The sequence below is a fragment of the Molothrus aeneus genome, chromosome Z (assembly GCF_037042795.1).
Source record: "Molothrus aeneus isolate 106 chromosome Z, BPBGC_Maene_1.0, whole genome shotgun sequence".
NCBI classification, from domain to species: Eukaryota; Metazoa; Chordata; class Aves; order Passeriformes; family Icteridae; genus Molothrus; species Molothrus aeneus.
The window spans coordinates 73,330,418-73,393,775 of record NC_089680.1 but is presented as its reverse complement, the minus strand read 5'-3'; the positions used below and the strand labels follow the sequence as shown (position 1 = coordinate 73,393,775).

General features: G+C 41.8%; 1 protein-coding gene and 1 long non-coding RNA gene across 2 annotated transcripts; one reads left to right on the top strand and one right to left on the bottom strand.

Moving 5' to 3' along the window:
• Window positions 1–3,279: 3,279 nt before the first annotated feature.
• PCSK1 (proprotein convertase subtilisin/kexin type 1) lies at window positions 3,280–31,526 on the bottom strand. Its single transcript, XM_066569840.1, has 14 exons — window positions 31,222–31,526; window positions 29,624–29,728; window positions 26,152–26,262; window positions 23,764–23,910; window positions 23,230–23,306; window positions 21,526–21,614; window positions 17,279–17,451; window positions 14,919–15,131; window positions 13,677–13,777; window positions 12,469–12,702; window positions 11,171–11,328; window positions 9,571–9,704; window positions 7,762–7,923; window positions 3,280–6,259 (listed from the first exon to the last, which is right to left on the bottom strand). The coding sequence occupies exons 1-14, from the start codon at window positions 31,402–31,404 to the stop codon at window positions 5,903–5,905; spliced, it is 2,244 nt and encodes a 747-aa protein (XP_066425937.1). The 5' UTR covers window positions 31,405–31,526; the 3' UTR covers window positions 3,280–5,902.
• A 366-nt stretch (window positions 31,527–31,892) lies between these two features.
• LOC136569446 (uncharacterized) lies at window positions 31,893–36,988 on the top strand. Its single transcript, XR_010785348.1, has 3 exons — window positions 31,893–32,788; window positions 34,469–34,677; window positions 35,843–36,988. It is a non-coding gene; the product is annotated as an uncharacterized lncRNA (long non-coding RNA).
• Window positions 36,989–63,358: the final 26,370 nt, after the last annotated feature.

The following is a 63,358-nucleotide window of genomic DNA, read 5'->3' as shown; positions in this document are numbered from 1 at the left end:
CTGGAGTGCTCCATTTTCTGAACACACAGGGGGAGAACTTCAGCCCAGCTTTAGAAAAGGTGGACTCAGCATGGCTCAGCACCATCCTGGGAGCCAGGAGGGGGAAGAGATGAGGGCAATGTTAACACTGCCTAACTGTAGACACATAAATTCAGTGCCTGAATGAAGAGTGTGATTCGCAATTGCTGTATATATCTGGAGACAGGCAGTCTCCTCCATAGTGTGACTCAGAATGACCTCTGGAACCTATAGATGCTCTAGAGGAGGCTATGTCTATTAATTTTAAAGTAAATACAAATAAATATTCAAGGTATTATGAATACTTCTTCCTGAAAAGCTTCAAATTTGATGCTCAAAGTCTTGAAAGAATTTTGACTAGTTTTTGCTGGAGACTCAATATCCTGTGTTTGCAGTGCCCAATACACACTTGTTGGCTGTGTTACAAAGCCAGTTATGTTTAACTGTCTAAACTGTTCAAAGCCCCCCACAGACTTATGGCTATCTTATGCAATATGAGAGTAGAGTTATTTTTCTGTTAGATCAATTGCAAAGATCTGAATTCTTTGGGAAATTTTTCACCTCCAATTGCTAAAGGGACAACCAAACAAGTAAATCTCCCTTCCTCTTCTGTCCCACTGCAAAATTACCTTCACTATTAATACCACTATGATGGAAAGTCCAAGCTGAAATTTAGCTTTAAACTCTGTTTTACCAAATTAGTGCTGCAGCTTCTTCCTTCATGATAGGAGCTGCTACATTCTAGCACCAAGGAGACTTTACATGGAGTTGTACATGGATGGAGTTGCTACATATGCACGTGTGTATTTTTCTGTTTAAAAGTGTAAGCAATGACCTGCATTCAGACAGCTTGATTCCTGAAACTCATGGATGAAGTGGTGTTTTTAATAACTACTGGTATTTTCAAAAAAGTTTCATTGAAGGGTGGCTCACCTCTCTGAAGTGAGGTAAGAGAAATACAATGTAAAAGAGGAGAAGCTCATAGCTGAGAGTTCAGACTAAATCCTCAGTTTTTAATATGTCTCTCATTAACACTGAGTGAGGGTGGAAGTAGCTCAGCTCCGTGCTGAACTGTGGGGCTGAACTTTGTCCTGACATCATGGATGTTTGTGGTGCTCTGCACCCCACCAACGTTATTCTGAAGAGAGGAATTAATTCTGTGGGTCTAATGGGGCTGGCATTTGGCTCTCCTCTTTTGCCAGCCATTATGGATCTGTTTCACATGAGCCCTTTGTGCAGCAGCACAGGCAGAGAGAGCTGCACGCCCCTGGTCCTAAGTGCACTACCTTATCAGAATATATGGCACTGCATTATGCTGCATGTTTATGGTTTGAAACACTGGCTGATAATGTGGCCATAGTCAAACAAAATGCTGAATGCAACAGCAACCAATTCATTTGTTTTGGGGAAAGAATATGACATCAGAAAGAAAGAGATACATGCTTAGCTACATTTGATTGGAGGCTGTCAAATAGCTGAAAGAATATAAACATTAAAATATATTTTCCTCATAAACACCCACTTTCATATATTATCTATTTATTTTTCTCTGGTATCTTAGTGGGACTTGGAATATATTAGATGTATTTTTTTTTCCAGTAGGCATTTAGTGCATTGCTGGAAACAAAATTTCTCATTCTTTCTGATTACATTATTCTCACAAATAACAGTAGGAGAAGTGATATTTTTAATGGGCGCTTGTGTAATTAAATAGAATGTTCACAGAAATTAGATTTATTAGTGCCTAGAGTGGTTGGAGTTTGAACCTTTTCAGTCTGCAGTTAGAAATATTAGATAGCCAATTGATTCCGAGCAAAATACACATTTCTAGAGTTTTTCCTTTTCTAAAACGCTGCTGTGAATGGAATGGTCCCTCAGAGCTTTGAAAATGGACTTCCTGAAAGGAAATACTTGATCAAACAGAAAGAGTTTAGGCTGTGCAGGTACTCTGTGTTGTAAAATAACTCTTGATTTTTCTCCCTGTAATTTTTCTTCTATAATTATTTTCACAGCTGTACTAACTCAGATGCCAACTTTTGTTATGGAGAATTACAAATCCTCCAGATTTGTAATGTTTGGAAAACTGCAGTGGCAGAGGTTGGCTTAATGTTGTAGAAGGAGACTCTCAGGGACAGTGCAGTCTCTCCTGTTGCTCTCATGCACAAGGAGTTAATTGTAGCTGTCACCTCCATCGTGTGATCTATGCACAAAAAAAGCAACAATCAGGTGTTCACCCTTCCCGTGAATGTGCTCTTTTAACAAACAGACCACATCCTCATTTAATCTGTGACATTAAGTTAATTCAATAAGAAATGCTAGAGCTAGCATTTTTATTTTAAGGCCCCCCTTTTCTCTCTTAAATTAGCCTTCTATTTACTGAAAATGCTTATGTTTGTTTACAGAGTGAAGAGGAGAGGGAGAGGTAAGAAAGAGGACACTTCATTTGAAGACTAAATTAACAAGTTTGGAGTTACAAGATGTGACTTATCAGAAACTCTGATTAGAAAACTCAAAGCTGGTGAAGGTAGAAAGTTCAAATGCAGCATTTCAAAAGTCAGTCAACTTGTTTAGTGTGGAAGCTAGGTAGTTTGCTGTAATTTAGGCTTAGATTTCTCTCTTTTCTTAAAGCTACTTCAGAAATCAATTTTCTGTGTACATTTACTGTAAGTATTTCTCATAAGGGAATGTGTCCATTCAAATCACATTAAGAGTGTTTTAATTGTTTTTAGGGCATTTGACAAAGCAGATTTTGTAATTGAGAGGTTATTGGTTACACTATGTACAGTGTACAAGGGTTTAAGGGCTCTTTTCTCTGCTGGCTTGAAATGTGAGTAGTGGTGGAGGGAACAACAATTATTTCAACAGTTTTCATGCAAGGAAGTGAAGACCATGTGTTTACCTTGACCCCCTGACTCTTTTTGCTGCATTATTTCATTTTAGTGCTTCTGACATACACATCTGTGTATTAAACAGGCAGAATTCTTTTAACTGTCGGAATTACAGACAGTGCTGCTGTCAGTGATGTCCACAGCAAACCTTACTTGGCTGCTGTTGTGAGAAGGAAACAAGTGAGTGTTACTGCTGAAGAGATCCCTTGGAAGCCCTCATTCTCAGTACATTCCACATTTCTTTCCACCCAATCCTGGTTATTTCCCCAAACCATTATTTTTCATTCTAAACTCAATTTCCCATTCCTTTTAAGTCAATAGCTTGACTTTATCTTACTGTTTTCTTTACAAATGTTAAGACCACACACTGAGCTCTGCTAACACATTGTATTATGCTACTAGTAGACAAATTTTAACATCACATCACATACATGTTGCAGTTGCTGTTGTAACATGCCTTTTAAAAAATACGTTTATTGGATGAAATTGTCTCTTTCTCAAGAAAAAATCTGGTTCTTCAATATAATTTATTATGCCTTTTAAAATTCTGTCTGTTCAATAAAATCTTTGCTATATTATAAATACCTGTAACGAAAATATAATTTAAAATTCTGAGAGAAAACTTTTTTTTTTTTTACTTTTACATTTTTCACAAAATCCACACAGGCACCAAGGAAAGACTAACAATAAAAATAATTTACTCCTGTACAAGCTGATCTGGGTTGGAAACATTCAAAAGAGAGATTTTAAACTTGTCATCTGTTGAAACTTTGGCTACAGCATAGGAACTGATCTTAAAACAAAGGAAGGTCTTTTGCTTCCCACCCTTTTAACCTGAACATTTCTTTCAAGGCCTGGTGGAGTGTTGTTAGTACTTTCCTCACTGTAATGTACCTGAATGAGGACTGGCTAAATTTGTTGTTATCTGAGGGAAACAGCCTCTAAGCTTCATTGCACAGGACTAAAAGTGGCCCTTACCTTGCCATATGAGTCTATTCTGAAAATTAAACATTAGTGAAAATAAGTGCTCTCATTCTGTAATAGCAGCAATTAGAAATTTTCATGGTTTGCTTGTTCATTAGTTATGCATTGCCAGAAAGCTTTTATGTGGAAAGGACAGCAAAGGGAAAAGCTTTCTGATCTGGACCACTTGCAGGAATTTTTTTTTTTTAAATGACTTCTCTTCCTAACCAAATTTCTTAGTAGAGAGGGAGTGATTCAGTACAAGCAGCATTCAGTAGCAGAGATATTACCCTTCAACTGCTGACTAGAAGAATATTAAAGAATCCTTAAAACTGGCAGGCTAAGCCCAAGACAGGCATGAAGCCACCACAAAGAATGTTTTTTAAAATCTTACATATGGTAAGAAAATTTTCAAGGTTGTCTTTAGAGAAGTCCTTTTTTTCTACAGAATTCTTAATTAGTTACAGTAAATAGGTTTACCTTTAAATTACAGGATTTACTGTGAAGTTTGAAAAACTTTTATTTGAACTGAAGGATTATGAGCAAAATGTAAAATTCCTGTCTTAGAGACACTTGCATAATTTTAAGGAATGGACAGTGAGAAAGAATCTAATCAAATATTTCTAGAGAGTCTGCAAAACACATTTCAATAGTAGGCAAAAAGAAGAAAAGTAAAAAGCAGTCAGCACTTTTTTGGGTTTTCTTTAGTACTTCAATGAGATAACTATCCCCTAGGAATCTTCATTTCCTTGTTCTAGATCCCCTAGCTTTTCTGAGCATCCAACATGGCTTTTTTTTTTTTTTTCAGTTATTAGAAGCAAAATAATATATAATTTTGACTCTCATTAAAGAGGTATGTGTGGAAAACTGCTAATGTTAGGGGGTTGCTCACCCTAGCTGCTTTCTGACAGCCACCTCTGCCTCAACCTCTTCCTCCCACACCACATTCCAGGGCACTCCACCCTTCTCAGGGCACTATTCTTTCTTTTAAATCTCAGACAATTTTGCCTCATCTTCCTAGATATTTTGGGTATTTTAGAGTCTTTGGGTGGACTTTTCTGCAACAGCTAGCCTCTCTGTTCCACTTGGCCTGGCTGCTTGCAGATGTAGGCATCTCAGAAGGCAGCTTTGTACTGCTTTGGAGACCTGGCTGAGGCTCCACAGGTAGGAGGTTGGAGCCCAGAGCTCAAATAATTGACACAAACAGGTCAGTACTCCATCAGGTGATGCATAACTCATGAAAAGAAAGCCAAGTGCTCTGAAGTGAGACTCTGCCCTCATTAAACACATAGGGCCCAGAAAGACCAGGCTCATAATTCAGGCACTTCATTTGGGTAAGTTCCAAGTCTGCTGGAGAGGATGCCATCCCATGGTCTGGGATGCCTCAGCAGGGGCTCTTTTTTTATTTGTGTGTTTCTGTCTGTAGTCTAAATTGTGAATAACTTCATCAGTGATCACTGATGCCCCAGTCCAACCCCAGCCTCCCAAATGTTCCTCTACAGGAGAACAGAAGGGCAAGGGAGCATTGTTTGGAGGAGGAACAAAACACCTATGATGGAAGCAGTACTGGCTGCAAGTATTAAATCAGAATAAATGACAAATATAACAAAGACTGCAATATTCATGACAAATCCATGGATGAGAATATATCCCCATAGCTTTGGCAGTTTGGTTCAAAACTGCTTGGTAATTCAGGTTTTGAATCCTACTGCATGCTTAAGTGAAGAGGGTGGAAGAATAAGCAATGTGAAAATTGTTTAAAATAGAGTATTGGGGTTTTCAGGGGAGTACTATTGCATTTCATGCCTGAGGGGGCAAATCTACTCTGAAGAAAGGTTTTGAAAAAAGATAATACTAAAAAGTGTAATTTTCCTGTCTTATCCCCTCACACCCGTTTTTTCCCTTCCTTGATATTTGTATTAAATATGAAGCAATCAAAGCAGCAATCACACAACTAGAGCGTACACAGACTTTGGAAAAAAAACTACAGGTGGGGAGAATGAATATTTCCAACTCAGTGCCATACCCTACAGTTAATTTCCTTCATTTATGATATCAACCAAAGCTTGCAGCAGTCTATCATCTCTATGCTTGTAAGGTTTGGCATTGTAAAAAAGATCAACGTAGTCACTGTACAGACTTTCTTCTGAGCCTCTTAACTGGGAGGGCTTGTTCAATTTTCTGAGGGCTTGATAGAAGTGTTCGTATGGAATGTTTAACTTCTCACTTGCAGTCTTCTTTGGCAGCTGCTTCTGATCCATCTGTCTGCTAAAAGCACTTTGCAGTAAATGCAGCATGGCTTCTGATGGGGTTTTATCTTCTGCTTTGTCGCTGCTGGTGTCTTCTGTGGCCTTGGGTTTTTCACTCAGGCTCTCCAGTGTGGTATGGTCCTGGAATACAGATTAGCATGAAAAAAAGGTCAGGTGTCAATGAAAGACTGACTGGATTAAGTCTTACTCAGAATGGCAATCTCCACCTATGTGTGGGAAAACATAATTTTTTCATTCAGGAGCCACTTGGGCATCTAGAAAACAAGCAGACCATTATCAACCAAAACAAACTTTTGAAAGGACTACACTGTAAAAAAATATCAAATCCTCCTGCAATACAAGCACTTATAAATTCAGATTCCGCATTGGCAGGATACAACACATCATTGCATACCCGTATTTGTCCCAGTCTTAGGAGATAATTCTGGTTGTGTCATGAGACACAGCACTCTAAATGAAGGAAACATATATGCAGTGGTGATGGCAGTTCTGATTGTGCCTTGTACTCTTAGGAAAAGGATGGAACCAGTGTTTCCATGAAACGTTCTCTGTAGATGATCTCACCTGAGAAAAAGACAGTGAAGTATGGCTAATGGGTGATCATAACACATACCTAGGAGACCTTGGAAGACTAATCCCAAGTACAGGTTCACAGAGAAGCTGGTGAGAGGCATGAACTTATTTCAACACTAATATATGCCTTCAGAGCTCCCTCATTCAAACCAGAACTGCATTTCTAACTGAACACTCATTTTATCTTCATGTAATTTTTACCATGTCCACCCATTTTCTCCTACAGCACCTGCTGAATCCACTTTTACTTTCTTCCAATTTGTTTTTTTGCCCGTGACTGCCAGACCTGGGGACATTTATGTAATGGATTTAGAGACCATTATCGCACTCACCTTTCATAATCTGTCTGAGGAAGGTTAAACTATCTGTGCTTTATGGATGTCCTAATTACTTAATGGGGAGACAATTTGATGTGATGGGATTATTTTCTGATGCTGTTGATGTAATCAAGCACTATGAAAATGTGCATTACTACCATCCTGTGCTTCCTGCAACCCAAGGTCACCCTGCCTTGCTGTATTTTTAGAGCACTGTTATCTGTAGGGTAAACAGGGGGTGCTAAAGGATCTGGCAGCAACAGGTCCATGGGGCCAAACCTTTTGAATCAGTGAGTCCCTGATTTTTCTCAAGCTCTTTGTTTCTGAAATTCCTTGCAAACTCACTGGAAGCACTCCAGCAGGAAAAGTTCCTTTAGAATGTGACACTTGTTCTCATAGAATTACATAAATTTAGTGTGTCTGTCAGAGGTGTCTTCCTCCCTCCTTCCACCACCCAGCTGCATTAGCCACAGAGTTCCTTGCTTTGGGAGCAATTTCCTGTTATCATCCCAAATCCCTTATATTTTTGCAATTTGAAGGAGAGACTCATAAAAATATCAGTTGTTGACATGGGCAAAATTATGATATGCACTCAAAACCAATCAGGAGTTAGATGAAATGAATACAAAAAAATATGTGTCTTCTTTCTAGGCAAAAAAAAAAACCTCCAAAAAACCAACATTTTCTTTTAAACTGAAAAACTTGTAAGGAATAAATGCAATATAACTCTACCTCTACAAGATCAGTCATCTTCTCCACTCCTCTTCTGTCATTCTGCACAGCATTGTAGGACGTATACACACGTGGCTGCTTCATGTGTTCAGGCTGGGTAGCAGTGCCATGCAAAATCAATTTCCAGTTTACAATCCTCCCCTCATTTTGTATTCGTCTGGACTGAAAAGCAAGCGTGGCATCAGAATGGGCTCTCAGGACATAAAAGAGCAAAATAGACACTTCAATGCAAAGTACACAGAAGCAACCAAAGCAAATTATCAGGCTTTCAATACCTACCTATGGAGTATGATTCATAAGCACAAAAACCCCAGATGTAGTAGAGACAGAGTGTATTAGAATGTGGGATTTAATACAATAGCTTGTAAAAATTATTGTAAATTATTGTAAAAAAACAAACCACTCAAAATATTCACATTTTGATGTAACATTATTAATTCATCATGTAAGCATCAAAGGAATTTGGTCATAACACAGAATGCTAGAAGTTATTGAAGTAGTATTTTGCATGATTACAACTTGTTCACTAGGCCGTTCCTTGGTAATTTCCTTATTAGAGTTACCACTGGAAATGATAATGTGAAATACTATACTTTTTTATTACGTGGTGTATAACAGCAATCTGAAATATAATGTGTGGAAGCAAGCAGCAAATGTTTATTTATAAATTTTGGTGGCAGTAGAAATAGAAATGGAAGCAGAAATAGAAGTAGAAAGTGGAAGAGAAAACTAGAGAAAAAACTAGAGAAAAAACCTACAAGGTGAGGACAGAATGTATTATGCCTTGAGGACAAAAATTTTTATTGTAAGCTTCAGGAGGTTCTCACTTGAAGTGAGAGCTAATTTACAAACAAAATTCTCTTCTTAACTTTGTTCCACAGAAATGCATTCAAAGAGCAGGATATCTGTAACCATGGGACTATCTATAAGCCTGCAGCATTAACACTACACTGCTGATAGTAATATTTACTCCTGGTGCCTTGTCCATCTGCTCAGCTCTTGGCAACACCCTCCTGTTTACAATTTGAGGCCAATAGAAGCTAAAGGCTCGGTGTCTAACAGGAAGCTTTCAGTTTTTGGCAAGATCTGACCCCTAAGGACAAGCTTATTAACAGACAATTTCAACGAGATGAGTGAGTTTGATCACTCTCTCTTTGAAGGGAATTATTTTTCAGTTGCCTACCAAGCAGCTTAATTCTGGTGTTTTGCTGTTGTAATCCATATTCCCCAGGTAGCTTTGGTGAACTGATTTATTTCATATCTGTAGACTACTTAGCTTTAATCCTTACACATTGTTCAGCACTAGATACTCTCAGCAAGAAATTAGGGGAACGCATACATCAGAATAGATTGCTGAGATCCCCCCAAAAAACCATTAATTCGAAAGGTTCCCAGATGATGAAAGCTATGCACATGGACCAAGAGAAGTCTAGATCCATGCTGTGTTCTTCTCTGCAGAAAAGAATTTCCAGTTAACCATATGTTAATTTTACTTCATATTTCAATCCAAGAATCACAGAAAACTTTGTCAAGTGATTAATTTTGGTGACGTGTGTCTGAAAAAAACAGGCATGTCACGAAAAAAACAGGCAGTGAAATGAGAATGGGGTTTTGCATGTAGATAAAGAACAAGAAAATCTGACCCTATCTTTTTTCTTTAATCCTTAACCCAGCTGGATATCTTAAATAACCTCTCATTTAGCTTGCTTAATGAGCAGGCTCATTACTACACGTGCTTTGTAGTGATGAGTGATCATTTAATCTGTTTTAGCTCCCAAACACAGCTAGTTAGCATACAGGCATACTCACCATATCAGTAATTCTTAAAATCCAGGTGCCTGCTGGATTTTCCCCCCATGTGTGGACAGACATGAAGTCCCAGTTCTTGAAGCCATTGGGAGATTTGTCCCTCTCTCTCTCAGCCAGTAAGACAGTGCTGGTCCCTGTGTGGGTGCAAGATCAACACTCTAATTGTCCATGCGCTGCCTGCTCCTACTTTTCATATTTGTCAGCTTGCACACTGCCTAGAGCAGAGATGACCTGGAAAATACACTGTTCAGCATTGCCTCCTTTAGCAGTGGCTCCTGTAATTATTTTTACAGCAGTGCTTAGGAGTGCACAAGCTGTTAGGTCACACCAAGAAGGTACATCTTGTTCAGTGTTCTATCTCTGGCACGAAAAGGTAGTGAATGCACATCAAAGAAGCATAAAGAGAAGGTTTCAGGCACAACCAGCCTTTCCCACTGATGAGCTGTTCAAGAAACTTCTGAAATGGAAGTTTTGAAGGTAAAACTCATGCAGTACTATGAAACCACAGTCTTGTCATGATTTCTTCACTGGTTCAGGTGGTTTTTTTTTTCATGAGTGGATGTATATTTTTACAGCCTGGTCGTCCAACAGGGTGAAAAAATGCATTTGCATTATTATTACAAAAATGCTGCAGCTCATAAAGCATTTCTGCAGCAAAAGAGGTCCTACTGCACAGGAGAAAATTTGTTTGGCTTGTTTATGTATAAGAAATAAAGCAAGGGAACAATATTTACATAATAAGGAGCAGTGAAGCCCCAAGGAGCCTTGTCACAATTTATAAATATATTTAAAGGCAACACAATAAATATAGAAAAAGAATGACATACATTTGCTACTAATGCTTTGCAGGAAAGTAGAAAAGCAGCAAGAAACAAGGGAAAAACAATTTAACCATGAAAGCAAAATGATAGTGCAGTGGAGGCAGCAGTACCTGATGATTGCTACTTAGAAACAGAAAAATTAGATCAGCCTGATATTTAAATTCATACGTGAAAGCTTGTGTTTTTCTTTCCTTTTAATACCAGTTGATCTAACAGACTTTACTCTTAGTTGTTTATAACATCTTTTTTTCTTTTTTTTTTTTCTTTTATTTCGGTCTTATTATGTTGTTTCTGGACATTGTCAAGACAGCTTGCCATATTCTAGCTCATTTAGTACAGTTGTACTGAGGTACCTAACAGAAACACTTTTTTTTTTTAAATACACCAATGGGGAGATGCATGAAATAAAACCTAAGGAATCAGATATGCTCAGTTTTCCATTAGTCTGCTAAATCACAGGAAGTCTGATAAGAATTATTGATCTATAATCTGTTGTCTGCCAGAAGCCCTGAGGTTTCATAGGTCCAGTTGCCTCCGTGAAAATGTTCTGTGCCTCCATTTTATGAAGTATGATTTTCAAATCTCTTTCCACACAAAGAACGCACAACAGGTGAATGTTGAAGAGGGGTCTCTATCGCTCCCTGGATGCTTTATCCTCACTGGAGTTGTCCAATGATATATTTAGCTCTCTTTAACCACTGAAAACCACTTTTTTTTTTCATGAAGTAAACGGTACACACTACAGCAACACAAATGAAATGTGTCTTTTCCTCCCGTACCTGATGGAGAAACCAGAGTGACATGCAGATCACCTCTACGGGAATACTCAATTGTTGCCTCGAGCTGCACATGCTCCAGAGATGCAATGGAGTTCTCTTGACCCTCGCAGGCTTTTGTGGGAATTTCAATAATGACTTCTTCATTTGCTCTTAATAATCTGTCAAAATTAAAGTAGTTTTTTGATTACCCACAGGGGCTCTTCTTTCTGGGTCATGAATGGCACTTTTAACAGCCATTTCAGAATGATGAGGAAAGAAGAGTCAATGCCAGCTCAATTTAAAAAAGGGTAATGTCTGCTCTCAATAAAAAAAAGGTAATGTTCATGCTCTGCACAGAGAGAGAGTCTGCATAGCTTTCTCTGCACAGTTCCCATTACTTCCAAACAGAATGGGTATCTAAATCTCCACATAAATAATTCTAAGCTCAGGATCTTTGTTTTCGTAATATAACATACAGGACTGCAATAAAAATACATAAAGAGCAAGTGTGGCATACATCAGTAATGGGTCAACATTCTGTGAAACAGACAGAGTCCATAAAAACAATTTGATAGTGAAATAGCATAAATAATAAGATTACCAAGCAGTGACTCCCCAAAACACTGCAATATGTTTCTGCAGACAGACCTTTGTTGCAGTCACATGGTATAATTTCAGCCTTGAAATAGATAATTTTTTTCTGGATAAAAGTCCGTATGCCAGCGTGCAGAGACAAAAAGAGTCTAGATAGCCTTATTGATTAACCAGCTCAAGGACTAATGATAATTAATCTATCTGTTCAGGCTCGCTGTGCTGTTGGCATGTGGCTCATAAGACTTTTCAGTGAGCCTTTGACACATTTGTGTTTCATAAGAGAAACTAAAGTTAAATATATCACCTTGATTACAACATACACAAGCCTGTCACAGGAGAAGAATTGCTGAGACCCATTACAGACACTTTTATTTTTAAAAAATCTTTGTGTGACATCAGTATCTTTTTATCTCTCTTCTGATGGTTGTCTAAAAATTCACAGCCTTGCTGATTGGGCTCAGCCTCACAGTATCATTCTTTTATACACTGTCTGCACAAGCAGACATAATAATCTTAGTCTTTGTTAAGGCTTCATGCTAGTAATTTCCATCAGTCTTACACTAAAAAAACAAACCAAGAAGCCATGCTGCTTGCCTGCCTCTGGGGAATACAGTCTGGCAAAACTAAATGAATCAAAAGTCCCTTATTCCTGTTCAGATCAATCTGTGAAGAATATGATCCTTCAGGCTGTATTACAATAGATAACTGGCAATGCAAATCCTTACCTGGGTTCAAAGCTCTTGTCTTTGACAATGCACTCTCTCTTTTCTGGTACACTTTTCCATCTCTTGGGATCAGCTAAATCCACCAAAGCATTGGCATTGAGTAGCCCAAACCCGAATCGGCTGTTCACCATCAGTCCTGCTCCATTTTTTTTCCATCCTGGATTTCCAGCCAGTGGATCATATTCTGAGGTCCACACTACCAAGTGCTGCATATCCCTCCACGTTAGATCTGGGCTGTTTGGAAAATGCTCCTGGTTAGTTGTTTCGGGGCTATCTATCATTTCTCTATCAATTATTAGATTGAAACAGAACGTGCTTTGAATGCATATGGCATCCCACTGCTTTATAACACACAGCATTTTGCACTCATCCTCACAATACCTCCCTGGGAAAACAAGATTTCTGTGTCCTTGAAGAACAGGTATCTAGCAAGAGTAGAGTGAATCCTCCAAAACAATTCAGTCATTCAAAGTTAGCTAGCAACACTAGAATTTTCTACCCATCTTTTTGAACCTGGACTTTGAAAAGTGGGTACTTGATTCCATCTGTGACTCACTCTACCCTTTAAAATATCTAATTTTTAATATCTAATATTTAATATAGGCTCATGCCACCAAAGGGGTGTGCAGTAGAAAATGGAGCTGAATTTACATGATATAAGCATCAAACCTGTGCACTACTGCCTAAGTGTTTTCTGTGAAAAAAACTCATTGTCCTGTCCTTTCTTAGTTTCCCCAAGGCCTAAATTCTGACTACCTCCCTACAGCATCCAAACCTGGCTGCTCCCTTCCTGCTCTGACAGACAAGCTTGGGCACCTTCTCTTTTATACCTTATCACTGGCAGAAATTCTTCTGTAAATTGGCTGAGGCTTAGCTTAAACTCCTGCAGCATATTGTCTTCATATCACATTCTCCTGAATCCATGAGCACACTCACTTTTAGGTGCATCTGACCAGAAATCAGTAAACGCTGTTGCCAACACACAAAATATTCCTCAGTCATCATGATTTATTCACATTGGTTCTACTTTTCTAGGAAAAAGTGTTGGGGCAAGTAGCTGCTTATTTTTAGTCATCAGCCTGAGCAAGTCTGACTGACAAAAAGTGGGGCCTCAGTATGAGGTAGTGCCTCTTAAAACAGGCATTTTGGGGAAGGCAGTGGGGTGGTTGAGAGAAAGAAGTTTCAAAGGTCATGGTGTGACATCTTACTTTGCTTCCAGCGCCAGAGCAAAAATTCCTGCTGCCAGAGGTGCAGATGCAGAGGTCCCTGTGTGAGTTTCTGTACACTCATTGTGAAGATCAACACTTGTCTGACAGAAAATAATAAAAATTACAAAAAAAAAAAAAAAAAAAAAAAAGGAAAAAGAAAAAAGGAGCATAAATAAACAGTTGTAAATACTGTAGTACCCATACTCGCAGATGTAACCATGTGTCCCTTACTTGGTGCGTATTAATACACCCCTCACCAGCAGAAAAAGTGATGAGTGTTTAAATCTGTTCATATTTCAATCCACTCTTTTTACTTCAACTATAATTTTAGTATCAAAGCGTTTTTTGTTGGAACAAAATACTCCCACTCTGAATATCTTATTTTAGTCTAAAGGTTTCACAATAAGTGTTTCAGGCTTACTGGTGATTCATGAAAACAGATCATTGTGTTGGGTCTAGAACATTCAAAATTACTGCTTACTAGGAAATTACTCATAGGATTAGCATTGGTGTTCTGCTCCCTCTTCAGCAGAAGAACTATAATTTGTAATGAATAAACACCAAACTCATCAGCCCATTTATCTAAATCTCGACTATAAAGAGAAGCCACATAGTAAGGACTGATCTCCAGCTAACTTGGAATGACGCTGTTTTAATCCCCATCAGTGCAGTGCATTGTAAAATTAACATCTACCAGGGCTGGACAGAAATTACAGGTGTTTCAGCACTATTGTGCCACAGCAATTTTTTTCAGCACAATTAAGGAAGGCACACAGACTGGTATGCCTGCTTGCTGAGTTTGGAAGGTTTGGAGGCACTGTTGTTGCTGTCTCTTGCCTTAAAAAATGTAACGACAAGGTATAACAGCAGCCCTGACATCACAGGTTTTCTTTTTGCTCTGAATCTCTCTTCATTTGCCCTTTGTGAAGAATAGTGCCATATCAAACCATGCAGAGACCACATCCCTACACAAACAGTGCTCACAAACCGCAGACAAATTCAGCACGTTGATTTAACTGCATCGACACAATGATTTTGTTTAACCATAGCTTTAAGGTAAAAGAATAGAGGAATACAATCACCTTTTGGATTACAAATCCTTTAAATTTTCCAGACAAAAGCACTAAGCATATAACGCATAACATAAAGCAGGCACTGAAAGCCAAGCATTAAGAGGTTTCATTTATTATTTGCATATATTTTACCTTTCTATTTGTTCTGAAACTGGTAAAAGCAACTCACAATTCTTTGGTCAGTATAATCCCCGCTGCTGTATGCTGTGGCCAGAGTTGAAGAGCACTTCTCTGCATACCAGGGAGAAAGCCCTTGCTGAGAAGCACTGCTAATGGAGATGGTGTAGATGCTATCAGTGTAGCCATCACAGTCGCAGTTGTCACCCTGACGACCTCCGTTCCCTGAAGCCCACACGAAAATGGAGCCTTTCCCATTTCGACCCTAGGGGGAAAAAAAAAAAAAAAGGAAAAAAAAAAGGAAACGAACGGTTATCAAAGAGATTTCAGATCTCACAATGTATCCTTAAGAACTCCTTTCCCCAAAAAAGCCTAATATAGCAAACATAGAAGAGGAGCAATTCCCATAAGCACTGTAGAAGACAGAGACAGAATAAACCAGCTTGCAATATCCCACTGCTCGCCCTACAGCACAACTCTTAATCTCACTCGCCTAGGTTTAGTGCTCCTGAAACAGCAGCTTTCCTCAGGTTCTCAAGTTAAAAAGAGAGTTTGTGTTCAATGAGTAAATTTTCCCACATGTTTCTGTTTGATCCTCACCATTTCTAGAAAAAAATTCCTTTAAAAAAAATTGGCAAGTTTATCCGGGGTTATTTAATTTTCCTCTCCTGTACTCACAGAGGTATGGGTCAGGAGTGTGAGTGATGGACACACTGAAAACCCTCCCTGCTCTCACAGATCTGTGGGTCAGCATCACCAGCCTCCAGGCACAACCATGTAAAACATCACAGCTATCACATCACAGAGGAAACATGCATCACTCTACAGTCTTAAACTGTACTCGTTCTTCAGAGGAAAAAAATGTTTCATGTGACAAGCAAAATGTCATGTGTTGTTCATTATTAATATATGCACATTTAATATATGCACAGCAGTTGGAATACAATTTATTTTTTTTATCATTCCACTCAGGTGAGATTTGAAGTTATTTATGCAAATGATAAGATATTTGCATCACTTAAAACATTAAAAACAAAGACAAATAAGGTGCACTCTGTGATACAAGTTCTAAATTTGGAAAGATAAGCCACAGCAACTACAGAAAATCATATAGTATCTTTGAGAACAAAGGCTGCAGTCCAGAAAAGCACTGGTGTTTCCCAGCACCTGCTCTGATTCCACTTAGAGTGATGGCAACACTTCCTTGGCTCTTCAGGTTAAGGCTGTGCTCAGGTGCTTCACCAGAGCAGCAGTGAAGGATCCAGGGATTAGAGCTGTTGTCAATCCCAGCACTGGCTGACTTTAAGCAGAATGGAAACCGGACAGACCTTTGCAAAAGGAATCCTTGAATCCTGAGAGACAAATGGGTAAATTTGTTCCTCATTACAAATAAAATAAGCTGCAAAAAAAAAAAATATTCTCCACCAAAGACCCTGCCTTTTCAGAGTAAGACCAATTAATATTTGTTGCCTAATTTTCACCTTTAATTCTCCCTCTGATCTTGCTACCTTCCTATGTGCATCTAACCTGTTACAAACTCTCTCCTCTGTCTCCATTATTCCCTCATATTGTCTTTGTCAGCTGTCAGCATTTAAATTGTTCTCTCTTTTTCTTCTTCTGCCTACTGATGTTAATTGCCCTTTATACAAAATTTTCTGTTTGTTTTTCCTTCAAGCTATTTCTCCCTTCTTCCCTCTATGATTCAGTCTTCCTCTCTTTATTAGTACCTGTCCATCTTTAGATATCTTTTCACCTCACTGGCAAGAGCTAGAACAGTTTACTAATAAATTCATGGCAGCTCTCAGTTTGCACCCTATCTATCACCCAGCAGATCCAAAAAGTGTAACATGAAAAAAAGAAATCCATAAAAATATTGCTCCCAGTACTCCTCATCATGTATTTGTACTATTTTCATTTTAATTGGATCATGACATGCACCAATTTATAAATTAATGCAATTAGCACAATACAAGCTCATCCACAGGGTGCTAAAATGCATCACTATTTCACACAGCAAAATATTCATGAAGCAGGAATTTTGTATTAAATTTTATGGGCTTTCAGTGCAGAAATCCAATTACTGTTCAGTGTAAAACAAGCAGCAGAGAAGGGTGGGTGTAGGGTGAGACCAAGGCAGCAAAATTAAGGATGTAAAGAAAAAGCTTATCCATGGAGACTAGTAGATAAAAACCAGTTTAGAAAGCCCTAATGGTGTTTTCTCAAAAGTCCTTTCTGGCTGGAAATTTCTCTGGAAACTTCTCTCACCTGTACTATTAAAATACATTATGCCCATTCAAATATATTTGAGCAAGAACAGCACAAACCATTTTCATTTCTCCTCTGGTGTCAACCATTTTAAAACTCTCTTCCCTGCCAAATATTTTTGCTTTATTTTTCCCTGAAGTATCGTACCTGGTTTATCCCATACTCGAAAGCCTTCTGTGCCAATCTCCCAGGCCCCTCCACAGTTTTGCCATCATCATTAGGGCCCCAGCTTGCACTGTAAATATCCACATGTTCTGGGTTGAAACCGATTGAACTGGCCTCAATAGCGTCGGTGACTATTCCATCCAGCATCCGTATACCTTCACAGGGAAAAAAAAAAAAAGAACCAGACTGAATTTACTTTCTGTTCCCTCCTCCTTGTCTTAGTTAACTGGTTTTAATATTTCCAGTAAAATTAAGCCATAAGTAGCAACCACAGCCGAGTGCTGTTCACACAAAAAGTATTCAAGAAAGCTCCTGTCAGTGTAAAACAGTACAGTTAAATTTTATTTGCAAAGCTCAGTGTTTCTGTACAAAAATCCCACCACAAACCCCTTAAAATCTTCTTAGCTTCCTATTTATTTTTTCGTTCCTTCTGTAGAGACCAAAGAAGATGTCTTGCCTACTATTCCTGATTTTTTTCTTATTGCATTCTCTTTCTTCCTCCTTCTTCTCTCTTAGATCTGCAACAAAGACTTCTCAAACTGCTAAAATGACACTGAAATTAAACAGGTTTTATCAACATTACATTTATCTGGAAGAGTTCTAAGAGTTTTAGGACAAAGATGTAGTTCTGAACGTTCTGACCAAAGCACTTGTCCCTAGCAGTCATTAAAGGTTTTGCTGCCTCCGTGACACTGCAATTTCACCAGCTCTTCAATCTCCACCACAGGAAAAAAAAACCTCACTGTTTTTCTTCTGCCACGGTTTTTTTCTGCTGTGAGCAATCCAGAGATATCTAGTCATTAACAATTTATTAGGAGCTGCATGATCTAATCTCCTTCAGAGCAAGCCTGAAACTCAGTGGTACTTAAAATTCAGGTGCAGGCAGTTGTTCATCTGCACTGGATCCTTTGCTATGCAAAGCAACAGCTCTGCTGTCCAATGCTGGAAGACAGCAGAAAAAGCAGAAATCTGGCAAAATTCCCACTGTGGCATGGCTGTTACAGCAACAGCAGCAATGTAAGAGTCACCTCAGTCAGGATTCAGCCTGTGTTTACAAGCAATAAAAATGTCTGGGTTCCCTTGGATTTGGCAGGTTAGTACTACAGCAGCTGCACCATTGCTGGCAGTTGGTGAATTATGACTCCTCATTTTCTAGTATTTTCCACAAAACGGGGATTTTGCCAAAGCTCAGCAGGCAAAATGTAGTCATTCCATTAAAAAAAAACCCAAAAATACCCCACAACAAAAAAACTCCAACCTTACCCTTGCAGCTCGGTGTCTTGTTCTTTTTTTTATGCTATCAAGCAGAGGAAAAAAAGACTGCAAGCATAAGTCTTTTCCTGACTGGCTGACCTCTTAATACTCCTAATACCTCCGAGATAAAGCTGAGCTTTATTATTTCATATTCATTACTGCTAAAATCAGACAAAGGAGTTAATCCGCTCTGCCACAGCTGCTCCACTATCACTCACAAAGCTGAGAAAAGCACCGAGGTATATCCTGTGCCTCAGGTACTAAAAACACCACTTACCCAGGATTGTCTTAAACTCAGAATGGTTTGATTACTCTTTTTTTTTCTGTCGGCTCAGAATTTCCAGATTCTCTCTTATGCCAAGCAAAGATCTGCCTGTGTGAAAGCGGCTGCAAGCCCCAGGTGAGAGCTTGCAACACAAAATGAGACAGTGGGAATGTGAGGAGTAGTGTGCACATACTTCCCACAGAAAAAGACAGACAAGTCTGCAGATAAATAATGTAATAAGGGGAAAACAGAATGAAACAAAACAAAAACCAGAGAACGCCTAAGAACAACGACTCCACACTGATGAAAACAGCTCAAGGAAAAAAATCACTGCCTTGCCTTCCTGATCGTCAGAAATCCTGATTGCTCAAGTCAACTCAGGGATTTGATGACTGCAGTGATATTCCCCTAAGCAGATTCCAATTACATCCTCTTGCATAAACTCTTTTCTATTCTTGCTCCCATCATCAGTTCCACAAAATCAAAAGCAGGCAAAGCCCAAGGTAATTTCAGACACACATATATGTATCTGCCTGGCAGAAGGGCTATTTTTAGCAACACGCCACTGTGCACAAACTCTCAGCCCAGTCTTTTTTAAAATGGAGCTCCTTAATTTAATTTCCATGGCTGCACCATGGAAATATCATAACACGGTGGTACGGTCAGGTATGCATGAAAATACCCTGATTTATACCGGAGGTGATCGATACACATGTCTCAGCTCTACAAAGACCAAGAGGTGAATGTTAAAGGGCACTGAAAGTGTCACTTTGAAGACTGGCATGAAGAGTATTTTTTCTTCACACAGTGCACAGAAAAGCCCATGGTACTCATAGCCACAAAGTACTGGAGAGGCTATTCAGTGTTGCAGAATAGGGACAGGCATTGATGCGGCTGGAGAGAACACTCAGGATTGTTAAACTCAGTACTTTCACACAAAACAAACAGGAAAATCAATGGAATGTTTTGTTTTACCCCTCAAGGCAAAGTTAAACCAACCTGTGATGCTGAAGGTTGGAGAGCAAGGTATTCCACATTGTCAGGGTTTCTTCCCCTGAAGCAGATATTGCTGACTATCAGAGAGAAGGCACTGGCTGTGGACCACTGGATTTGTCCAAAATGGCAACTGCTACAAGCAAACAGCCACTTAATGAAGTCATCCTGAGCTAATGTCAAGTACAAGTGTGGAATGTGTCATTTCATGGATTGGAAAAAAAAAAAAAAACAAACAAAAAACTAAGGGGAAAACCAGCCTCTGGAGAAATGAATCCTGTAGAACTTGGATCATCAAAAAAGCTTCCAGTGTTTAGCCACTCCAAATTTATCTGAATCTTTTGAAGACTTCTCTTATCTTCCACTACTCTTTGAACATATTTTTCTTAGAGCCCTGTCTGGGTGTTAATCAGTCTGGTCACATCTAACAGCTCACAATTTCTTTCAAGTTTTCCATTCCTCCTCCTCCCCCACCCAAATGTATGTTGCTTGCTGGGTAATGTGGATTGCTGGACTGCTTTTCTTCCTGTTATTTCCCTTTTCTAGATAAATCATCCTGCACAGATCTGTAGTTTGCATTTGCAAATGAGCACAGATCGTATGCAAATAGCTGTGGAAGAACCTCTTCAATAGATGCAAGAGCCTTAAAATATGGGCACAGTGGGAGTTCAGACATCTTTGCAGCTTCATCCATTTTGCCTTCCTTTGAAAATCTGACGTCTTCATATTATGAGTGAGATATTTTATTTAAACAGATCATGACAGCATAATGCATTATGGCAATGGCAAACTGCAAAGCTGACATCCATGACAGCTCAGTGGAGTGACTGGGAGCTGAAGAAACACCACGCTGAAATGGTGGGAACGACAGTTATGGGTGTCAATTGCCACTCGGCATCCCGTTGTTAAAAGGGAAAAAGAGGGAATAATGGAAAAAGGAGGACTGTACAAATAACTTCCTCTGAGCTAAATAACCATTTGCAACTGATACTTGCATCATGATTATTTCATGAACAACTAGCAGATTGAGTCACTGATTAAAAAGCAAAACAACGATATTGATTGGTGGGCAAGAAAGACTTTACTTGTTTTCAAATTTAACTTGTGGTGACAGTAGAGAAGGAAGGTGTTGAAACAAAAAGGACAGCAGTTTGCATGACTTGACTGACATGACCTTTTGAATGTGATTGTGTAAATGGAAACAATATGCTGCAAATATTGATGGGTATAATTTTGTGTACTCCTATTTTCAGTCTACTGAATCCCTCTCCTTCCCTGGATAAATAATAAAAAGTAATTAGTCCTTCATTCCTTAAAAGATACTGTCTAAACTCTAGGTAAATTATAAGTTGTTGCTATTATTGTTGTTATTGTTGTTAATATTATTAATTGTTGTTAATATTCTTAATATTATGATTACTCATTTTATTACTACCATCATCATCATCATCCCAGCTAGATTGTTGCTCTGGTGTTACATATTCTACCTATCTATCTATTCATAACCCAATTCCAGGCTTCATTAAAGAAATCCTGTCATGTACAAATGTCACTCAGCACTGTTGCCAGACAGGATTTTGAAGCTTATAATACTGCAAGATAAATGTTTTCTGAGAATGACCAATCATTCATATTTCAGATTAATGGTATCTGGCAATGCTCAGCATCTGCCTTGTTTCCATTCATATTAGACATCTAATTATTTTTTTCTCCTTACCTCCAACCCTGGAGTTGTAGGCTACTCCAACTCCACATTTTCTGTTGTTGGCTTGCATGGCAATTTCCCCTGCACACCGTGTCCCATGCCTGAATAAATACAGAAAGAATAAAGAACACATCATAACAGCTTTGTTGCATTGTACAGAAAGACTCATCAAGGACCTTGATTTGTTCAAATTCTTCCTTTCAATTAATGCAGTATGCAGTTATTGAAGAGCTTTTGAGTTGTATCTACATGACACAAAAATACTTACTTCTCCTAAGCTTCATTAAATATAATTTTACCTACTTAATGCTCAAAGGAACATTTCCATGAGACGAAAAATGCTTTCTTTAATCTCACTGCAGATATCAGTATTTTAGTAGAGTGAAAAAATGGCATAAAATTATGGAGTTAAAAATTGGTCCTCAGACAGAAATATGATACAAATATTTTTTAATCACACATTTAGATATATCTTTTTTAAATCACAGCATTTATTTAGGATTTCAGAAAGTGAGCCTTTAAAGTGTCCCTGTTTTTTCTTGTAGCAAACTCTTTTCTATGCAATTGGGTTTTTTTCCATGGGTGATTCTAATTCCTCAATACAGAAATCCTTCCCATAAGTCTCAAGGTAAGAGCATTGTATTATGTAATGCTACAGATTGTTATTCAGTGACATGCTTCAATGCTTCTGGACTGAATTCCATTTACTTATTAATAAAGATTAGAGACAATACAGGTAGATTTAAGAGATAATGACATCATAACAAGAGGATAATGGCTACTTTCTCTAAAATAACACTGTAGCAAAGTAGAAATACCATTTTTCAAATGTCTTATTCATGGCTATATTATCCTCAGACTGATCTTTCTTTTTTTCCCTCATGCAATGATTTATGTTGTGAATGCTACGGTATTGTCTGATAGGAAACAGGGAACCAATGCATCAGTTTCTTGCTATCTGTACTGAGTAGTGGCATCCTAATTTGTTTAAAAAATTGACTGTTTTGTGTACCATCTTCTAGGGAGATCCCTCCTATTCTCTTTCTTATGTACAAAATCCATAACTGGACCATGATGGTGAGGGACGTGACCAGTTCTGACAGACCCATCAAGAGACACTTTTTTTTTGTTTTGTTTTGTTTTTTTAATTCCCAGTGCAAAGCAGAGAATTGAAGTAAAAATATACTTTGGGAGGTATCATTCCAGAAACACACTGAGACACAAGAATAGATTATTCCCTTCACCTTGCAAAAATACCTCAGCACCTTACACATGGCATGAAAAAATTCAGGACATCATAGGGACATTACAATTATGAAGTTCTTCATCTAGGAATTTTATCAATGTTGTGAGAATGCTCCTGTAAACTGGAACACAGGAGGCTCCTTCTGAACATCCGATAGTGATTCTTTACACTGAGGGCAACTGAGCACTGCCACAGGTTGCCCAGGGAGGCTGTGGCCTCTCTCTCCTTGGAAATATTCAAAAGCCATCCTGATCATGCTGGGCAGCAGCCTCTAAAGCTCCCTGCTTGAGCAGATGACCTTCAGAAGTCCCTTCCAAGCTCAACCATGCAGTGATTCTGTTACACAAATTCTTCCTCTTATAAAATAATTGCCACAGAAATTACATAGAAATTTCTCCGCTTGTGTCTTCTAACACACAAACTAACACTGTAATGTTTTGTTCTCTTGAGACAGCTGTGAAGCTACTCACTTGTTTTCATTTGTTGGGTCATATCTAGGGAAGGGATCATGATCATTGTCGTTGAAATCATAGCTTGCCTTTGGGTCCTACATGTTAAAAAAAAGCAGAATTAATTCAGACAACTAGGAAAGGCATTTCTAAATTGCTAAAAAAAATGGGTTCTAGAGTCTGTATTTATTTACTTGATGTGCCTCATATTGGCAGCAATCAAGCTGGTAGAATTTGATGGCCATTAACAATTCCATAACTTTTTCATGGAGCTTTAATAATTTATCATTAAACCACTACATACAAATGTGTCTGGGAATTAAATCTACTGCAGGAAAAACAAAACAACAAAATACCCACCCCACTACCATTGCTAAGTGACATTCAGCCTCCTGTGACACAGACCAGGCTCCAAATCATGCCTAAGGCAAGTATTTCAGTCTCTGTACTGCAGGAGCTGACTTACAGAACAGACAATGAGCTGGGGAAGAGTGTCTGTTTATCCAATTTACAACTGGTTAATCTATTCCACAGCATTCTAATGCTCAAACTCACATAGTTAGCATAGATGTCAGTGTGATTCCACTCCAATCCATCGTCCAGGACTGTGATAACAACTCCCTTGCCTGTGAATCCTTTCTGCCACACAGGAATAACATGGAGATCCAGTTTGGGCAGGGATGGAGTAATTCTTGTATCTTGCTGTGGGACAGAATGGATTCAAATATATCAACATTTTATCCATTTATATCACCAAACAGATCCAAAGTCGTATTCTAAAGATGCTGTAAACAATCTCAAGCCAGAACTTCGCTCAAATTTTGCAAATACAAACCAAAAATTAATTTCATCAAATACTTGTGGGACTGAAAGATTTACCCCACTTCTCGAATATCCCTGAAGACCACTCCAGAACAAAAAAACACCTTGTATTTTTGATAAGTAGGCAGCAGAAACTGAAAGGAGTGGTGGGGATGCACTGATGGACCTTGGAACACTGAGTTAATAATCAGACCTGCTAATGTTTGTTCTTTCCATTTGATGAGGAGCCAAGACAGTGCCCGCAGTGCAATGAGCTGGATTTCCTCCAAGTGTATTTTCTCCTTGGATGTTAAAGTTAGCCAGAGCAAAATAATTAATGGGTAAAACAATTAAGGTAGTCGTTTGGTTGGGAACAACTGTGCTGAATCACAATTTTCTCTTTACTACCCTCATTGGTGTTCCTGTGGTAAATCAGCTGGAAGTATGAATCATGTATAGCCTTCTCTTCTGCAGCAAGCTTTTTGAAGAGTATCTCCTGAGTGGGTCATTTTCCCCCTCTAATGCTAAAGGAGCAGTACATATGTCTAATTTAGAAAACATGCTTACAGCCACCAAACAAGCAGAGATGTAAAAATAAGCACTTTCTTTCTGTTTCTCTGTGCACAATTACGTTGGCTGATGGCAGGTTTTCTGTATGTCTTTGTTTCCAAAGAAATACTGAATAAAATGCAAGGTTTAGGAAAAGAAATTTGTTATGGGGATGAAATTTCTTTCATATTTTGCTATCTGTACCTGACTGCGTCCATTCAGGAAATTATTTGAGATTTCAAGCTCTGTTCTCTTGAATCCATCAAATAATATTTTTTTCCTGGTGATGTGTGAAGGTACACAGGATAGAGCTAAAACTGTTGCCATCAAGTCAAAACATAAGGTAATAGTCAGTTATACACTACAAGGCAAGGAATATATTTTTGAAGAAAATGTCTAACACTTTTATGCATTTAATCAGAGAAATTCAATGTTCATTGCAAACAAGGATAAACAGTATGTTTTTGTTTCTCATGTGTGAAAACTAGAGGGAAAAATAGTGAAAACCATAAATAGGTGGGAAAAGGAACTAAATCTCCTGGAGAGCAGAACATTGCCAGGATTTTTTTCCCCTGACTGCTTTTATGAATCATGTGTGTGTTTGTGTATTTGTCTAATATACACATCTTGGAAATGTCCTGCTTTTTTGGTTACAGGCAAGGAAGCAAACAGACATTCTGGATTAAAGAAAAGCTAAATTCTTTCAGATAACAATATTTTTTCTGTTCAAAAGATGTCTGCAGGAATCTTCATGGAAATATTTTATGCTATGTGGTTTATAATTCATCTTCCCTAGCTCAAAAGAAGGAAAGTAGCCTAGATTTTGGTATTATTTCTCTAAGATGAACTGAGGAAAAGTATTTCCAGCCACTCAGGCCCCATTTGTGCTTGACCTTTCTCTCTGATTTGTTATACCCACCTTTAATCCCATCTCTATTCTGAGTAAAAGCAATGAATCCTAGACTGAAGGTACAGCTAGGTGCACAATGGAAACACAGGCTCTTGGAAGAAACCATGTAAAATCTAAATGATCAACTGTATTTCTCAATTGACACATGCAGACAGAAGCTGTGGAGCTCAGGAAATTTTTTTTCCCTGAGGTTTTGAGCAGGTGAGCAAGATTTAGAGACCCTCTAACATATAAATCCTAGTCCATATAGCTGAAGGTGCTTGTCACATGCATGCAGATGCTTTTGTTTTCATCTAGTATATGTATTCTGCACTACCAATTTTAATAAAGAAATAGATGGCCAGCTTCAGATATGGTAATGGACTCTTACACAAAAAACCACAAATATTTTAAAATTATCATTAAAGTGGTTTTTAACTGCTTACAATTTGTGATATCATCCCCCTCCCCCATAGTAAATAGCAGCTGGATTGGCATCTAGAAACTCTGTAGAAGTGATATTCCACAGAAGAGAGAAGGTTGTCTGAAAATGCTGTTTACAGAGATCACTCATTTTTGCAGTACATGCTAACGAAAGGGACCCTTCATTTATTCCCCTCGGTGCAGTCACTCTGATACTGGTAAAATAATGCAGCTGGTGGCACTACCACCTTCTCCAGCTCCACAGGGCAACAAATTCTTACCAGATACCACTGCTGATTCCACATAGGGTCGTTGAAAAGGCTCTCTGCTGAGTCTCTCACGGCGGCACGCTTAGTTCGCTTTTTTTCATACTGCTGCTCTGCCCATGACACCTGCAAGTATTTGTAAAAATATGATAGTAAAAATATGATAAATTAACCTCTTCAGTTTGGGACTTTCTTAACCTGGAGTATAAAGGCTTTCGTCACACAGAGAGATTTTGGTGCCTAAAGAAAAGTGAGCAGCATTCAGTACAGAGAAGAGGATTATTTAAACTGTAGTGCAGTGAGATTTAGGGGAGAGAACTTGGTGAAATCACAATACTGTAGAATCAATTCACAGAAAATCATTAAATACAAGTTAACAAGGAATTCATGTGAGTGACACAAGACAGGTTTTTACATCAAATAAAACTGATTAGTATGGCTAGAAGGTCATCTAAACAACGGTGCTTACTGAAACAAGGAATACCACGGGCCTGCTTCTTTCTCCTACTTATCATTTATTCACTCTCTGTTGGGAGTGAAAAGGCAAGAAGAAAGATTGTCTCTGGCTTTAGTCTAGCAATAATGATGATGCTGTTACTCACAGACCAGCTGGACCTCCAAGTCTCCTTCCTAGTGGTGTTTTGAAAAGTGGTCAATTAGCAAGCTATGAATATTGGACTAACTTCATCACCAGCATAATTCCACTTAAGGCAACTGAAAGCCAAAATGCTTCAGTGTGCTTTGGTAAAGCTTCAAACGAGTTGCACAGCCTTTGTGCACAGACACAGCAGTCTCTAAGGCACTAGGTTGTATTTTAAATGTGTACTGCCCTTGAATGCATTACTGAACCCAGTTCAGATGAAATCCTGATGATGATGATGCCTCTCTCTGTGCTGTGTGCTCTTTTTGGAAAGGGAATAAAACATTATTAGTTGGTCCTTGTGTGATCACTCTGACGCAGATATGGTTGGTCCTTTTCATCCCAAATTCCAAGCAGGCAAAGAAAACTCAAGTTCAGTAAGATTGCCAAGATCCTGTGACAAGCCTCTTATGGAGGGTGCCTTGGATCTAATCTTTTACTTTCAAGCTCTGAATAGATTCTGTTCCTTTTATCTCCTGTCATTGAGCAGCTTTATGATCCTGACATCTATCACCATATATGAGATAATAGTGACTCAGAAGTTATGATTAAGAAGTATGATTTGATTAAAATGCAATTTTGTAATGAAAGCCTAATGAAAATTCACTACAAGAACATAACTCCTCTAAAATGGTATCTGCATTAGGCATGTTTATGATTCTCTTTGCTATATATTTAGTCCTAAACCCCCTACAAACCTTGGTCATAGAGGATGAATATACCCATGCAAGTGTGGGTATTTTAAACTGCTCTATTGATATCTCTGGCCATACATACTTGTGCACACATTGGAGTAATTACCTCTATCTCTCTTCCCTGCCCACAGCAAAGCTTGACCTCTTCACCACCCAACAGTAATTAGCAGTTGACAACTTCCACACTTGTTATTTCTTTTCACGGGGAGCAAGTGCACTGAAGGGAAATGAGCTGAAACTCCCGAGCACATATGTCAGGCAAACAAGCAAAACATTTGTCACTCAGCAGCTGGGTGAGGTTCCAACCATCCTTCTCCAGCAAAACCTGAAGGCCCCATGCCAAATCTCCAATCACTGATACATAAAGCAGTAAAAAAAATTCTCAATTCAAATCTACTTGCAAGAAAGTAGATTTGGAAACTAGCGCAAATATAGAAGAAGGTAGGTAACCAGATAATTATATCCCTTCAATTCACAGCCTTTATCTGTTTTACAACAAACACTATAGAAAGCATATAAATATTCAGATTAGAGCCAAGTTTTACCACAACTTTCACACTTAACATACTGTAAAATTCATGAAGGCATTATACAAACAAAAACAGGATTCCCTTTTCTCTCTTTTTTTAAAGGTTGAATCTAAATCTTTTTAAGTAGGCTGCTGCTGAACAAGAGCAGCTCCTCAGTGCAAAGGTCCCTGTGTAACTACACAGCATTACATGATTGCTTTGTGTTTATACACTTACATAATGCATAATTACATCTCATTTATCCACGGAATTAATTTGCATACTGGATGGTAAATAAAAAGGGAAATTGGAGTAAATTTAGCAAATCACCTGCAGCAGTTTGAATCCAAGGAATGCAAGGATGCAATAATGTCTGAGCAATATGACACAATCACTTCCATTCTGCTACAATTTTAGGACATGATGCATTGAACACTCTCATTCTTCCCTGTGTAACAGATTAATTTGATGCAGTAAGCCCAAAAAAGAGAGAGACTGCACCCAAAACTCTGGTCCTGAACACTGTATTACAATGGCATGAAACATGTGGTCATATAGGCATAAATTAGTTTAGACTGAATCTGCAGGTTTGAACATCCCAAATTTAGGATTATTTCAGCTTTAACTGTTAGACCCATTCCTGCTTGCAAGGAAATAGATGAGATTGTACACTTGTGAAAAAAAAAGCAGGCAAAACAAACATCCTGTCTTGCCACACAGAATATTTCCTCCTAGTTGACATTTGCATCTGAAACCTCCAGATAGAAGATTACTCATTCTGCAGTGATTTGTCCTTATATGATAATTTGCTGGTTTTGACAACTAGGTTACTTCATGGTTTGGACAGCTCATATTGTCACAATGATTGTTGCAACAATGCTGATCTTAAAATCAAGTGTTGTTGTTGTGACATTTCCCAGAAAATAGTTTGTAAGAGAGGCTGACAGCTTTCTGGTCTGCTCTTTAAATTTGTCATGCACCTCAGTTTTTCATTATGGTTGCAAACAGAAATGCTTCTCTCCGAAATAAAGCCGGACAAACGAGGGGTCTGCTTCACCAGTGGGTTGTACCTTAGACCCCTCTCCAGAGAACAGTTTGCCTGTTCTCTGATTGCAGTGGCAGATCATTGTAACAAAAGAATGCAAGTCTGGAATGTGTGATGGATCTTTTGAAAAGGGATTTTAGCTTGTTGTAGAAGCCAATCCAGCAGAACATCAGCCCTTTATCCCTGCTTCTCTTTTTTTTTTACTTAATATTCAGTCACTTTAAATCAAACCTAATTCACATGGTAATTGCACAGACGTGGCCTAATTAAACTTAATGCATCTATGGATTTTTACTTTGAATCCACCCCCTTGGTTCTCTGTTCACATTTTCTTCAGTGGCACATCAACATCTGAAATTCCGGTGCTGCACATCTTAGATCTTAATTTGGAAAGCTCTTGTAAAATATGTGGTAAGGGAGGGTCAGACTCTGCCTGTGAATGACAGAATAGTTAAGTATTATTCAGCAGGAGGATGGATGGCTGAATATATTAGACTTGCAAAATGAGGAAGGCCTGCCTATGACCTCTTTACGAAGCTAGCGGTAAGGAGACAGAATTTTAAAAAAAATTTTAAAAAAGAATAAATTTAACACTTACCCGCTCATCATCAGAAAGTCTCTTAGTGATATGAATAGCACTTCTTCGGGACCGTCTTGGGTGACTCTTATGCCTGAATAAGTAGTGGTTTTTCAGTGATCCAATCTGTAAGACACAGACATGCTCTAATTATCAGGCAGTATTTCCCCACTGTGAGCAAGTACCAACAATCAAAACCTGAAAGAGTTCACGCTGCCTTAAAGACAAAAGAGCAAGAAGCTAGCCTGTAGGTATTTTTAATCCAAACAAGGAAACACTCTTCCAGTAACAAGTGCTTCTCTCAGTCTGTGTGCTGCTAGAAGAAGCCGGGGGAGTAATTTCATTTGGGCCACTCAAGTGCAGTCATTACAGCTGCAGGACTCAAGTTACACAGCGCTTGCACTAATGACCACTACACTCACGGACTCACCTCGGCAAGGCTACATCACTAGTTTCATCTGCTTTTCCTGCGTTTCAGCTGCACAGGTGTGAAAAGCTTTGCATGGCTTCAGACACCTCACTGCGGGGCTGGGTTGTTCAGGCACCCACTGTAGCAGCATTTTCACTCGCTCAGCAGCCACCCGGCCACCGGGCAAGCCATGACCACCCCGCTAGCTTTGAATACCCCACTCTGCTAAGGACGGGCTCTTTGACAGCTGTGGGGGCAAATGTGCCGACTACAAGGGCAGCAGGACCAAACCCACACAGGTGCCATCACGCGTAGGTGGGATACAATTTCGCGTAGCTGGGATCACACCTAAGGGATTTGGGAGTGCGTTGAACGCGGCCGTGCCCTAAAGCGGGGCTGGGCAGGCGGCCAGAGGGGGCTGGCAGCCCCCGGGCAGCATCGGGGACACGGAGGGGGGCTGGCCGCGACCCCGACCACGGCGCCGGGCCGGGGACAGCAGGGTCCCAGCGCGGGGGGACGCCGTGCCCGGCACAGGACCCTCGCCGGGAGGTGAGGCGAAGCTGCTCCCTCACGGCGGTTACTCATCCCTGACAACGCTGACGTCACGGCATCCCAAAAAAGCGCCCGAGGGATGGCTGGAGAGAAGCCCCGCGATGGCGATGGAGCCGGCGGGGCGGAGGCGGAGCGGGGTCGCAGCCGACACCGCCCGCGCCTTCCTCCTCTTGCCCGAACTGCCGGGGGAGAGCCCTGCCCGGTGCCCTGTGGCACTGCGGGGTGCACGGCCGGTCTCGTCAGGAGGAGCGGGGTGCCCTGGCTGACTCTGTCCGGTCTCCTCAGGGAGAGCCCGCTGCCCTGCCCGGACCCCTCCAGGGAGAGCCGGACCCTGCCCAGTCCCGCCCGACCCTGCCCAGTCCCGCCAAGGAGAGCGGGAGCGCCCTGCCCGCTCCCGTCAAGGAGAGCCGGAGGTCCCCGCCCGCTCCTCTGAGGAAGAGCCGAGTCGCTCTGCCCCGTCCCCTCCGAGAGAGCCGTCCCTGGCCGGCCCCCGGACCCTGGGAGGCTGCGGTGGGAGACCGGGAGCTTTAAACTCCCCGGAGCCCCGCGGGCGGCAGCCGGGCGCAAGTTTGAGGGAGCGGGGAGGGAATGATGCTCGCGGGATGGGAAAGGAGCCCCGTCGCGGAGCGTCCTGCGGGTGTCCCCCGCCCGGCCGTACCTGCCCCACCAGGTCGTAGTCCAGCTCGTCCGCGATGGCTCTGGCAGCGTCGGGGCCGGCCGGGATCTCCGCTGCCCACTCGTTGAGGAAGAGCCGCCCGGCGCTGCCTCCTCGGGGCAGGGAGTAGGCTGCCAGGAGCACGGCCAGGGCCGCGCACCGGCCGGCCCAGCGCCGCCCGGGCATGGCCGCGGGACGCGGGATGCGGGATGAGGGATGCGGGATGCGGGATGCGGCGCCGCGTTGCTACGCGATAGCGCGGAGCGGAGCCCTGCCTGCCTGCCTGCCGGCGCGGCTGCCCGAGGCACACAGACCCTCCGGAGCCGGAATGGAAATGAGTGTTTACACGTCAAAACGACGACAGCCATCCTGACGTCAAGTGTACCTGGCCCCCGGGCCGGGGGGGGTGATTCCCGGGGGGGCGCGGAAGGGAACGGGATGGAGGCGGGGGCGCGGGGGCGAAGCCCGGCGGGCCCCGGGGCACGGGAGGGGGATGGCGGGGGTGGCAGCGGCTCGGCGGGACGGGGGATGCGGGGTCTGGTCCGCGAGGGTCGGTCCGTGCCGGTGCGCGATCGTTTCCATTATCGCAGGTGATCGGTGAGACCGAGCCGAGCCGAGGTGAGGCAGGAGCGCGGACCCGCCCGCCCCTCGCACCCATCCCGTCGCGGGTGGGTTTTCTGCCCCCTCTCGCCTCGGTGCGAGGGCAGAGCGAGGTGAATTTGGCATTTTTTTGACCAATTGGGCTCCTAACCCGGGACCCACCGGGCGGCACAGCGCGATTTCCGCGCATTGTCCCCCGACACCTCTGGCACACCACAGACGTGCTGCATTAATGGGCACCCTGCCCACCCCGGTGATGGTGGGCAAATATGTTTATCCTCGAATAAAGTTATTAATTTTGTACAATTTCTCGTTTAAGAATAATTTCAATTTTTTTTTCTTTTAATCGCATCCAGTGGTCTGCATGTTGCACTTTTTTAGCAATTACTTTAATTTGTTAAACAGTTATTTACACATTTTCATTTTGCATCTGCATTTCCCCAGCCCCTTCAGTTTTATTTAACATTCCCTCTACCTTTTCATTGTCTTTTCACCTGCTAGAAAATGCTTCTAAAACTTTCCCGATGTTCTCTAAATGCCCTTTCCCTCTGAAACTGAACCTTTTAGCATCTTCACTTTATGGTGCACTGTATTTCATGTCTTGATTCTTCCAACTTTTTAATTGTAAATTTCAGCAAGCTGGTTTTAGATCTGTGCTCCAATACTGTGCTTCCTTCCATTTATTATGGAGTGACAGATACGCCTGCCTTGCTCTTTACTGGCTTCTAAAATGGGAAAATAACCAAAACATAAATATGAAACAATGAGGAGAGGAAAATATTTTAAAAGATCATTGCTTCAGTGTCTGACATCTCATTCCCAGGCATCACCACGAGAGTGGATATGGTTCTGGCCAACTCCATGGACCCACAGGGATCAGGGGGCTGCAATCACTGCCACTGCTCTGACAGCTGTAAGAGTAGGAGCCTCAAAAAACAGGAATATGAATGGATCCCGAGAGGGAGAAGAGGTGAGTGTGTAGTGAGTATACTAGAAATGCCAAGAGAATATCAATAAATATTGATATAGAATAGGACACTGATAAAATGGCACTGGAACACCATCCTCTTGCTCACCCACGTTTGCTTTCTGCAACGTGGTGTAACAACAGGTCAAGGTTCACCAAAGCCAAGGCAGCAACCAGGGCACGTGGTTCCCATTCATTTTAATTTATTTTATTCTCTGCATGGTTTTCTCAGTGCTCACTGCCAAAAATATAATTTCTTCACTTTCCTGGACAGATGCCTTAAAGATCCCTCTGTTCCATTTTTAGAGTTGTTTCTGAGGCTTTATTTAAATGTGGCCACCTCGCCAAGCAATTTCTGATTCCATGTGGGTTTTTCCTGTATGAGTGTTACCACCAGTGGTAACACAAACTGCTTTTTTACCTCTCATTCCTCATCACTGACCCTGCAAACTGGCATGGCTTCTTTGCTGCATTTTGTGTTAAGGAACTCTGCAGAAATATTGCCTCCATACAGAAATTGAATCAGAGTTGCATGTACATATAATGACAATTTATATCCTCAAGTCTTTAAGTAGTAGTTAGAATATCTACATCCACAGGAGTGTTTTGAAAGTCTAGGCACTCTTTTCTAAATGATAAATTCATTCACATGTGTTTGGTTTTTAAGAAATCCTTCCATGCAGGATGGTGGGCTGTGTACAGAGTTCTGAATTGTGCTGGAGAAGGAGCCTGTGCCACATGGACTTGGTTATGTCATTCATTCAGGAAAGATGCTGTCCAATGCACTAAATTCCCATCTAATAATAGCACAATAAATAGGAACAGCTTGCTCAGCAGCATCAGGTGGAGTCAAAGATAATTGTTTTATGCTTCATAAACAATTTAGGCTTGTTGTTTATCAGTGAAATATTTATTTAGTCCCTACTGCACCCAGTGTTATTCTATCTGAGTGTAAGATCTGAAACAAGGTTGATTATGAAAATTTATTTCTTCTTTTTAACATGGAATTCAAGGTAGATCTGCTTCCAGGGGATCCACATCCCAATAAAAACCTGGTGCAGATTTTTTTTTTTTTTTTAATGTGGGAATCATTACAATCCCCAAACAAAAATATACCCTTGTAGACCTAGTGCAAAATATTCCTTGCACATAGGTAAGATATCCACCAATACAGCATGGAACACTGAGGATGAAATCCTAAGTTACAAGGGCCAGGAGTTTACCTGAGTGGGGTTTTCTCCCTTATTGTCAAAAGGCATGCAAGTATTTGAGGCTGTATCTGTGTTTTTGTACTCACATTTCTGATCCTCCAAAGACTTGTCCATGAAAAAGGGAGACAGGCTGGTTTTGAAATGCCAGGTACTCACACACAGCACCCCCTTTCCTTGCTTGTTAGTAGACATAACTTATTTAAACCTGGTAATCCTTATTCAAAGTTCAAGTCCATAATCTGGAGCCCAGCTCTCTGCTGGCTGCCATGGCACCTCTCCAGACATCTGTTCCTGGTGTGGGGAACATCACTCTCTGCAGCTGGTGAAGCCCTGTGGCTTCACCACGTCCACACTGATGTCCAACAAACCCATCCCTTTAGTCAGAACTGTGCAACGGGGAAAGCTGGAGGAGTTCAGGAGCTTCAGCAGCTCCGAATAGTGGCCAGAGCTCTGTGAAATTTGTCTGTTACAGGGTGAGAAGCACAGGCATGAAACTCTGCAAGCTGTGAATTGAGAAATCTGTCACAGAAATGAAAATACCCCAGGAAGGGATAAAGTGAGAAAGATGCATTTCTTCTTCTTCTTTGTGCACCTTGTAGAAGAGGAGCAACTGTCTTGCTGAGGCAATGAAGGAAAGAGCAGAGATAAACAGGAGCAGGACATAAGGAAAACCAAAGGCAGGTAAAAGCACCATGTTTATCTGCAGAAAATTCAAAGGGGTTCAGGAGGATGCCACTGTTTTATCATCTTGCTTTGTTGCAAGTATATTTTGGATGAAGAAAGGTATTATGTAATGACATTTCCTTTTAGATAGTGACAATGTAAAAGCCAGACAGGAGATTCATCTCTGATGTCATATCTTGATCAGCCCATTTGATTTTGCAAGATCAAGCCAAGCATATTTTGTCTACCCACAGAGCTTGCTTTCAATATGTAGGCTGAATTTGGGTTAAAATACTGGTATTTCTTGATGGGTAAACAACAAACCCTCTCTGTGTGAAACCAAAATAGGTGTGTTTAGGGAGCAGGAGGAGCAAATCCTTAACATGTTACTGAGTCCCTGCAAACGCTGCTGGGTTGACAGGGAGAGATAAAACCAGGTCTTGACTCTTCTACCACCACAGACAACTGAAGCAGAGATTTTTTCTGTCCACTGCAAGCCTTGCTGTGACAGGAAGAGTGATGCAGAGACAGAGACTCATGCTGGGGGGGACAGATCAAAGCACAGGGATCAACATTCAGCCCAGTCCTAGACTAAGGAATTTTGGCTGCTGGGTATCACCAGCCTTCACCTCTTAAGGGTGGCCCTCCAGCTGTTCAGCCACCTTTCTTCTCTTATTTTTCCTGCAAGTGCATTCACCCAGGAGAAAATAATTTGAAATCTCGTCAAAAATCTGTTATATAAAGGGACCATTGGCATTTCTGCCTGTGCCTCATTCCAAAATCTTCCTGGTTTTAAAACCACAAGGCCAGTAGGTCTTACACAGCTGTTGGGAGCTAAATGTTTTTTACCAACACAAAACTTCAGCCTGTGATGTATAAAATCAACCAGGAGTTGATATTATTTTACTGTTTCTATTTGGAGGGTCCAATTTGAGGATGTTAACGCCATTCAAATGGGAATTTGTATTATATGTAGCTTTAATTTGCAAAGTCAGAGCACCACATTTTAAAACAAGAGTAGCTGGAAATGCAGTTTGATGCCTGAAGTGCTTGTGGTGGCTGCTGCAGTTTTAATTAGTTAAATACTAAAAAGGGCTGTGCTGCTTGTATTTAATTTGGCTGTGGACCGAAGAACACTCTTGAAACCCACTCTTTTACAGTAACACTATTTCTTTTTCTGCAGGAGCCAGCATTACAAAGCCATTGGAGGATGGCATAAAAGAGGCCATATGTGCAGGCAATCACAGAGGATAAGGGGGAACACCTGTTTTTCCATCAATTACAGCCTGTGAGCTCGCGGGGCATATTTATTCTGGGGGCATTACATTTGCTTGGGTAATAGCCCATGACACATTTCCAGTTTTACAGCAGACAAGCCCTGGGAAGGAGCTAATCATGTCTGTACAAATGAAACACAAACATGCCCTCCTGGCCATACACGTGGTTGAACAGGGGCCCCAGTGACACCAGGAGCCACCCGGGGCCAGCAGGAAGCATTTGGGGAACAACCTGGATGGGTCTGTTTGCTCTACAAAGCCAACCCGAGCAAAAAAGCCCTAGGAAAAGGCATAGGTGGGACTGCAGGAGAGGTGGATGCCCTCAGGGAAATGGTAATAATCTCCCTATTTGGTAAGGACAAAGTCCAACTCAAGTGTTTTACTGATGGCAATAGAAAGAGGTATTACTGGGGCTTGTAATTTTTTTTTTTTTAATCGTGATAGAAGTGAACAAAGAAAGGAAATATTTTAAGGAAAAGTTTTATTTTTATTTTTAGTTTTAATTTTTTTATTTATTTTATTTTTATTTTATTTATTTTATTTTAATTTTATTTTAAAGGAAATATTTTGAAGAAACATTTTATCACCTGTACCTGCAAACCTGATGTCTTAAATTTCTTCATACATGTGTTACATTAGTAATAATATTTTATTCATGGTAATGATTTTATTCTACTTGCTTTCAAGATCTTCAATAAATCCCTATAGAAGGATGAATATATTCACAAATCTGTTGTTGATTTATTTTAATAACAGCGTAATTAATATTTAGCCTTGTTGAAAACATTTCTGAGATTTCAAAATTACTGTTTTAGTTACATGTTTATTTTTTAAGGGGGTGGTTTTGTATGAGTATTTTTAGAAGACTAAGTACATTGATTAATTATTTTAAATGGCTCTTATGCTGTGTTCTTCCTCCTCATGTTCCATTTCAAGTAGGATGAAACAGAAAGGACCGGAAAGAACAAAGAGCATGAATACATGAGAGAAGAGAAAAAATACATGGAAAAATGGATTAAACCCCATTCAGAGCTATATAAAAACCTACATTTAAAAAATATCTTGTCCTTTTCTCTCTCTCTTTCTTTTTTTTTTAAGTACTGAGTGGGTAAAAAAAAAATATTATTTTAGGTTAAAATTTCAGGAAAGCTTTCTTGTTGAGGAAAGCTTTCTTGTTTTCTTTCAGGAAAGCTAGTCCTGCTGAAGAAAAATGGGAGAAACTAAATTGCCAGTGCTCCTTACCAAAGCCAGTACTGGGTCTCTAATATACACACACAAGAGGAAAGAATCACAGAACAGAACAGGGTGACCAATGTTGGAAAAGACCCTTAAGTCCAGCCCAGCTCTGCCAAGCCCACCACTCAGCTACATCCCTAAACTTGCTTAAAATTGGTCTAATTCCTTCATAGAGCATAAAATTCCTCTCCTCATCATCCCACCGCTTAAAGGACTTAACTTTGACTTGTATAATCCCAATGAGGAATAAGTCTAAGCATCCTTACACTGAAATTAAAACATCCCCATCTTGGTTTGGCCAATACAGCGTCAGGCTGCAGATAAGCCAGGCCTGTGCCTGGGTTTTGCTGCTCCTTGGGGCAGTATCTCAAATGTCTGTGCTACACAGCCTGTCGTGCTGGGTGACACGTGGCCACACATCTTGATTTTGGGTGCTTTCTGATGCTTTTGGATGCTTCCAAGGGCTGCCTGTTTACCTTCATCTAATAACTCAAGTGCTGCTTTCCATCAAATTATTACAATCTGGTTTCAAAGGTGCAAGAGTTTGGGCTACTGAGGTACCAGCGAGAGCTGGAAAATATTTCTTTAAATATTCTTTGAGTCCAGGTATAGCTGCGATAAACCAATGGCATTTCAAAGTAAATCACTCAGCCCCATCCAAAACTGATAAACACACAAAACCAGTCCTTCTGTTTGTGTGTCATGAATGTGGTTGGAAGCATTTTTACCAATTCTGTGGCAGCCAAAGCAAACACAATTTTTAAGGGTAGGGTATGCATTTTAGAAAATCCTTCAAAGATGCAGCAGCAAATTCAGAGGTTTTCCACAGTGCATGGTCATACACACCTCCATCCAACTCTGTCCCATGGAAGGTTCATCCAGGACCTCCAGGTTCCACTGTCTCCTCAACAGAGACTTTTCCTGGACCCAGAAAGGAATGCCAAGTTTGTTTTTTTTTTATATCACGTAAACACTCAACCCATTAAAAAAAATGCCTGGATCTTGCTGTGCTGGGCCCTGCATCTGTTCTACTGCTGAATCCTTTCCCCAGGGGATTTTCTAGAGGCGTTTTCAAAAACCTTCTGCACCACAGGAAATATAAGCCCAAAATGACAACAAAAACCCAAGGTGCCACTCTAAATTAAAAGGGTATTAAGTGCTGATGGTACAAAGTTATTAAATGCCTTCATATGTGTGGTGGGATGGCCAGGACTGCCTGCCAGGCCTCCACCCTGCTGCTTTCTCCCTCATCCTTCTCCAGAGGGTGGTGGAAAAGAAATAAGCAACAGCAGCAGCTCATGGGTTGAGATAAGGACAGGGAGATCTCTACTTGCCAATTACATTGCAGGCTAAACAGATACGACTTGGGGGAAATTAATTTCATTTAACTAATTCAATTTAATTGACAATAATTTATTACTGCTTGAAAATAAGGGTAGGATGGTGAGAAGCAGAGATAAGAAGGAAAACCTGTGCTTCCCACTTTGTGGGCTGCAATACATGATCCTGTGACTAAGCGCCCTGTGCCACAGCAAATGGAGCTGCCCTGGCCCTGCTGATCTCAGGGAGACTTCTGAAACCAAGAGGTCTTCTGAGAAGTCTCCTCACCACTCTGTTGGGACTTGGCTGTGTCTTTCTCAGCATCCAGCACCGTTAGAAGGGCATGGTTGAGGCAGGGGCCCATGCCATCAATAAATACAGAAGAAGGGACCCCTTCTGAGCAGCTGTCTTCCCTGAAATTTTTGCTTAGCCTTTCAGTGTAGAGTTTGTTCCACCATCTCACTTTCTCATGCCCTCCTCCTGGGCAGTAGGAAGAACAAGAAGATGGCACCTGGATCTGCTTTTCCCCTCCAGTCAGGAATAGGAAGGACCTGGTCAGGGATTTAAGATAAAGACAAGAAATTGGGAGAGTCAGTGAACCAAACTTGGACTGGAAACAGCCAGAACAGTGGAATAACTGTGGGGAATGTTTTACTGTTGCAATGTTGTGAGGGGCCCAGCACTGGAGTTTTATCATGTTTGTAAATTGGCCACTTTTGTTGGTGTTGTGATGGCATTACTTTTGTTCTGGTGTGGGGAATATTTTGGTGTGAGGAATATTTTGGTGTGGGGACAGGCACCTGTGCAGGGGCTCATTCTCAGCCAGGAGTTCATGGAGAGGACCCTGGCATGGGCTTACCTGAGGGGGCTGCAGCCCAGGGAAAGGGCCTGTGCTGGAGCAGAAAGGAAGTGTGAGGAGAAAGGAGTGTCTGAGGGAATGTTATGAGCTGATGACAGTCCTCATTCCTCATTGCTTCACATTGCTTGGGTGGGAGGAGGTAGAGTCAGAAATGGAGGGTTGAAGGGGTGAAAGGCTGAAGGGAAAGGCTTTTTTAGTTTCCATCTGGCTGGAATGGAGGTCATTTCCCTCACAGCACCATGTGTGTTATGCATTTGCTGTGAGCTGTGCTGCTCACCCCACATTGAGGTTTCCTCTCTTTTCTCCACCCTGTCCCAAAGCAAGCAGTCTGGGAGTGGGATGGAATTTAGGAGGGGACGTGGAGATATTCAAGCTGACCTTGGGGCTATCCCATGCCGTGTGATGTCAGGCTCAGCATAAAAGCTCAGGGAAAGGAGGAGGAAGATGGGATGTTGGTGATTATGGCATTTGTCTTTGTAAGTGGCCATTAATCAAGCTGAGGCTCTGCTTCCCAGGAAGCAGCTGGACATCTGCCTGCCAGTGGGATGTACTGAATGAATCCTTTCTTTTTCTTTGATTACATGGGCAGCTTTTGTGTTGCTTAATAAACTACATTATCTCAACCCGTGACTCTCTTCGCCTCCCTTTGAATTTTTTCCTCCCCAGCAAAAGGGAATGAGTGAAAGGCAGGGTGGATGCTTGGATGCTGGCTGGGGTCAGCCCACTGCAATGTGTCATCAGCATCTATAAATCATCACAAAGGTAATGTGCCTGTTGAGATTTGGGATTTATAACATTTGCAATGAAAGGCAGGGGAGCCAAGAGGAGACACGAGACCCTTTCCCCACCTGTAGTGTCTCAGCATCCTGTGCTGCCACATGGAAGGGATTAAATCCCCCACAAGCAAAGCAGAACCAGGAGCTGTCCAAGAAGCAGTGAACAGTGTTGGTGGGGTTCAAAGGAGGTGCTGCATGCTTTAGCAGGAAAATTGCCCCTAGAGACATCTACTGGCATTTCTGAATTTACTGCGTAAACCTGAACCCATCTCTTTGGGTTTGTTTGTTGTTTTGTTTTTTTTTTAATGTTACATTCCACACAGTGTCTGCCAGTTATCTAAGAAATATTTCCTTTGTCACCTACAAAAGTAGCAGTTTCATGTGACACTGGATATTTTAATCTCATCCTGTATTTGAGGAAGGCCCCAAAAGAAGAAGAAGTGCGTATGTCTAAAAGATCACCCCAAATCACCTTTCTTATGCCAAACATAAGAAATGTATTCCTCCTGTATAGAAAAGACATGCTGGAATTTCCCCAGCTGCCACTGCTGGATCCAGGGAAGAGCAATCTGTCATCCTTTCCTCTAGGAAAAGACAATTCAGGCAGAGCACAGAGCCACAGGATTGGGGAGGACCTTGCAGGACAAACAAAGCCAACCACATAAGCAGAGAAAATTCAGCTCCCAACAAGCTAAAATTAATTCCAGTGACAGTAGAAAACATTAAGCATCTTCCAAGATGATGGTGTCTAGCCACAGGCAAAAATGTCCTTTCTGGGGAATACAGTCACTCGAGTATCATCAGAAAAGAGATGTAAAAGGTTAGCAAAATCAAAGCACATGCATTTGAAACTGCAGTCATCTCACACAAATGTTTCAGTAGTCCTGCAAAAGCCACCAGACTGGGTGCAGAACAAAAGGTATCCCACCATAATATTGCTGGGGAATTGAATGGACCTACATAAATAGAAATACTTGGGGTTTCTTGGAATTTTACAGAATGTTTAACAAGCCCCATTCTCTGCAATAAGGTATTATGGACAGCCTGCTTTTATCTAAGCTGCTTTCCATCAACCCATTTCCTTTGTCTTCAGTTGCTCCTGATGTGTTTGAACAGATGTCACATAAAGATGCATTTAGTCACATTAAAATCAAAGCCTTCGTTTAGATGCAAGCAAGCACTCCCACTTAGCTCCCCATAGATCAGATACTTCTGTATTTTATTGTTCAAATCTACCAAGGTAAAACAGTTCCATCCAAGATTAATACCAGCAATATTTCCAGAAAAGGTTATCCTGAATCCTATTATTCGGTGTTTTTGTGTTTTTATATAACCCACATGAGATCCTGTTGCTAAGCAGAAAGCAAAATCAATATAGAAGGCAAACCATACCAGCTCCTCTTTGAATGGCTGTAGACATTTCACTTTCTTGCAACTGCTTCTCTTCTAATGGTTTTCTCCCATAAAAATCTGGCTTGACTTTGTGACTACCATTTTATAGTTCACCATATCCTAGAATATATCACATAAGACATTGTACTATTTGGTTTCAATGTAGCACTTTGATGAAGCTGCTAAGACAGCCTTCATTAGTAAATGACCTTCTCTAACTAAGGAGTGAAATGGGATAAATTTTAATTAGAGACTCCTTCTGCCAGTATCTTTATGTCTCTTTCTCCTCCATCCAAATCACAGCAACTTTTGCTGAAATTATGTGTTGCAGACAATTCCTTATTTTCAGCGACAAGAACCACTTAAAAGCTTGCTCCCCATGTCAAGTAAATAAAAAGTATATTTTATTTTTCTAACAGGATACAGTCATTGAACAATCAATCTCCGGTGCCACAGCTGCCAGGAAGGGTCATGCATGGGAATGGAGCTCTTCCTTTGTAACTCATCCTTTCTCCTTCTCATGGGTCTGACAGAAGTCCTGGTCCTGTTCAAGATGTTGTAGATATACAGGATGTATGTATGTTATAGTCCCAGTAATTTTAGCCATGTTTCCTTTACAGTCATAGAATCATTGGGATTGGAAAAGCCCATAAGATCATCAGGTTCAACTCAACCCAGTGCTGCAAAGCCCACCACAGAACCATTTCCCTTAGTCTCATATCTACATGTCTTTTAAATCCTCCCAGGAATGGTGACCCCATCACTGCCCTGGGAAGCCTATTCCAACCCCTTTGGTGAAGAAATTTCCCAATTAATTCCAAATTAAACCCTCCCTGGCACAATTTGAAGCCATTTCCTCTTGTCCTATTGCTTCCAGATATTTATTCTGGACTAAGATCATTGTTTTGGTGCACTGTGTGGTATTGGCTTTTGATATGACAGTGTTGCTGGTTGTGAAACTCACCTTATCTATGTGTTCAGTACTCCAATCCCCTTCATACTTCATGAGTCATCTAGTGGAAGCATCTTCCTCCATCTTGATCCTTCCCTGAGGAGACAGGCATTGACAAAGCCTTTGGGAAAATGACATGAGCCCTCAGATTCTGGAGGTTTCTCCTGCCAAGTGTGAGGGAAAGGAATCCTGAGCTCTGGTTGTGCTGAACCCCTCCTGAACTGTGTCATCAATCTCTGCAATGTGCAGATTCTCTGCCCCAGTGTCCAAAATTGGTCTCCAGGCCTCATTTTCTGTCTCCCCACCAGGCTGGCAGAAGGGCAGGACCTCCCTCTGACAATTTGGCTGCTGCCTGGGCACAGTTCCATAGCTGGAACCCAGAGCGTTCTCTCAGTGCTCCCCCAGAAGTTCTGTTGGGAGGGTGAGCCCCTCCTGCTCATGGCCACGGACCAGGGCACTCTGGCAGCCCTGTCTGTGCCTCGTGGTGCTGCATGGATCATCTCTGCCCACTGCTCTCTGCTCTTGCTCTGAGCTGTGCACGTGTCTGGAACGAACAGCCCAAACTGATGCCAGCACAGCCCACTCCACAGTCCAGCATGGGTGTCCTGGTTGAGGGCAAATTTGGGAGAGAACCCCCAAAGGGGCTCCTCTAGAAAGCACATTCAAGCAGTCCCTCTCACAACCGGTTTGGGAAAAATACCTCCTTGGAGAAAAGTGGAAAAACCTGTTTATTAAGCAATAAAATCTAAACAATATTAAACAACGAAACCTCTTGCTGCTCCGAAAGAGAGACAAACTCACAAAGTCTCCTCCGTGGGCTGTGGCTCAGCTCACTCAGTCTCTTATCAGTCCTGTGGTGCTGGAAATGCTGCTACCCAGGCCCAGCCCAGTGGGTCACAGGTGTGAGCTGCCAGTGCTCTTCTGTTATTCAGTCTGGAGAAGGTCTAAACAGGTCCAAAGAAAAGAGGAAAAACCTCCCCACAGTCTAGGGAACTTCTTTGTCTCAGCTAGCTAAAACTAACTAAAAGCAAAGGAGAGCTCTGTCTTGCCTTCTGTCTATCCGCAGACATCACAGTCCAGGAGCAGGAATGTGGAGGAGTGAGTGCAGTTTCTGCAAAGAAACTTCGTGCTTCTCTCCCCCCCTTCACTCTTGGAACATGTCCTAAAGGTGCAAAACTTATTATTCAGCATAAACAGAACAAGACAATTGGGGATAAAAGCATGATATTGTCAACCTAGGACAATGGGTATGACCAGAATGGTCAGTGACATCCCAAGTGACACCTGGGCTGGTGCCTGAGTGGCCACACACTCATCCTCAGCCACAAGAAGGAGGAGATTGGACAGACAAATGTTGCTGACTGCCTGTCCAGACTCTTGAGCTATGAGGACATTCATGATACCACACTGCACATGCACTCCAACGTGGTCTGAAGCTCTGGACAAACCCAATCAGACAAACAGCCTCGGTTCACCCTCTGCCTTCAGACAGTAGGATTGACAGCCATGCTGCTAAATCTCTTTTCTGTTGCAGAAATCAACTGCTTTACTTCTTTAAGCTGGAAATTCCTCTCAGCACTTCTGAAAAAAAAAAAAGCCAAACCCAACAACCAAACCAAAAATATTCCATCCTGAATACCCAGAACAGAAATAAATGTCTCGTGATTGAGCAGATATAGCACAGCTTTTGCCAGATTAAAAGGATGATTAATTCATACACTTTATACTTACAAGTTATTTTGGAAAGAGCGTGAGCAATATATGCCTGGAAATTCCCAATTAGATTCAAGAGCATGTTGGAGTGAGCAGGCCCACGCCCACAGGAGCAGATGTTTGTTTGCACTATCAGAGTGTCATGTATCACCTACACAACTGATTTCAGAGATGAGAGGGGTGGTTAAATGGCTCTGCAGTATTCAAAGTGACCGTGACATTCATTTGAACATTGCACTTCTCAGAATAAACAGCTCTTGAAGAAAATTTCAGAACAAAATGCCAATGAGAGATAGAGAGAAAGAGAGAGAGAGGGAGAGAGAGAGAAGAAAATTCTAACCCTGTTTCCTCAGTGGAAGTTTTTGTGCTGATATTTTTCTGAGAGCTAAAAAAAAGGTTGGGAGGGAGGGAGTGTAGGGGAAAAGAGAGAGAAAAAATATACTGAACATGGAGTCAGACACCTGATAGTTTTCTAATGACTTCTGTGGGCTTTAGTAGGTTTAGGAGATTGTCTCTGGTGCAATTCTCTGGCCTTGCTGGCACCTAGCTCCCCTTCTGGATTTTGGGGAACTTGTGTGTCTGCTCCTCTGTCCATGTGCTACTTCGTCTCTTGCCTTGCCTTGCTTTGCCTTCCTTCCTTCAACTGACAAAGTTTAAGAGGTGTTGTGTCAGCATCTTGGTGTTTCTTTCAGGTTGCTTCCTTGAAAAAAAACCCATCTGGGTTGCCAGAGCAATGGATGTTCCAGGCAGGCAGCCTGGTATTCTCATTTATCTGTTCCGTGCTCATCAGGTGCTCGTGTGCCACACCATGGTGTCCATCTCTCTGGGTGCCTCCTTGGCTGCAGATCCAGGGCAGTGATGGTCCTTGGAAAGGTGGGAGAGGCTGTCACTCCTCCTTTCTGCCTCTTCTTTTGGCTTGTGCAAGCAATGGAAGAGGACTAAGCACAAAAACAGAGCTGCAAAGCAGAATTTTCTCACTGCTGCAAGGTAACAAAACTCCCAAATCTATTCGCACATGAGGTTTCACCAGCATTGCTAGGACCAGCTCTTAGTTGGAAAGAAAGCCAAAAATCATAGATCTCTTTCAACTGAATAAACAATGACATACGTTCTGGTTTTACAAATGCTAAGAATATCTTGAGGAGAAATCCCAATGCTTTTTTTAATACGTACTCTGACAGTGTCCCATAATTCCTCTTGGGAGAGTGGCAAGTACAGAGATAAAACACTAAGACAGCATGATTCATCAACTTACTCTTTACAAGGAACAGATTTGTTATTTCTCTTTTGTTCAGAGGGAAACTGCAGGGACAGGGAGATGCCATGACTTTTAAGGGACCATGCAGCCAGACAGATGAAATCTCAGCACTCAGGGGACAAGCCAGTGCTTTATCCAGACACTGAGTTAACTTAAAAAATCAGTTTCATTCCTCATATCCATTGGAAGCCAGTTTTCAAGCGTTGAAGTTGCTTAGTTAGCTCCTAATTTTTCCACTGAAGCAAGTTGGCTCTGCCCCCCTGAAGGGAGGAGAAGGTGGATGTTTACTGACAAGCAACAATCACCACTGTGCAGAGCTTTGAAATCCCGGGCTCTACTCATCATTTTGCTGATACCATCAAGAGCCAACCAAACAGCAGCAATATATTCAACATTGGGAAAAAAAAACCCCAGCAAACAGCAAACATTGGTGTCCACCGATATCTAATTTCTAGGATTTCCTTCAAAATCCTCTTCAAACTATACTGAGGGCAGAGGTAAAATAATGCAGATATGTCAAGTCCCATCTCTGATCATGTTGGCGTCATTTTGGTTAAAATGTGGCGCATTCGATTTGAATTCCCCCTCCAAAAATCATAAAATCATGGAATTAAAGAAGCATTGAAACATCAAATCATAGAATCATAGAGTAATAAAATCATAGAATCATGGAATGGTTTGGGTTGGAAGGGACCTTAAAGACCAACCAGTTGTACTCTGTCTCTCACTGGCAGGGACATCTTCCCCTAGACCAGGTTGGTCAGAGCCCTGTCCAGCCTGGCCTGCAGCACTCCCAGAGATAGGATATGCACAGTTCTTCTGGAAACCTGTGCCAGTGCCTCACCACCATCACAGTGAAGAATTTCCTCAAATGTTTATTCCTCTTAAACCAAGTTTTTATCTAAAACCGGGGAAATCCATTGCTATGTTGCTTTATGGGAACCCTGCCTGGTTTTTCCTTGTGTGGCTCCAGGGGCTGCCCACATGCGTGGGTTCATGCCCTGAGAAGAGCACAGAGACCCTTGGAATACAACAGGAAGGGTGCCAGCAGGTTTCTGGGGATTTGTGGCCCCTCACCTGCCAGTGGTAACCCCATGTGGCCCCCAGGTCTGCTGCTGGATGCAGCAAAGGGCCAGGGCAGCACCGGGACAGAGGTCTCAGCTCAAGGCATTTGGGTCATTGTGAACTCATTTTTATCCGCTGCACTTCTGTGACATAAAGAAGTGCCTGATCCTGGCTTTTTCTTTTTTATTTTTAAGGATCCATTGTGCTCTGTCAGGGAAGTGCTGGTTCTGCCCTGTTTTTCTCTTCCCCTTGATCTGAAATAGATGAGACTCAAGACTACCTCTGGCTCCTTTTCTGCTGTGCTAATGAGGTGGCTGCAGCACAAGGCACAAGCAGGCGGGAAGGATAAAAAAAAAAAAAGAAAAAAGAAAAAAAAAGTGCATGAGAAAAAGCAGAAGCCCTAAAGGCAAGTTTTTCATGTCAAAACACTTGTTGGCTGCTTGTTTGGAGTGCTTGGATTTGAACAATATACAAAAGGCAGTGGCCTGAATCCTCCCAGTTGGAGCCTTGGGGAGACCAAGGGAAGTGCCACAGCTGCTGCTGCTGCTCTATGCCACTGAGCAGGCCACAAGATGCTCTTGTTTCAATTTATTTTTAGATATGGAAACCTCTGCTTCTCTCTGGTACTCAGCATTGCTGCACCAAGAGGGCTGTCAGAGGAAATTCAGTTTCTGAGCTCCCTTTTGCTGTGACCTTATCATCTACAGCTCTGAGCTCTGCTCAACATTTCCAGCAAAACCTTACTCTCCAGACTGTCTTGATGTTTTTTTTTTTAAGCACTGACGCCACTCGTAAAATTTCAGAAAAATAAGATAATTAGTGCTGCTTGTAAGTAACTTTTAGGGAAAAGTCAGCTGCTCTGCATTCAGCATATGCTCAAGCAGTTCTTCAAATGCTTGAAATTTTATCTCCAGCTTCCTGTGGATGAACAGGTCACATCTAAACTGTGTCATAACTGAAGTGGCACCGGAAAATTATAGGTATCAGAAACCTGCAGACTGTGTTAAATACGGAAGACTAAAAAGGGCACTGAAGAAAATAGAGAAGGTGAAGAGAGATTTGTGGTAAGAGCATCGTGGTAGTGGAGGATACCTTCTGTCACTACTTCAAGGAGGTGTGTTTACCACGAATTTTGGTGTTAGCTCTGATCTCAGCTGTCATCTGCCACTGCTGAACAGTTTGCAGTTGTCCTCCTAGCCCTGTTTCTAGGGGTAAAAAGCATTTCTGAGCCTTTCTGGTTTCAGGGCTGATTGATGGCTTTTTGAAAGAAAGGGTGTGGATGAAGGAATAAGCCAGTGGTGGTCACTATCCATAGGACATGGGGTCACTGCCAATGGCATCTCCACTGCCCCATGGCCACCACTGGCCTGGCAGACCATTACCTTTCCCTGCTGGATTCATAAATATTTTCTCATTCTTCTCAAACATTGCAGTAGCCCCATGCTCCTCCATGCATGCTTTAAAATAATAGAAGTAATTAAAAATAATGTCCCCAACATGAAGGTAAGAGCAAAGTAACCAAGCTAAGCCGTCAGATTAATAACATTCATCTGTTTTTCAATGAGCCCTGATTCCTTTGAAATCAGTTGCAAGCTTGAAGGAAGATATTTCTTTCTGTCTACTGAGTCTTCCTGCCTAATTGCTGCAGCTAACCCATTTCAGGCAGGCTACCTTTCCCCTGCTTGCTCCCCTTGAGAGAAGCAACAGCTTGTTCTTATGAAGAAGCATTTCTCTTGATCTCTGTAGTGCCTCTCATCCTAATTGCAGCTATCTCATTTAAAACGTCTCCTTATCTTACCAATTAAAAATCAGCCCCAGGGTCTGATTCCTGTCCTCTCAGCTCCCCAGCAGGGAGCTGGTGGCTTGCAATCAAGCTTGAGCCTTGTTCTCTCTCTCCTGAGCTGACAGGCTGGTTCAGAGGGACTGATGAAGGCAGGAGATATTATTTGTGTAAGGTCCCTATCAGCAAGCCCAAGACACAACCTGCAGATACCCACCTGCCAGCACTACAGCTGACAGGCTGTGCCATAATAGCTGCTCACTGTTACAGTGCTCTCTAATTTAAAAAAAAAAAAGAAGAGGAAAAAGGCAAGAATAAAAAAAAAAAAAAAGAAGAAAATAGAAGGGAAGCTTTCTGCATACTAAACACCCTCCACTTGTCAGCACGGATGCACAGATGTGTTTCCAGTTGCTCCCCAGGGACAGGGAGCAGAAGTGTTGCCAGAAATGGCCATGGGAGCAGAACCTTTCTGAAGTCACTGATGATGGCTAACAGTGCTGGGCATGGGTGATAGAGATTGGGCATTGCCTTCCAGGGGCTGGAAAACGCTTGGATCTCCTGCCTCCAAGGGCTGGGAGGACAGGGCATGCTCCCTCCAGCCTTCTTCAAGGGACTACCCTTCCATTTCAGTCCAGACCTGCCTTCTTTCTTCCTCTCATATTTCCCCTTGGAGTCTGACTCAACAGGCCAGTTGTGTCACTGCAAGGCTGGATAATTTCTTTTCCTAAAATAAAAAAAATAAAAATAAAAAAAAAACCAACAAAAAACCCCAAACAAACAAAAAAACCTACAAAAAACCAAAAAAGACAACAACAAAAAATTAAAAACCCACAAAAAACCAACCAACCAAAAAAAAAAAAGGCAACAAAAGCACCCAACCCAGATCTATTTATTTTAAACATACACAGAAGTGCAGGATTTACATATAACCCCTTCTGACTGGCAAGAAAGAGAAAAAAAAAAGCCCCCAACATTTAAAATCAGTCTTTTTCACTGATGGGAGAGCAGTGCTTAGTATTCAGGGCACCACATCTGAATACATTGAGTAAATTATATGTGCCAAACTATTCACGCTTCGCCTGACTACAAGATTTACTCACACAACCAGCCACAGAAACGACATAATAAGAAACCTTCAGCATATTTCCAGAATACAGATATCCCGGCTGGGGAGCCAGCCTGACAAGGTGGTTTGTGCTCCAGGAGAGGAAGGATCCACTTCTGCTGTAGGTACTCATTTAGGGAATCCAAAATCTGGCATCCTAGGCAGATCCGGTGTTTCATGCCCGTATCAACCCTTCTTTCTCTGCACAAAGAAATATTGTTTTTTTCTTTTATCCCACCTGGGGTTCTTTCCTGCTCAGACAGGCTTGAGATGATTAAGCTGGATGTGTCAGTATGTCTGAGAGCTTGCACCGTTTCCCAAAGAGCTGGTGGAGGGAAGCTCTGCCAGTTGGATGCGTGTACAGTCTGCCATGGGGGCACTACTTCAGGGCCACACTCAGAGAAATGAAATGCTCCATGCAGTAGCTACTAAAGGGAGATAAGAAAGAACAGTGTTTTTAAGTAGCTTCTACAACAAAAAATAAAAGATGGAAAAACCCTACCTGAAGGGTTTGGTTTCATTTCTGGCCCTAGCTAACACTCTGAAGGGTTTTTTCCAGCTCACAACTGTGTGGAACACTGATGGATGTGCTGTCTCTGGTAAGTGTCTGACACAAACCACCCCACATGGAGACTGAGGCTCACTTTGGAGAATCAAATCTCTTTAAACTGAAATCAAACTGAGTGAGGGACAGGATCTCCATCCTCTGGTTGTGGGAGATGATAATCTGAAGCAGCCTTTACACACACATTGCCTGCCAGAGGGAATGTGGGATACACCAGAAACTCCACGGGGATGGCAGATGTTTTCATAACCCGTGTTGCACATGCTCTATTAAACCACATTTTCCCTTCTGTAACATTCCCCCTGTAGTGCAGCTTTGGAGAAGACTGAAAACCTGGATGTGGAGACAAACTGAGCTAGACTGAAGCAGGCTGGCCAGCAAAGTCTCAGCCTCTGTCTGTCATTCGAGCTTGTTGCCTCCTGCCCCTTATCCAGCATGTTCCAGGGTGCTCCAGAGGAGCCCACCATCAGCAGGTGGCTGGGAAATGGATGCCAGTGAGATCAAAGGAGCCACCAGACAGGCTATTCAGTATTTTCTGGTTCAGAGGGAAACTCCAGACGCAGCTGGTCACAGCCAAGGGTGGGTGAAACACCACGACTTGGCTATAAAATGTGGGGAGCACTTAAGAGGAAAGCACTGGGTGTGTGGTGTGCCCCACAGTGCCCATCATCTCCCCATTTGAAATATGCACAAGGAGCAGATTGGAAATGGGGATAAATAGTCCTGGAGAGCAGAGCAGGGTTTATCACAGCGGATGGCAAGTCTGGTGATGGCTGAGAGAGCTGGGGTTGTTCAGCCTGGAGAAGAAAAGGCTCTGAGGAGATCTTAGAGTTCCTTCCAGTGCCTAAAGGAGCTCCAAGAGAGCTGGAGGGGGACTTTGAACGAGGTCCTGGAGTGAAACGACAAGGAAGAATGGCTTTGAACTGACAGAAGGGTTAGGTTAGAAATTGGGGGAAAAAAAATCTTAACTGTGGGAGTGATGAAACACTGGAACAGGTTTCTCAGAGAAGCTGCGGCTGCCCTGTCCCTGGAAGTGTTCAAAGCCAGGCTTTGGAGCAACCTGGTCTATTGGAAGGTGTCCCCTTGCCCATGGCAGGGGTGGAACTGGATGGTCTCTATTCTCCCTTCCAACCCAAACCATGCTGTGATGACATGATTCTTTAGTCTGCATCTTTGTTTTGCCTCAGGCAAGTGAAGCTGCAGAACATTAGGCCCAGCTTCTGATGATGGGTGAGAAGAGTAAGAATCTTATTTCTATACATACACTCTGCATAGGCTGCACACCACAATTTTTGTATTTATTGAAGCATGATTTTCATGAGATGTGCCACCCTGCAGGGGAGCAAAGACTAAAGCTGAGATCATTAATCCTTAATAGTAAGTAGATGCAGCTTGTTAGTTTGCATTTCACCATGTAATTATCTCTGCCATGAAGCATTCTCAGAAATGCTGGGCTGCTATTCCTCTGCACATCCAACCTGAAAAGACTGCGGAAAATGGGGCAGAGGCCAATGACGTGATGCTGGGAGCATTGCTCACTCATTTGTGGGGCAAAAGCTCAGCCACAGACATTTTATTCAGAAGCCTCCTTCATGTCTGTGTCAGTGAGAACACGCTGACAGCAGCTCTGAAATTAACTGCAGATTGGAGCAATTAATCTGAATTTAAACACAATGCGTTCAAGGATTTCATAGGCAGTTAATGATCCTAAATATAATCTTCCCAAATGAAGCCCCAGCAAATTCCTCCGGGATCCCATTGCCACAACCTCCCATTGCTGGGCCCAGGGCTGCAGCACCCAGGTTTAACTCTGTTGATCTTCTTGCACAGACTTATTTGCTCATGGATTCCTCACACCCACCCCAGGAGCTCTCCTGAAGCACATGACAACACGATGCACAGGGCTACCCTCCCCCCCCTTTCATCTTCTTAATTGCTCTGCTCAAAGCAGTCATTCAGCTCAGAGTTAAGATGCTTTGTGCAGAATTTTTTTTATTAAAATCTGAGTCTTGAAAGACGGTGACAGTTCCACCCTGGAGGATGGATCCCCCACTGAACAGAAGCAACGCAGGCAACTTGCCCTGCCTGCCTGTGGGAGCATGAAGACGGGTTCACACTTGCTGGGAAGTGACAGTGACTCGGCTGGGAGGGTGAGCAGCCCCTGTGCCATCAGCTGGTAACCAAACAAAATTGTCTCCAGCCACGAAGGTTTTGCTGAACTACCACAGGGCTCTGCAGGAGATCAGTGAACATGTTTGGAAAAATAAGTCTCTGCTCGTCCCTGGCCAGGAATGGTGGATGGAGCTGTGCTGGCTCCAGTGGCCACAGCAGGGCTGGGGGATGAATGAGGCTGCAAGCACTGGTGGGTGCAGGGGTGGCAAGCTGGGGAAGGGATCCTGCATGGCAGGGGTGCTGCTATGCTGCTATAACCCCCTGGAATAATGTGAGGATCCCACTTCTGGAGCAGTGTTAGGATCTGATTACTAAAAGATGCCTCTGTCAGAATTAAGGTGCAAATGAGACCATAGGTTGGAGACAATAGTATGGATTTTATTTATCAGTAAATGTAGGTAGAGAAAGGGACAGAGGGGGAGAGAAAGAGAGGGAGAGACAGATGAAGTAGATAGTCACCACCACACAGGTTCCTGTGATGTCCTGCTGGCCCCTCTTCCTCTGCTCAGTGGAGCGGGTCCCTGAGTGTTCTTCAGGAGGTGTCACTTTTATACAGACCAATTCCAAGGTACCCACAAGCCATACGAGCTGCTCCCACAGCTTGGGATGGAATATGTGTAAACAGTTGCTTCCTTTCCCACAGTTTGCCACGGGGGGAATTTTTGTCTGGATGAGTTACCCAGATCTGCCTCACCAGGCCTGGTATCTTCCTCTTGTTCCCTCCCTGCTTTTTCCACAAGGCTGCTCAGTGGAATCTTGTCCTGCGTGCTAATTCCAAACCTTTTACCTCTGTGTAGGTCTGACATTGACGCCTTCCCACTTTCCATCTGTGCCTGTTGTGGTGGCTCATCTTGCAGGAATGCCCTCCCCTGACCGTGCTTTGAGGCAAATTGATGGCATTCTTTATGCCCTGGCAGGTGCAGACAGGGATCCAGAGCCTGGGAAGACCTGTCAGAGTGCAGGTGACTGTGGAGCCACTGGCTTTGCTGCCAGGCTGCTCCTCTTGCTCTTCTGAAGGACACAAATCACCTCCTGATGCAGATATTCTGTGCCTTGCCTTGTCCAGACAGTGAGTTACCACAGAAAACACAAAGCAGTTTTCATTCTCCTTATCCATTGAAGTCAGTTTTCAAAAAGCTTAGTTATTTGAAATATCTTACTTAGCATGTTTTTAATTTTTCCACTGGAGCAAGTTGGTTTTGCCCCCTGAAGAGAGGAGAAGGTGGCTGTTTACTGACAAGCAATAATCACCACTGTTCAGAGCTTTGAAACTCCAGGCTCTACAGAGCACTTTGCTGATACCAAGATGTGTCAAGTCCCAACTCTGCCTGTGGTCATGCTGGCATCATTTTGGTTTAAAAGTGACCTTAGATTTGAATCCCTCCTCCAAAATCATAAAACCATAGAATGGTTTGGGTTGGAAGGGACCTTAAAGTCCATCCAGTTGCCACTGGCAGGGACATCTTTCCCTAGACCAGGTTGGTCAAAGCCCTGTCCAGCTTGGCCTGCAGCATTTCCAGAGATGGGATATGCACAGCTCCTCTGCAAACCTGTGCCAGTGCCTCACCACTCTCATTGTAGAAAATTTCCTGCTTTTCTCCAGTCTGAATCCTTGGGGTTTTTATCTTAGGCTGGGCTAGAAGTGCAGACAGGACAGCAGAGTTTCACTGATGGCCCCACCTCGCCCCCATCCCTCCCTTAGTCTCAGAATCTCTGATGGTCAGAGTGACCCCAAGATGCTTTAGAAAGTCTCTTTTCCCAGCCTGATAGTCAAAGAAGGAGTCAGAATTCTTCAGCTGTGGTTTTCAAGGTTGTTTATTTTCTGTTATCTGAGGTCCATTCAGCAGGTCAGTCCATGGCATACTGCCGGCCTTCAGGGTGGTGTTGTTTTTTTATATTAAAAACCATGTGTACATTATTTACAATAATTTCCCAATTCCCATTACCTATGTTAGACAGTGTGTTCCTACCTTAAACCAATCCAAAGTACCAGCATCACCCAGAAGATGGAGGCTAGGAAGAAGGAGAAAGAAGGACAAGGCACACCCAAATTCCTCCATCTTGAGACCCCGAGCCCTCATTCTAAAAGCCCCAAAATTCTACTTTTTCACACTGTGACAACTAACTATTATTCTACTTAAACTCTCCTGACTTGTAATTCTTTGTATCAAGGTGGTAATTTGCTCCATGGGTCCAAATCAAAGTCACAGGTGTCTTGGGCTCTGCGCCACGGTCTCTGAGCCCCATGGCAGGGGCTGGAGCCATCCAGGACAGCCAGAGGGATGCCCTGGGTTCCAGCACCTTAGCACATCCTGCTCCCTGAGAGGATGCTCAGAGCTGCCATTAACCGACGGGAAACCTCTTTTTGCGAGATCCCTGCCACGATGAAAACACCAGGGGAGGAAATCTGGTGCTGCCTGACTCAGGGATGATCTGCCAGGCGTGCAGGTCCAGCCCTGCCAGCCCCTCTCAGCGAGGCTGCTTGCTGCAGGCTGCTGCCTGACGTCCCCGCGAGCCCGCGTGTCACCATCGTGACAGGATCTCCTTCCGCAGAAATTTAATTAGCGCACTGAAAGAGCTGACCTTTCCCAAGATTTTATTTTTCCCACCATGCTAAAAATATCCCACTGAATATGTCAATAGTATCCTTCATGCGCAAAGCACTCTGGACGCCTGCTTTAAGGGGAGAGGAATTTTAAAATGATGGTTTTGTAGAGAATGAGGGGAAAAAAAAGCTTTCAAATACTCTTTAAAATGGGCAGCATTATTTTGAATCAAAATTATTATGACAGTACTACGTAAAAAAACAAAAACCAAAGCAAAACAAACAACCTTCCCCCCCCCAAAAAAAAACCAGAACAGAGAACAAACAAACAAACAAAACCCAAAAACCCTCCAGAAAACAGCACACCATCTTTATCATGGTGCATTTTACAGCAGGACTTGTAATCAATACTGCAAGACATTTTACAAATTAGCTTTATTTCTTAATCCATCACTCAAAAATAAAGGGGCTGGGAAAATTAAACTGATTTTCCAAAGCCCATCCTGCAGGCAGTCCATCTTGCAAATTCTGTCCACCAGGATAGAAATCTCTTTCTTCATCACTTATTAATGTTGCATTTGCCTTCACTGAAAGAGAACCAGCTGATGCTGTTCAGTGTGCTAAGTATATATATGTGTATATATGCCTACATGTACATATATATATATATATAAAATGAAATTTAGATTGTTTTAGAGCATGGGCTACCTACATGCAATTTGCTGGTAATCACACTGCCTCATGACCAGTGATAACTTCCTGTTGGAAATCTTAGTCCTCAAAGCTCTCAAGATAAGTGAAATATTCCATATTTCCAGATTTATTATATTTATTTATATTGTAAAAAGCAACTGTCCTCTTCAGTTGTCCATTTTCTACTATTTTCTTGTGAAAGAAAGTAGCAGCTGGGTGCTCCAGCTGGGCCAGGACCCTCTTCTGCCCCCACAGCAGGCAGTGGGAAGTTCATTCTGAGCTCACAAAGCTCAAATCTCCATCTCCTTGACACTGAGTAAACACCTCTCCTACAAAGTAAACACACATTTCAAATAAGGAAAATGGTTTTTCTCATGTATTTATGGGAGTACAATTTATATATTAGGCAGTGCTAGCCTTAAGACACAAAACTTGGCTCAGAAAATACAGCAAATTTTACAGGTGAAATAAACCCAGATTAGCAAATTTTACAGGTGAAACAAGCCCAGATTTCTCCTGCACCTTGTTTTTGAGAACTCTTACATAATATGCTTACTTCCAAGAAAAGATAGGAAAAGAAAGGGGATCCACACTTTCAGGATTATAACTTTTGGTGGAGTGAAAATATAATGAGCATCAAAAGTCTGTGCCATGCCTGTGTAAGTTATAGGAGTGACTTAAACCAGCTTCACCTTGGCATCATAAAACTGGCATCAAGCACAGCAGCCTTCTCATTTGCAGGCAGATATTTATGATGCCTTTTTTAGCTCTTTTGGCATTGCTCAGGGAATAAAACAGCAGTGTCTAGACTTTATGTCTTATTTTACTGCTTCTTCTTGCAGAAGTTTGGAAGCCTGAATGGCTGTGAGATAGAGAAAAAGGGCAGTGCTCTTCATCCAGGGGCAATAAAGGCAATTTACATCTCTTGGACAGCAGCAAGGCCACAGGCAGCAGGGAGGGCAGGGATGCCACCAGGAACTTTTTGGGGATGCTTTCCCTCACCAGCTCCAGGCCATGCAGGACCAAAGGCACCACTCAAACCCCACCTTCTCCTTGGGATTTGAGCTTCTCTGAGCCAAAGAGGAGTTTTACAAATAGTCTGCAATGTGTCTGCCAGGCTGGCCCTGCTGTCAGCACTCAGCCACTGCGCTGACACAGCCTTTCAGGTTTTACTGATCTGACCCCAAAGTTGTCACCCTCTTGGCTGGTAAAGCAGCTCAGGCAATTTAGCTTGTTGTTTTTGTTGTTGTTGTTGTGGCCTCTCTGCCCCCTGAAATGTTTGTATTTTCAATGGACCAAAAAAAAGAACAACTTTCTTCTGACTTTTGGGGTGATTCCAAGGTTACACAGCAGCCCAAGGCGAAGACATGCAGCAGCAGCACCCAGTGAGTTTTGGTGATATCACAGCATAAAACTGAATCATGATTTTAGCAGATATTAAAAAAAAAAATGAAGGATTGATTTGAACGTGAAGGTTTAATCCACCCTGAAGGATTTGCTCTTGTCTTTATGCAGCACCTGAGATGTTCCAGTAGCATGAAGACACACTATTTGTGATAATGCCAGGTTCATGAAACACTAGATACATGCATTAGCTGTAGCATCACAGTTTTGGATCTGTTTTGTAGGGGACAATAGGGAAGAATCTGTTTCTGAAGGCACTCACATTTTTCTTGGCTGACTGATAACCTTCTTAGTGGCCCAGTGAGGCTGTAAAAGAAAATTCCTGCTCCTTCCATGTGAAGGCAGGAGCATCTCCATGTTCAACCCTCCCTTCACCCTGAGCGACACTCGGCAGATCCCCAGGAGATGGGTTAAACTCTCCAGCACTGACCTCTTGGTGCAGGAAAAATGATAGCAGGACCAACAAAAGCCAGGAACAACAGGGTATTTTTCATGAAATTGTGGATGCTCATTTGGTGTGCAGCTCCACGCAATCAAGGCACTGTTAATTTAAAATTAAAATGGGAACTGATGTGGAATTTACCCTTCAGCGCTTTCCCTGAGGATTGATAGCATCCTGCAGGCTTGAAAGATTTGCAAAAGCAATTTATAACAATAACTGTCATGCATCAGACATCACTTTCAGGGGTGGTGCTGCAACTCAAAATGTAGCCCAGCCAAAAATAGAAATATATGGCTACTCTAGCAATGTACACCTGACCATTTATCTCCTGGGCTGTTGCTCAAACTTCTGCTTGAAGGCAGAATTTAATACCAGGGTATGCAAAGCAGAGGAAAACCTTCATATGTAAGGAGAGTAAGTGTCAGGTAATAAGCCAAGAAGGCTGACGTAATGATGATTTGTCATTTTTCAGATATCCTTTACATAGCCATTTCTTAATAAAATCTCTATTGATTTATAGAGTGGAAACTGTGACAAACTCTGGGGAAAAAAAAAGGTAGCTAAAATCTTCTTGAAGTCATCTTCAAGAACATTTAAAAATTCACAAGCGGCAGCATTGAGGAGGCAGAGCTTGCTGTCCCTGCTCTGGTGGCTGATGTCACTGACCAGCTGCCATTTGTAGACATATTTGGTCTTTTTGTTATGGTGTTTTTGTTTTTATTTTGTTGTTTCGGTTTTTTGGTTTTTTTTTGTTTGTTTGGTTGGTTTTTTTTTTTTTTGTCAGTTGGGGTATTTTGTGTTTGTTTTCTAAAAGGGTTCCTACTGACTTTAAAATGAATAGTAAATGAATTTCCCATTCAGTATCAAAGACTGCTCAGCCATCTCTGTGTGTGGCTTGAGTGAATGTGGGTTGTAACCTTCTCACCCAGAGGATGGAATGGGAAACCTCATGCACATTTCACTTCAGGAAAATATCTTTTCACTGATTTTTCCTGCAGGATCTTCATCGCTGTCCATGCACCTGCTCTTATTTAACTAGCTAAACTCAAAAGGTGGAGCTAATGCTTGGTACTGTCTAAGAGCCATCCTGAAATTAAACATTTATGGCAAATTTGCTGTAGGCCACCAAATCATCCAGAAAAATGTGAGCATAAACACAAGTCAATTAAATTGTACCAGAAGGGCACAGGAACGGCTCTACCTTGCATAAAGTGTTCAATGAAAAATCAGTTCTTTTAGTCTGTGATCACACTGTTTACTTCTTATTTCCATCCGTGACATCATGGCTAAAGCTCTTGAAAAATGAAAGAAATTACTCCTATTGTTTTTATGATTATTTTACTGCTAACATTTTTTTTTAATTACAGAGTATACCAGTTGTGCTTGTTTCCTCACCCTCGCTGATGGTGTAAGAGATACTTTTCTTTCATTCCACAGGATTTTTTTTAAATCCTGGGATGATTTTATCAGCACTGAGAACCCTCTCCCACTGTGACGCCAGAGCTCCTTTGTCCCTCATCTCTTATTAAGAAGCAATGAGTCACTTTCTGACTCTTCCCTGGCACTTGTGCCTGCAGAATAATAAGAATTAAATATTTATGAAGAGTTCTGCAAAGTCACAAATTTACAATGAAGATCAAACTCATTGGAAGAAGTGTGGTAAGTGCCCTCCAATGCTGTGGTTGTGAAATATCAGGTAGTCCTATGCTAAAAGTCCTATTTATGAAAAAACTAAAGTTTTTTATTTCCCCATGTCCATGAAAATGGTCAGTAATTCAATCAGATGTTCACTACATTGCCTGCTTTCCAAAAACTCAAAAATCCAGACATATGTTCTCTCACATGATGTGTAATAAAGAATGGTTTTCTCAAAAACCATTTATTAATGGCCAATAAGTAAAAATATTGGACATTATGGTTGATTTTACTCCAAAAAAAGCTGTCTGTGAATGCTGCCCCTCCAAGAAGGTTGATGATACTTTCACAAGGATGTTTTTACAACAAATCCCCTTAGACCAGAACTGAACACATTCTGTTTTAGGGGGGTCTTAAATCTTGTGTTTCCTTTTTACCCCCTTCTCTGTTTTTTGTTTGGTTTGTGTTTTTTAATTGGTTTTTTGGGGGGCTTTTTTGGTTTTTGGTTTTGGGGTTTTGTTTTTGGTTGGTTTTTTTTTTTTTTTTTGGTTGTTTGTTTTGGTTTTTTTTGTTTGTTTGTTTGGTTTTTTGTTGTTGTTGTTTGTTTTTTGTGGGTTTGGGGGTTTTTTTGTGCAGGGAGGATTCTGCTTTATAGGTTTTATTTGCTAAAGAGTTGAAAAATGTCTGGACCAGATGAAGACCATATTTTCTCTTGCCATTTTACTTTACCATAATCTGCTCTTGGGTTCCAGGAACTTTGAAGAAATCCTTTACCTGCCTGATGAATTACACCAGCTTTCCCTGCCAGTATGGATACTAAATGCACCCTGTACTTCACTTTTAGGATTATTTGTGTGCAATGGCTTTTTCTCTTCCTAATCATCCTTTCTTAATTTTAACACAGACTACAGAGACTTGTACTTTGTATGACGTGTGAGCCCATCCAAGACCTTCTGAGATCACAATTAAGGGTTTTCTATCAACTGTTTTGCAGCTCTTTCCCTCCCTTCCTCCTTCCTTAAAACAAAAAAAAGAAAAAAAAATAAAAGAAAAAAAAATAAAAGCCTGAGGTCATTCCATTTTTCTATTTCTGTTACTGTGCACTCTGGAGAAAAATGAAGACTTAAAGGCAAGTTTTGCTTGAACAATGAGCATTTTTCCTATATGCAGACCTCAAGTTAAGATGTTTTGGAGCAATTTCCATTTTTCTGTGGAGTTTAATATAACCTTGGTACAAGATTTTATTACAGTAAACCTAAATATCTTCATTTTGCTGTTGGACACAAATTCAGTTACACCCAACAAGCATTAGGATGATTGATGAGCAGGAAATAAAATGAGAAAATTGATCTCGTTACGGACACCCAAAAACTGACAAAGGACTGACTCTCTTGCCTGAATCACCTTTATCAACATAATCAGGTGTCTTCCCAAAGCAGAATGCAAGGAATGTAAATGGCACATTAAATTTATTTAGGAGGGGCATATAGACCATTAAATTTCCTTTAACTGCCCTCACACTATGAATCTTTACCTCTACAGATGTACAACTGGAGTAACGAAAAGTCACCATCAATGCTTTGTTACTGTGATTGCTCTTTGGGAGCTTTGGGAGACCATCTAAAATCTGCCACATGGCCCATCAGGAGGGCTGTCTTCCCTCTTAAAAGCAATAAAAGGGTTGATGCCACCCTGTCCAACCAGGAACCATTTTTATAAGAAATCTATTTTATCTTTATTTTAAAGGCTGTGTTTACCCTTGGAATAAATGGATCAGTTTCTCCTTTTCTGTGATCTGAACATAAGGACAGCAGAGACATGGCTGTGGCTCCTCTCTGGAGACTCATTTTTTGGCTTCTGATGGGTCTTAAATCTTGTACATGTGTAAAGAAGAGTAACAGGGCTGTAGAATGGTTTAGAGTGCAAGTCTGGTGAGAAGTGGCTGAGGGAGATGAGGTTGTTGGGCCTGGAGAAAATGAGACTCAATGGGGATCTCACCACCCTCCAAAAAAGGTCAAAGTAAGAGGGAAGTTGGCCTCACAGGTAGGTGAGCAACAGGAGGAGGAAATGGCCTCAAGTGGCTCCAGAGGAGGTTTAGATTGGATATTAAGAAAAAATTCTGCACCAAAAGTGTTGTCAGGTGTTGGCACAGGGAAGAGGTGCAGTCACCATCCCAGGGGAGAATTTAAAAGATGTGTAGAAGTGGCACTTGAGGACGGGGTTTAGTGACAGCCTTGGTAGTGCTGGGTCTGGGCTTGGTGGTCTTAAAGCTCTTTCCAACCTGAATGGCTCTGTGCCTCTGTGATTTACAGCTGACACGAGGGCAAAAGCTCTAGTTCAGTACACGGCCTATATTAACCAGATTATTCATGGTGGGTTTGTTCCGACTAAAGTGAAAAGAATTGCTGTTCCTCTAGCATGGGGATCAGCAGAAGAGCCTGGTGTTGCAGCTGGCCATGTGTGTGCCCATTCAGGAAGTGTGTGGAATGAAGGTGGAGAGACAGAGAAGGGAAAAATTGGCTGCTAGTCCTATGGAAAAACTTTGGAATCCCTGCACCAACATTTGTGTTCACTTGCCATTAATTTTAATAAAGAGAACATACATGGTTACCTTGATTAATATTAATAGAGGGCTAGATGGATAAGATAGCTTCCCTATAAATATTAAATAGAGCAGGTTTTCTAACTCCCATGAAGACCCCAGGTAAAATGCAGGCAGGAGGAGGACACCAACACCACTCTCACACAAACATCAAGGATAGGAACATTTAAGCTTGCTAATCATACCTATTGCTTTCCCAATACTACATCAATAAAATTCCCATTTGCCTGATGTAGAACATCCATTTCCTCATGGGTTGTTGCCAATTATGGTAAAGAACTGATCAATGAAGTAAAATTATGGGATTCATGAATGTTAAAAAGCCGCGCTTAATTTACAGGCCATGCTTAATCCCAGCCTGCTGGAAATGAGGCAGATATAAACCAGCCTAACTACCATGCTCTGCAGATCTTAGGAAAACCAAGCTGAATTTCTGCATTTGGTTAAGGTATAGAAAGTATTGTCCCAATATTTTTAAAGCAATCAGGAGATATGGACACGGACAAAGATTTATGACTCTGATTATCCTCTTGCTTGCTGACGTAAATTAGTCTTCTGGGAAATGAAAGTTATTTCTCAACATGCCCTTAATGGTCTGAGTCAGAACTGTGGATGATCTGTCTCCTACAAGGGTTTTATAGTTAAAACAGAGGTGAGAGCTTCCATTGCAAAGGACAATAGAAGTGGGAACTGAAATATTTTATGAGTATGAGCTCATCCTCCAGTGTGTCACAAGCATTACAGCCTAGCAAACAGGGCTCTGGATGGAAATAAAGTGTTTACTTTTCCGTTTGGATCGGGTCAATGGATTATTCCAGCCATTGACATTATCTCTGCAAACAAGGAATCATGCCTTGGAGTGGCAGCCAGGGTTTTCAAGGTAATGAAAGTTGCCGGTGCCTGAGATCATCCCTGACCCCATGTCAAGGGTGTGGAATGACTGATGCACTCCCACATCCCTTGCTCTGATGAATGGACTGATCCTCCCAGCTCTGCAGCTGGCACCAGCCCAGGGTCCCACCTCACAAAGACCCACAGATGATGCTCAGTGCAGGGTACCAGTTTTTGCAAGCCACCACGAAGGGAGCTATGAAACCTGGGCATTCTCAAGATGTTTCCTTGCTGTTTCTGTTTCCTCATACTGTAACCAGTCCACATATAACCATGGTAAGTAGAGCTGCAGCTATAACCACAAAAACAGGTTTGTATGGTCACCTGCAAATGACCTGAGCTATGAGGAAAACTTCTAGAATGCATTCATATATGCTTATCTCTTTGCCAGTGGGACATCTCTTGTCATGACAAACTCCCTGGGTAGTTAGAACAGTATGTAGCCTTGGCCTGAAAAGCAGCTGCAAAGGTGGTGATCAGATGCTGAAGGATACCTGGGAACATAGGTAATTGCCAGCTGACCCTAGATGTTCTTGTTATTCGGCTTCTCTACAGCAATTTTAAAAATAGGAATTGGTGTCAGGGTGTCACCATCATATTTTCTGAAAAATCTCTTTGCCCAGGATTTTCTCCTGGGAAGCTGAGAAGCCTCAGAGAAAAAAAGAAAACAATAATTATCTGATTTGCTTCTCCTGTGTTTTGCTGCTTTGGAATGTGTTTGGGCATTGTTTACCAACAGGTGATTGTTTAATTGGTTTCTGCTGTGAGTTGTTTTGACTTAATGGCCAATTGGGGCCAAGCTGTGTTGGACTCTGAAGGGAGAGTCACGAGTTTTCATTAGTATCTTCTAGCCTTCTGTATATATCCTTTTAGTATTCTTTAGTTTAGTTTAGTATTCTTTAATATAATAGAGATTATATTAAATAAAATAATAAATTAGCCTTCTAAGAACATGGAGTCAGACGCATCATTCCTTCCTGCCAGGGGGCGCCCCACAAATACAACATCAGGGTACTT

Excerpts from the sequence above, each read along its gene's own strand:
- PCSK1 (XM_066569840.1), bottom strand. The coding sequence starts at position 31,404 with ATGCCCGGGCGGCGCTGGGCCGGCCGGTGCGCGGCCCTGGCCGTGCTC. Across the intron at positions 7,924-9,570 it reads TTTTAAGAATTACTGATATG|TCCAGACGAATACAAAATGA; the intron begins GTGAGTATGCCT and ends CTTGCTTTTCAG. Across the intron at positions 6,260-7,761 it reads AGATGACTGATCTTGTAGAG|GACCATACCACACTGGAGAG; the intron begins GTAGAGTTATAT and ends TCTGTATTCCAG.